The sequence below is a fragment of the Lynx canadensis genome, chromosome D1, assembly GCF_007474595.2.
Source record: "Lynx canadensis isolate LIC74 chromosome D1, mLynCan4.pri.v2, whole genome shotgun sequence".
Taxonomy (NCBI): domain Eukaryota; kingdom Metazoa; phylum Chordata; class Mammalia; order Carnivora; family Felidae; genus Lynx; species Lynx canadensis.
In genome coordinates, this window is record NC_044312.2 from 114,007,862 (window position 1) to 114,072,426 (window position 64,565).

Below are 64,565 nucleotides of genomic sequence, written 5' to 3' on the forward strand. Positions count from 1 at the left end.
CTCGTGCCGGATATTCTGCAGTGTGCCCGATAGCTCCTGTAGGAAAGAGTGACCCGACCCCGAATGTCCCCAGTGCTGAGGTGGGAGACCCTGGCTGTCTTCAGGGCATGAGGATTTTCTCCCGGGGTTTCTCCTCTAGATGTTTTTTAGCTGGACATTTTACACTGAGCTTTATGATTTATCTTGAGTGTTTGTATAAGCTGTGAGATGTGTGTTCCGGGGTTCATTTTCTTGCACGTGGATCGGGTGGCACAAAACCTCCAGCTTCGTTTTCTTCTTCTTTTCTTCAGATTCTTTTTTTTGTAATTTTTTTAAAATTTATTTTTGAGAGAGAAAGCACAAGCGAGGGAGGGACAGAGAGAGAGGGAGACGGAGGCTCCCAAGCAGGCTCGGCACTGACAGCACGGAGCCCCGGCACGGGACTCGAACTCACGAGCCGCGGGATCATGGCCGGAGCCGAAGTCAGACGCCCAGCCGACCGAGCCACCCCAGAGTTCTTCCCCTGGCTTCTTTGGTTTCTGACAAAGAGCGTGCTGTTGTTTTTATCTTCTTCCTCTTATGGGACGTGCTTCCTTCTCTGGCCACGTTCAGGATGTTCTCTCTTGCCTTGGGTTTTCAGCAGTTTGAATATGTAAATAGAGCTCGGGTTGTCTCTTGTGGTATTTATCGTTCTGGGTGTTCTCTGAGCATCTTGGGCGCGTGTTTTGTAGGATCTCCGGCATATTTATCCCTGTTGTTGGAAACGTCCCGTCCGACGGTCCCAACGTCTGTATCACGTCCGAGTCTGGTCGCTCCGATTCCTGGGCCCAGAGGCGTGTCGTCTCTCTGCCCTTTTGATAGCCTCGTGGTTGTTGCCGAGATGCACACAGAGGAGACCGGGGCAACTAATCTTATGCCTGGAAATGAGGACGCCTGCAGACGGGGTTTGCAGTCAGCCTAGTGGGTTTCTCGTTGCCATGGTTTCCCTCAGACCCCCCCCCCCCCCACGGACATCACATTCCTCTGACGTCGCCTCGTGTGTGGTGTGGAGATTATTTTTCCCAGTGTCAGACCTGCCTTCGGCTTGAAGTCTTGCCTCTGGGCTGTGCATCCGACAGGGTGTCTTTCTATATTCTTGGAGCTTTCCCAGTGAGGACGTGTCCCAGGCTGTTCTAGATCCTCTTAGACGTGGCTCGACCCCAACGTAACAGAGTGGCTGGGGCTGGTCCTTAGCCCCTGAGGCCCCGGATCATGTCCCAGAGGGGGAGGTCAGGGTGGTGTGGGGTGTGAACCTCCTCTGTGTCTCTGATGCCCCCTGGCCTGGCCCTCTCCTGGGATCACCTCTTAGGCCTGTACCTGGGAATCTCTGATGCCACCCAAGGACCCCCGGGCCCATCCCTGGATATGGAGGCAGACCGTTGGGTTGAGTTTGACATTTAGGGCCTTTCTGACATCCTGGGCTTAGGCAAGTGTGGAGGCTGAGGGTGGGTCAGGTTTCTGACTCTCCTGGGAGAATATATACCTCGGGGGTTTCAGGGCCCATCTGCAGGGGAATCCGCATGACTTGGGAACCGGGGTCAGGTGCCGACCTGACAGCCTGGCCTTGCCCATAGCCTCCTTTCTCAAGCGGGCCTCTCTTGGCTTCTAGGAGCATCATTATGGGCCAGGGCTTGGGGAGTCAGGGTCGTGAGGGGCAGGGAGCGAGGAGAAAGGGGGCAGCACCACAGTAAGCCACGGGTTGTTGACCTTCAGTGGAGTCCTGGATTGGATTCATCTCGCCCACCCCCCCACTCTGCGGACACTCAGGTGGGGATGCCTGTTGAAGGACACGTAGCCAGCGTCCTGCCCTGTCCCGACCCCAGCCCTCCTTCACAAAGACTATCAGGAACTTCCCAAGCCAAGACTGCTGGCCCGCCCAGACCAGGTCTGGGTGCTGCTGAGGGCGTGTCCTAACCTCCTTTCCAGACTGTTGGGAGGGTGGTGTCAGGGTCCAAGACGAACCCCACCAGGCACGGGATGCCATCACCAGGCACCGGGCTCTGTCACCAGGCACTGGGAGCTGTCACCAGGGACCAGGCACTGTCACCAGGCACCGGGCGCTGTCCAGCAGAGCTGACCGGCTGGTCCGCATGAAGCGGAAACTGCTGCAGTCTCACTGCAGGTGTCCCGGACACGTGGCCCAGGACAGATAAGCAGGGACGTGGGAGCCCGACCCCCGGGGAGCTTACTGGTATACCCGGCAGGGGCGGCCCCACAGGACCGGAAGCAAGAGGCCAACCCTTCCCTCCCCCACGCCAGACATCTGCCGTGAAGTCCCCCCGTGGCCCTCGCCTCCGGTTTGAGGAGCTCCCCGTCAGCCGAGAGCAATCTTCAGGGGAGCTCCTAGCAGCGGACCCTCTCGAGGAGGGACAAGCACACAGACCCAGTAGAAGGGGCGCCAACGGCCCTTGCTTTATTACGTGCTGTCCGTCCGGGATCACGTCTCAGGACCCGGTCCGCCCCAGCTGGGGAGATCGACACCGACGGGGCCAGTAGGAGGAACCACAATTCCTGTTCTGCTCCTGGAGCCGTGACGGACACTCATCGCTTCCCTCCTCCATCGCCCACGCCAGGTGGCCTGACTCCTCGGACAGCCCGTAGCTACCGTGGCCTCTGCGCGTCCGGCCGCGGGGCTCGTCCGCTGGCGGTGAAGTCTGGTCACGCGGGGGCCGAGAGACGCCCGGCGCGGGTGGCTGAGCACCAAACGTGTTGTTCCCCGCCCCGCTTGAGAACGACGCCTGACCTCCCCCTCATGCTCGGGGCCGGTGCCCCTGCCCATACGGTCCCTCCTTTCTTCCGCCAGAGGTCTGCCGGCACAAGGACCCCAAGCGGCCAGGTGGTAACGGACCCTTTATGTTTAGCAGTGTCCCCTGGGGGAAGCGTCTCGAGACCAACGGGAGGTCAGCGGCTACAGCGCTCAGAGGTCTGTCCGCTGCTGGGGGGGGTTCCCCTGTAATTGTCGCTGCCGGGGGGGGGTCCCCTGTAATTGTCACTTCGTCCATGACCACCAACCCCACCTGAGAGGGCTGAACAGTCCAAGGGCAGTCCACTCGGGCACCCAGCTGAGCCACCGATGAGCCACGCCCAGCTTCTCTCCACCACCTGATCTTCGGGGACCAGAGGGATGAGCTCAGGGACAGGGGTCAGTGCAGCACCGGCAGATGACATGGGGCTTCCGGCTCTTTGTGTGGCTTTCCCGTGCCCTCTGCTCGTTCCTCTGCTGTGGGTTTTTGTCGTGAGTGGCTCGCAGGGCGCCGGTCCTGCTCTCTGGCTCTGGGGGGCATCGGCCTCTGTTGCCCGAGATCCAACATCTTGAAAACCCGGGTTTCATGCATTTTGTTCAACTTTTCAGGTCGGAAGAGAAATCCAGCTCCATTTCTCCACTTTTTCCAGAAGCGATGAGGCCCTCGGGAAGCGTCAGTGTCTTTGAGGTGCCCTCTAGGCTCCGGTCGGGGGTGAGGGGCAGTTTCGGGGACGGCCCCTGCACCCTCCTGCTGGATGGGTCCTACCGCGCAGGTCAGGGAACCCACGGGAAAGCCTGGCGCTGGGACCGTGCTGCAGGAAGTGGGGGAGGTCACCACCGCCCCGGCCCCTGGGACACAGGCACCCATGCGAGATGCAGCCGGGCTGGGACGTCCTTGTCACCAAATCCGCACGTGCTGCTTCTCCGACGGGGGCCCAGGATGGCACGTCGGGACCCGGGATTAGTGTCCGTGTGGACCCTGCATGCAAGGGTGTGGGTTTCCCCAGCTGTGGCTATCAGATTCTGGGGTCGTAGTGCCCCAGGGGGAAGGACGGATGGATTGCATGGTGGGACGCTTCTTCCTGGGGACCCAGCTTCTCTTTCCGTGGATGGGTCCGCGTCTGAGAACCGGCTCAGGTGGGGGAACCGGCCAGGGGGCCGTGACTCTGCACGGCAGAGGATGACCTCTACCTTGGGCCCCGTGGTCTTCGTGTCTTGTCCGCGTGGCTCCAAGTGGTCACCCGGCTGCTGGCCACTCACCTCGTCTTGGATGCACCGTGCTTCCCTGACCTTGTAGATCCCGTGGGTCAGGCCCTGGTGCCGGCTTTGCTGCCCATATGAGGCGGCTAGCACCATTGTGACAAAGCTCCACCGACGGGGCTTAAACACAGGCGGTCGCCATCCCCGGTCCTGGAGGCCGGAGCCCGAGGTCCGGGCGTGGGCAGGGCTGGGTCCCCCCGAGGCCCCTCTCCTGTGTGTGGCCGGCCGTCCTCCCCCTGTGTCCTCACGGGGTCGTCCCTCTGCCTGTGTCTGTGTCCCGATCCCCTCTTCTTACAAGGACCTCGGTCACACGGGATCAAGGCCCACCCCGGTGACCCCGTGTAATCACCTCTGCGAAGACCCCATCGCCAGTTACGGTCACATTCTGGGGTCCTGGGGGTCAGGACCCCAACAGGAATTTGGGGGACACAATTCAGCCTACAGCGCTGCCCGTAATGTGATTATACCCACCGTGCCCCTGACAGATGTCCGCTGCCCCCCGCCCCCTGCCCCTGCCGCCCCGGGCTATCCCAGGATTCTCTCTTCCCACTGCTGCCTGGGAGCCCAGATGTGTAGCCTCGGGAGGACTGTCCCTGCTGCGCCCCTGTACTGCCTCCGTAAACGGGGGCCTCCGAACAGCACGGCTGCTGGGTTTTCTGGGCTCACACACAGACCTGCGTGGGACCCTGCAGCCACCGGGCCTGTAACTCTTGCCGCCTTTGTCCAGGCCGGCCCTCCCCGGCTGCTGGCGCTGAGGCTCGGCCCTGCCTGTGGGTCTGGGGGCCCCGGCCTCATTGAGGCCCCCATGTGATCTTTGAGCAGGGTGTGCCTTCCGTCTTCCACAGAGGGGTTTCCCGCTGGCCCGGGGCACGTGGGGAGTCCGCATTCAACGCTCTCAGGGTGGGGGTCTCAGGGCTTCCTCTTCCATCATCCCGGGACCCCGACAACGCGCTCCTGGGTCTGGCTGGCCCTGCCCCCTCTGCCTCCCCTTCCCCCGGGGACCCTGGGACTCGCGGTCCTGACTTTACTTTGTGGACCCATAGAGCTCAGTGGGGACCCCTCCGTTGCCCCTGGTTCGGTGCTCCCTGTGGCTCACTAGGGCTGTGGACGTGGCTCCGGCCCGGCTCCGTGCAGGGCGAGCTCAGCAAACACCCTGCTCCGGGCGGCCTGGTGCCCGGCCCCCTCCTTGCATGGGGCCCCTGGAGGGGTGCTCACGGCAGGGGCCCTGCTTGCAGCCCGGCCCCCAGAAAGAAAGCCTGTCATTCTTGCTAGGGATCTGTGGGAGGGGGTGTCCCCAGGAGAAGGGGAGGGACGGCCCCCGCGGGAGCACAGAGGCACAGACCGTGTCACAGGGTGGTCGCCTGGAGGTGGAGACCAGCCTTTTCTACCCTGCGGGGCCCTCCCGGCGGGGGCTGCCCCGGCGGGTGGGCCTGCCCCGCCCCCCCCGTGCGTGAGAGCGGCTGGCAGCCAGTGCGGGGGGCCGGGGGGAGGGGCCGCGTGCAGGGCCCACGTGCCCCCACACGACAGCTTCCGGGCCCCAGGGGCGAGGTCCGTAAGGTGACCCTGCAAGGAGGCCCGGCGTGTCCGGAGGCTGGCCCGTGCGCGAGGTGGGGCGGGGCGGGGCGGGCGGCAGGGGTGTGTCTGTCGAGGCAGGCGGGCCTCCGGGCTTCGGAGTGCGTGGTGTCTGTCTGAACCTGCCGGCGGGGTGGACGTGGCTGAGGACGGGTGCCCCGTGTCTGTAGCTGTCGCAGCGGCGGCAGCCGGGGCGGGAGGGCCGTCCCCGCGGGCGTGGGTGTGGGCGCAGCGCCCCTGCCGTGGCTGGGGGTGCGTCTCCGCGTGCGCCTGCGTGTGGCTGGCGCCCCCCCTGGAGAACGGGCGCCGGGAGCGCCTCCCAGTGGGTCACTGTGGGTGTGAGGCTGGGTGTAACTACACACGCTCAGGCCCGTGTCTGTGCTTGTTAGGGGTGGGGGCAGTTGGCAGAGGAGCAGGAGGGGGGAGGGGTGGGGAGGGGAGGGACCGCTCACCCCCTCCCGCGGCACTGGCGTCTGAGCACTTTTCCCGGAGCTCTGCGGGGACTGCCGGCCACGGAGGCCTGGGTGGCAGGGAGGGATGGGGCAGAGCAGAGCCAGCCGGCCCTCACCTCACCCCTGCACCCCGCCCCGCCCCTCCCAGGGCCGGTGTCCTCCTCTGTGCGTCCACCCGAAGCGTTTCACGCGTGGAAGCTCCTCGCCCAGCCTTCGTCCAGCGCGGCCACAGAGCCACGGAATGCAGCCGCATTCAGCTATGGGGCACCTACTGCATACGCTGAATACAGTGGCAGATCAGAGACCAGAGCCCGTGGCCCCGGGTGGGAGGGGGGCTTCAGGGCAGCAAGTGGAGCTGGGCCGGAGGGGCCCAGGCTGGGCTCAGGCCGCTTGGTTCCCACACGTGCGCCCTCCCGAGGCCAGCACGTCCTGTCTCGAGGCTCTGGGACCGCGGGGCCTTCCATGCCGCACCTTGGGCCATTTCTACTTTTCTATGGGATAAATATGGCTCTGTGAACAGGCCACAGAGTTACTGACTCCTCTGGTCTCTGCTTTCTCCCTACGAGGATGGAGGTCCCGCTGCTGCCGGGACTTGATCTGCTTTGTCCTTTGCGGAGCCCCAGGGCCTGGAGAGCTGCCTGGGACATATGTAGAGGGGACAGATATGAAACTATGAACGAGGGCCGGGTGCACAGGACCCGGTTGGGACCTCTGAGGAAGGCTTCCCTGGGGAGTACGGCTCCAGTGGGGTTAACCCAGGCAGGGGTGTAGCACGTGCAAAGGACCTGTGGCTGATGGGTGCATGGCACTGCTGAGGACAGGTGGGGCTGGGGTTGGCATAATGTGGCCCTGGGGAGGCAGGTGGGCTGGCCGGCCAGGCACAAAGGCCCAGGCATGAGCTGTCTTTGTAGAAGGCCCAAGGGAAGGAGGGAAGCCTGAGGGGCTTTTGAGCACAGGGAAGGCACGTGGACACCCTCATGTGCACAGGTCACTCCGACCTCCTGGAGGAGGCTGAGAGTGCAGACGGGAGGGTGGGGAAGACCTCAGCAGTCGGGCGAATCACGCAGGGGCAGCCAGTGCACAAGCGTGGGGTGGGGAAGGGGCGGTGGCCTGCGGGGCAGTCAGTAACCCGGCCGTTGCCAGCACGGAGACCTGGAACCTTACAGGAGAGCTGGGTAGTGGGGGCCCTGGGGCCTGGGCCGGGGAAGGCTGAGCGAGACTGGCTCTCGATCGGTCGTCTGAGAGCAGCAGTCAGAGGCCAGCTGGCTCCTGGGACCGGAGCCAGGGGGAAGAGTGGCCTGGACCACATGCGGACAGGGCCCAGGACGGGGCTGTGAGGGGATGTGGCACCAGGAACCCATCGAGGCTGGTGGGAGCGTCTCAGGATGGAGAGGCAGCCGGGAGGGACACCGGGAGGGGGCTGGGGCGGGGAAGGGTCTCGGGGCTGGAGGCTGGGACACGCCTCCGGGCTCCTCGAGGGCCAATCTGCTGGCGCAGGGACCCGGCGTCCTCCTGACCTGCGGTCTGAGCAAGGACAGGAAGAAATGGGGTTGGTGAATCTCTGGTGGAGGGTTGGTGGGGGATGCAGGGGGAGGGAGGGAACTGAGTGCGTCTAGAAGCCCAGGGAAGGAACGGCCTACAGAGCCTTGCAGAGTCACGGAGGGGCCATAAAGACAGATCAAGTGAGAGACAGAAGCCAGTTGGAGGAGGGCGCGCACTGTGATTCCGACTCTGTGACGTTCCGGAAAAGGCACAGCTGGAGAGGCAGTACAGGGATCGGTGGTTGTCGGGGTTTGGAAGGAAGGGAGGCATGAGCAGGCTGAGCCCAGAGGATTTGGGGGCAGGGAAACGACTCCTCGTGACACCGTAGTGGTGGGTATGCGTGGTCACGCGTTTGTCCGAACCCACAGAACGCGCACCCCCGAGAGGGACCCCCAGTGTCAGCTGCGGACTTAATGTTTGTCAGTAGGGTACACAAAACGTGGTCCGTCCGCTCCCTGGACTGTCGCTCAGCCCTGACGAGGAGGGACGCTCTGACACCTGCCACCACGTGGATGGCCCCAGGGGACGTGATGCTCACGTGTGATCCCCTCACACGAGGCCCCTGGAGTCTCCAGGTTCCCGGAGACGGAGAGTGGACGGTGGGCGCCGGGGCTGGGGGAGGGGCCGGGGGTCCGTGTTTCACGGGGACAGAGCTTCCGTTTGGGGAGATGGAAAGTTCTGGAGACGGAGGGTGGGGACGGCCACACGATGGCGTGAACGTGCTCAGTGCCCCTGAGCTGCGTGCTTAGAGTCGATGAAGACGGCACATTTTAGGTGTGTTTTTCTGTGATAAAAAATATCAAGGTAGCCCATGGCAGCTGGCTCCTCAGTTGTAAGACACCTGCCGCCCTGGCCCCTGACGTTAGGGATCTGCAACAATAAAGGCTGTCGGGTTAAAAAGAGAGACACTGCCACGACTTGGGTCTGGGGGAGGGGGGGGTTTGAAGAGGGAGGGGCGTCCTGTCCAGGGTGGGGTCCCAGCTAGGGGGCCCCCGGGGGCAGGGGAGGCCGAAGGTGGTGCTCCAGGAGCAGGGCAGGGCCCTGCGGGTCTGGAGCCAGGCGTCCCCAGGGGACAGCAGCACCGAGTGACAGGGACGTCACGGGCGGCTTGCGGTAGAGCAGGGTCAGCGAGCCAGCTCTGGGGACGCTGTGCGGCGTCGTGGGCAGCTGGGGTGTCCTGGCTCGGATAGCACTTTTGTTCCCAGGGACGCGAGGTGGGCAGGAGGCAGGGATTCAGGGGTGCCAGGACAGCAGCAGATGTCCACCCTCCCCATCTCAGAGGGAAACACCGAGGGTCAGAGAGGGTCACCCGGGCACTCGGCTCAGGGCTGCAGGTTGAGGGATTGGAGACTCAGGGCCGGGAGGGGTGAGTGGGCAGGGCCCGGCTGCTGGGGTTGTGGCAGCCCTGTCCTCAGAGGGTGGTGCCCGAGGATGGGCCACACGCCCCCGTCCTGCCTTCCCTCCTGCCTGGTCTGCCGGCGTCCTCCGGAAGCGTGTGTCAGATCCGCCCACGTCCCGGGAGTCCAGACAGCAGCTGGCGGGTGGTCGGTCTGCACGGAATCGTGGGAAGGGGACCCGAAGAGCACAAAGGAGGCCGGGCAGTGTGAGTGGGGCCACCGCTGGCCCGGAGGGCTCTCCGTCACCTTCTCAGGGCAGCCCAGAAGCGCTGCTCCCCAAGCCACCTCCCCAAGGTCACGGCCCATCTGTGAGCCGACAGCCCCTGGCTCGGGCCCCGTGCCTCCCGTCACCGGGCCCCCTGGGTCCCCACGCTCCAGGCTCCCGTCTGCGCATCTGTCTCTGAGGGTCGTGTTTGTTATTTTCAGGGACAATTCCCATCGCATAAAACGAACTCCGCACACACACACGGCTGTGCCCCCCTCTCCCCCCGCCTCTGCCTCGTCCTGGCCCTTCCCAGCAGCCCAGGAGGAAACTCTGCGCCCCCACCCCCTCCCGAAGCAGGTGCACCTCTGCGCCCCGGGCTCAGCTCCTCCTGTGCTCAGATGTTTTGTGTAAACAGAGCCTTCGTGCCAGGTTTCTTCATCTCCGAGTGACTTAGGAGGTTCACCGCAGGGTGCTTTCGTGGCAGAGGGTTGCTCCCCGTGCCCCTGGACCACCCTCCGCTTCCCCATCCGCCCACAGAGCACACGTGAAAGCGGGTGCGCACGTCTCCCCGAATCCTGCTTTCACGGCCGTGGGTCTGTACCCAGGAGCGGAATTGCTGGGTCACGTGGTGACTTTGTGTCTGACTTTCCAGAACTTTCCAGGAACTCCCAGGCCATTCTCCACACCGTTTTCCACTCCCCCCGGGGAGGATGAGGGCCGCTCTTGTGTCCGCCCATCCCCTGGGTCTGGGAGTGCACTGAGTGTCCAGGTTTACCTGCCCACCCGTGGCGGTGGGGGGGTGGGGTGGAGTGGCTGTCTGTCTGGCTGGTGGCTCTCCCAGTGGCCCCTCCCTGGACTGATGTCCCGGCTCCAGGGTTCTGGAGGCCGGTTCTGGAGAAGCAGTGCTTTTCCTTGGCCCATGGGCCCCCCCCCCCCGGAGCGGGACAGCAGCGCCCTGGTGACATGGGCACCGGTGTGCCCAGGCCGAGCCCAGCGGCTCCCCACCTGGCCTGAGGCAGGGGCCCTCCTTGTCCGCTGGGTTTACCCATTAACAGGCCAGCCGGCGGTGGGGCTACAGACAATGGTGTGCTTGTTTGCCGTGGCCGGGGGGCCTGCACAGGGCCCTGGCACAGCCATCAAAGCTCCATGATTAAGTCTATTAGGGAAGGGATTTGTGCAAACAAAGAGGCAGGTGCAGGGGCCTGGCTGGCTGCCGGGGCTGGGGGCTCCGAAAGGTGGCCATAAACTCCCCCTGGCCGCGCCTTCCCTGCCATCAGCCTGGCCCCGGCATGGGTCTTGCCTACCCCACCCCGTTCACCCCCGAGGCCGCCTGGAGCCAGGCTGGTCTGCAGTGGACAGGCCCTCGGGGCGGGGCCGGCTCTCCACCCATGTTCTGGGAAGAGTCGAGCACATTTCTTCTCTTCCTACAGCCCCTCTGAGCGGGCCCTTTGTAAAACGGCGAAGCAGTTCATCTCCCCGTGGCGTCCGCAGGCCGGGGGCACCCCGTCCCCAAGGGGCACCCTCTCTCAGGGCTGCCTGGAGGCTCCTCCTGGTGTCCTGCCCCCCAGGATGCCTGCAGGCCCGCCTCCACCCCAGGTCACCTCGAAGTCCCGGCCCTGTGCCCTGGGGGCCTGCACACGGGGGCGGGGGGCGGTGGTCTCTGTTGAAACCCAGAGGTGGCCAGAGTGCCGTGACCAGGGCCGGAATCCTTGGAGGAGACTGTTGGTTTGTTCTCCTGAAGACCGGAGCCGGGGTGACGGGCCCCTGGTCAGGTCCACCCTGGGGCCGGGGGACACCCAGACCCTTTGCTGGACTTCAGCTCCCTGACTGCTTCCCAGAGCGGGCCCACAGCCCGGTTCTGACCCGCCTGGAGCCACAGGCAGACAGGGAGTACGCGGGCTCCTTTGTCGTCCTGGGGCACCTCCCCGGACGTGACCCCACCATCCTCCAGGCCCGCGGCAGGGACGAGCAGTGACCCGTCTCGGCTGTGGCCGGGGGCCAGGCTGTGAGGGGTCGGCATCCCTGTCCTTCAGCACAGGCCCAGAAGGACGGCGGCAGCTCGTGACAGGGGACTCCCTGCCTTCCTGGGCCCAGGAGTCCTCGGCCTCTGACCCCCAGACATACCTCCCGTTACCCCGCCCACGTCACCCTTGGCAACCGGCAGGCTCAGCCCCATGGGCTCCACTGGGTCCCTTCTCACCCGTCCTCAACATTTGCATATGAAACCCACTGTCCGGCCTGGTGACCCGGCCCCCACAGTCCCCTCCCCCCACCCACCACAGGAGGGCTCGCCTCGGACCCTGATCCCACCAGGAGCAGCGCTGCATCCGCCCTCCCAGCCGAGCCTTCTGGAGCCGCCTCCGGGAAGCCTTCTCTGACCTCCCCGTGCCCCGTGGGGGTTCTGTCCCAAACTCCTCTGGATTGGACGGTGGTGCAAACCCCCCTCTGACTCTGGGCCAGCATCCCGGGGCACGAATGCGAGTTTGCACATAAGCAACGGGGTCGGAGACGGCCCTGCCAGGAGTTGACCGGTCGCCTCCTCTCTGAGCTGGCCTCCTCGCGGCAAAACTGGCTGAATCAGGACTTCCTCGCCGCAGGGGTTTCCGGGGGGACCCGGGCTGTAGAGGGCCCCGCCCGGTGGGATGGTCTCTGTTCCCCGACGGCCCTGACGTGACGCCTCTGCACGCGTGGGGGGCTTGCCTCGAGGGCCTCACTGCGGGAGGGCACGGCTCCCTTGGGGAGAGCACACGGAGCCCTTTGCGACCCGATCTGGGAAGCGTCACCCCCTCTTTGGCCTCCTATCAGTTAGAGGCAAGTAAGCCCCACCCACACGCACGGGTGCCAGTCACAACAGGGTGGGGATGTGGAAGCCGGTCGGTGGGTCCTTACGGGTCATGACCGCAGCAAGTGGGGTTAGTCCGGGACCCCTCCGCGGCGCCACCAAGGGGCTGGGCAGAGACCTGGGGGGAGTGTGAGCAGAGGGCCGGGTGGGGGCGTGCAGGCCCGGGCCCCTCCCTGGAGGTCGCCCAGCAGGTTGACATGCTGGCCCCTCTGCCCAAAGGAGACGTCCCGCGGGTGCAGGGACTGCAGACGCTGACCCTCCCCACGCCTGGCTCTTGGCGATGAGGTAGAATCGCGGAGGCCCTCAGGCTGGACAGAGCAGGTCGGGCGGAGGGAGGTGACTATGTCCGAGGGTCTCTGCAGGGCTGTCCCTGCCCCTCGGGGCCCCTGGGCAGGTGTCACAGGCTGGGGCTCCTTCCCAAGGACGCTCCAGGTGAGGGTGGCCTCTGGAGGCAGTGAGTGCCTGGTCCCCGGGGGTGTGGGGCCTGGAACCCACCCCTGGGGAGGGCAGGATGCATTGGCCACGGTCTCCTCCTGGTGGGGGGACGGAGGAAGGTGGGCCAGAGGCAGTACAGGCCCACAGAGGAGGGGAGGGGAGGCGGGGCGACGTGGGGAGCACAGAGAGGGCCCAGTGGGGTCTCCCACCCAGCCTCACCCTCAGCCTCTGAGCCCCAGTTGTTCTAGGTCTTGCCTGGGGCCTGCGGGACGGCAGGGGCTCTCTCCGGCCCTCCAGCGTCCCCAGCCCCTGCCCCTCTCAGTCTCCAAGTGCACCCTCCCTGGTGGGCTGGACTGTCCCTGCCCCCCCCTCTACAGTGGGCCCGAGGGAGGCCGCTCTGACAGCCTGAGTCACGTTGTCCCTCCCCTCCGCGGGCCGCCCCATCCCGCCTACCTCTCTGGCTCCCGGCTGTTCCATTTTGTTGCCTGGGTCTGAGCCACTGCCCTCTGGGGGGGGGGGGGGAGCCGGCATGCCCCGTCCTCTCCCCCCGCATCCTCCCTGCCCTCCCAGCCCTGCCTCTGTGTCTCAGTCCTCCTTCTGGTGCCTTCCCTCTCTGTTGCCCCCCCCTCGCCGCTCCCTGCCAGCTGCTCCCCCCTCCTGTCCCGGCCCCCGCCTTGGGCCGCGGTCTCGCCGCCCCTCTGCTGCCCGAGGGGCACTGCCGCCGTCTGCCCGGCCGCGCCAGGGCGGGAGTGGGCACCACCTGCCCCTGCTCCAGATGGACATATGCTGAGACTCGCATGGCCCGGCCTCCATGGCGCCGAGCAGGGCAGCCCCGGGACGGGTTGTTTCTGGAATGTGGGGCCGGCCGGGCCCGGCACGCGACGTGGGCGGCCGCCAGCTTCTCGCGGGGCCGCTCGTGGCCGTGGGCGAGTGACCCCGTTTTCTGCTCGGCAGCCGTCTTGTCCTCCTGCCTGGAGCTGGGTGGCACGGGGAGGCCGGCTGCCCGCTGCGGTGGAGAGCTGTGCTAAAGGGCCTCCTGCACGCACAGGGCACGACGCCCCCCCCCCGCCCCAAAACTTTCCCGGGCCTTGGGCTCCCCGGGCCTGCCAGCTCAGGGCACCCCAGGGACGCTCCTGGCTTTGCTGGTGCTTCCCCGGGCCTGGCCATGGGGCAGGGGCCTGCATTTTACCACACCCTGTAGGTAGTTCTGAGAGCCCCTGGTCCTGGCTTCTGGAGCCCAGGGTGGCCTTCCATTCCTGTTGAACCCTTAGGGGCAGAGGCACGATGGTCCCCTCGCTCCGCTCTCCCTCTGTGGTCCGCCTCTACCTCCTCTTCCACTCCCTCCTTACTCACTGCCGCTCCCCATCACTCTTCCTGCTGTTCCCTAAACACAGCAGACACGCCCTGCCTCAGTGCCTTTGCACGGCTGCTCCTTTCCCGGGGAGCTGCCTCATGAAGATGTTCATCCCCACGGCTCCTCGGCGAGGCCTGAGGAACGCACCTTCGCTACACGGCACTGCCTCCCTGCTCCCGCTGCCCCGGAGGGGTTTCTCCCGTGCCAGCTTTGGGCGTCCCCGGGTCATGGTGGGGTGTGCGTGAGGGTGCGTCTCCGTCCCCACCCGCAGAGCAGGGCCGGGCACCCACAGGTGCTCAGCACACCCACGGGCGCAGGCCTGGTTCTCTCGGGACGCTCAGCTTCGGGGCCCAAGCTGGGAAGCCCGCTAGAGCTCTGCCAGCCGCAGCCCCGGCTGAAGTCCCAGAGAGCCAGCACCAGCCGGGACGCCTGACAGTCGGGAAAGTTTGTGACGAGCACGTCTGACCTCACCCCTCACCAGCTCGGGGACCCCGGGAAGCGCCCTGCCCTCCCAGCCCTCGGCCCGGCTCCCTTCTGGAAAGTGGCGACGCGGTGGAGCCCACGGCACAGCAGGGCGGACGGTGGGGGGTCGGCACCACATCCAACCCCAAGCCCCGCGTCAGGTCGAGCCACGACTGTCATCTCCGCGGGGCAGAAGGTCTAGAAACGAAGCTATGAAAGGGTGCTTTCTTCCTGCTAGGAGTTCCGTTTCGTGCCCGTGGAAGGCTCTCTGCTGAAGGGTCCGTGTCACGGGTTTGTGACACTTTGTGCACATGCGTAGAAGGGAAACGCCAAAACTCGGTCGGCTGACATCCCCACGTCAAAGCCCCTCCGGCCCCACGCGCGGTGGCCGGGCTCGTCCCCACACAGGCCTCCCTGGGCCTCCTCGCCCGGCACCGGGGCTCCCTGACCGAGGGGCCTCCCGCCTCCTCTGGGCTCTTGCCTGCTTTGCCAGTTTCTGGATCTTACCAGCGGGTGCCGGCAGGCGGTGTCTGTGGGGGGCTCACCCCCACAAGCTGGTCACTGTGGCCGTCACAGCGAGACTACCGCGTGGCCAATGGAGGCATTAAGACAAAGCCTGGTTCCGCGGAAGGGTGTGAAGAAGGGGGTCAGAATCCGTGAACGTGTTCAGAGGAGACCCCTTCTGGGAGTGACCCCTCCCCTGGTTTGTCCACGGGCAATGCCTGTGCCTGGCCCTTCGGCCCGCCGTCCCCACAGGGGGACCCGACCCCCGTGGCCCCTACCCTGTGGTCCCCGGGGCCCCTCCTGCTTGGGGCCTGTCCTGTCCGAGCATATACTCTCCCGTGGGCACGAACAGCCCAGCCCGGACCCCTGGGGCAGGGAGCCGGGTCACAGGGTGTGTCTGTCCAGGAGACCACGAGCCAGCTGCGGGGAGCGGCAGGAGGCTGGCAGGGTGTGGGCTTGGCCGCGAATCACGAGCCCCTGAGGACAGCCCAGGTCAGGGGCAGCGCCGTCCCACACGTCAATTAGCGACCCGTCACTCCCTCCCCGGGAAAACTGGCCGCCCCCCACAGTTGAGTCTGTTCCTGGCCGTGGCATCCTGTCGTGGGGACACCTCTGCAGACACACCCACCCAGGGAGGCCCCGGGTGGGGATTCCTGCCCAGGAATCCTCTAGAATCCAGGAGCTGCCGAGCCCCACCCCCAGCTGGGATTCCATCAGATATCCCGGGAATGGGGTCGGAAAGCTTGCGGGCCTCCTGCACCTCATGTGGGGCAAGGGGACAGGGCGGACACCGTGACCTGAGAGTGTGTCACATTCAGACCCGGAGGCCCCAGTGGGTCCAAGGAGAGGCCCACGCCGAGGGCCACGGAGCGGGGCCGACACGACAAGAATGGCCAAGGCTGTCCCGCCCCTGCTTCTGCAGGGTGGTGGGGGGAAGAGGACCCAGGGCCGAGGGGAGCCGGCTCTCAGGTGCTCCAGCCCCGGCAGGCCCCCTGGGGCAGCGCTCGTGGCCGAGGCCCAGCTGCCCATCCGGGCTTCGCAACCTGCCAGGTGACCCCGCCTCCCAGGATGCAGCTTCCCTCACGCAGGGGTGAAGCAAAGGGCGCTTCTGGCTGTCACCCCACCTCTGCGGTCCATCCTTCTCCACATCTGGGACGCAGGAGGTATGGTGGGGCCTCCGAGGTTGCAGAGGGGAGGGGAGCGGCTCTCCAGAGCACGGGCCCAGCCGGCTGACCCTCGGGGAAGGCCGGGGGGACCTTTCCAGAGGCTCCACGGGGCCCAGAGCGCAATGTGGCCGCCTGGTCCCCAGCGCCATCATCCCGGGCTTGAGCTCCCGTGGGTCTCTGGAAACTCGTCCACCCGGTGGTCAGGAGGTGGCGTGGGGTCGTGTCACAGTCCCTGGGAGGCCCCACCACACCCCCTGCCGCTTGTCAGGCGCCACCGGCTGGGAGCAGACCCTGGCCCCCAGGGGATGCACCCACCTCGATGGCACTTCCCAGAGGCCCGAGGGTGGTGGCTTGGAGTCGCCATGAGGGGCCTCCTGCGGGCCCCAGGGTGGGACTGGCCCGCCCCGCCGCTCCCTCCACAGACGCAGACGGAGCAGTGGGCAGTGCCGCGCCCTCCCGACCGCCTGCCGCCCCTCGGGCAGGCCCTTTGATGTCCCCAGACGGGCAGGGGTGGGGCCCAAAGGCTTCCTCCTGTCTCTTTGAAGCCGGGCACTGCCCTGTGGCCCACACACGGCAGAACCTGGGCCGCGTGGAGTTGGCTTGTGGCCCCCGGCCCCCCGCCGGCAGTCTGCTCCCTTTAGGGGTCTCCGGGAGCTCTGGGAGAGGCTGAGCGGCAGCCGAGTGTGTGCGTGGCCCCCCTGTGACACATGCCTTTCCCGGTGGAGGAGGCCCAGAAGGTGGTGCCTGCCCCCTGGGCCTCCCAGCGACCCCAGGTGGGAGGAGCAGCAAGGCCCCAGGCCCACCCGCAGCAGGTGTGGGAGGGGACCGGGACCAGGCCTTATCGGAGCAGCTGACGGAGAGGGAAGCCCAGCCATAAACCCGTTTGTTCCCCCGAACAAAAGAGGGAATGAAAACATAAGCTCATAAAACGGAGCCAGAATCAAAGCTGACTTATCTCTTCATTTTGCTATAAAATCACAGATTCAGAAAGGCAGGTGGCCTCTTTATGGCTCTGGATTGCAGAGATTTCCGGGTGAGTGTGGCTCCTTAGGGTCACGGCTGCTCACGCAGGCGACGGGGCGAAGGCGGGAGGTCTCGCCTTCCCCAAGGCTGCCGGGTGGCTGAGGGCTCAGGTGCCCGCCTGGGCCTCCTGTGGCCGCCGGGAGGGAGAGGGCAGCTGCCCGCCGGCCCTCAGACACATGGCGCGGCTGACCACGGGCCTTGGCGGCTACCCCGAGAGCGTGGAAGGGTTCCGCCACCCGCTCTGGGTCGTATCTGGCGGGGTCTCCCGGCCTGGGGGCCCGTGCCCTCTGCTCTCTGCTAGACGCTCCGGGAGGGAGACCTACTAGGAGGGCAGGGCCTCAGCGGGGGAGGGGCTGGGCTGGGGCCTCTGGGTCTTTCCCCCCTCTCCCCGCCCCTGCCCCCGGAGAGCACCAATCAGTGGGGAACCAGCTGGGACCCCAGAGCCTCGGGCAGCCAGGCGTCTGCGGGCCCGGGGTCTCCGTCGGAGTCCCCTGTGTGCACACCGGGGCAGGTGAGGGAGGAGGTGCCCCTGTGCACACTCACCCGTCCACAGGCACAGCACACACCTGGGCACTAGGTTCGCGTGCTTGTGTCCACGTGCACACAACAGGCCTCCCACGTGGTCACGTGCTTCACCGTGGCAAGAGCTCCCGCACACGCGCGGGCCCTGGGCACACCAGCCCCCGGGCCTGCTGCCTCCACGCTTAGCTTACCTCTCCTCCAGCCAACGCCTGAGCCCCGGGCTCCCCAAGAATCTGGCGGCCCTTCCCTCCCAAACAGGACCAACAGGTTATGACCAGGGATTACAAACCTCCCCCAGGGTGGGGGGAGGGGTAGTGAATTCTGGGCAGAGTGTCCAGGAGGTCCCGGGTCCCAGCTGGACAACCCCACCCCCCACCACACGGCCCCTCACCCCCGCACCCCTGCAAAGTGCTGGACGCCCTGGGTCGGCGTGGGCTTGTGTGCAGAGGCCCTGGTGGAGAAGGCTTTCCCAGTCACACTTGCAGGCAGGGGTGGGTGGGGCAGGCTCAGCGCCCTGCTGCCTCCCTGCTCCCCGGGCTATGCTTTCCACCTCTCTGAGTGCTACAAAGGGCTGGGTCTGGAGGGAGGGGTCTGGTGGGGAGTGTGTCCAGGACTGTCATGGCTGCAGGCTGGAGGAGGGAGGGGTCTGGCCTCTGCTTCCCACCTGTGCGGGCATGGCCTTCAGATACACTTCTCCCTGCTCAGGGCAGAGCCGGGTGGGTGCCCAGGACAGAGCCAGGCGCTAGAGAATGACATGGTCCAGAACTCAGGGAGTGACCCAGGGACAGAGGACAGGGGAGCCCCTTGGGTTCAGAGAAGGCTTCCTGGAGGAGGTGACCTTTCAGCTGGGCTTAGGGGAGAGAGGGACGTGGACAGGCGGATGGCTCTTAGGATTCTCCTGTCGGGTCTTGGGATTCCTTTTGGGGGTTTGTTGTGCAGACATGTGCATCTATCTGCGGTCCGTGTCTTTACCCGTTCAACCTTGAGTCGGTGGACAGAAACTCAGCTGAGGACTCGCCAGATACCAGGGGCAGCAGCTATGTGCCTCCTGCTGTGCCTGTGGAGTCCCAGGTGACCAGGGCTTTGGGGTTATGTTGGGTACCCACCAGGTTTGACATTGAGAAAGCTTTGGGTTTTAGTAACTTGGAGGCCTTTGAGGCCTGTTTGCAAGACAATTGACCCAATATCTCAGAGCACACAGGAAGCTGGGACTGAGCTTCTAAACCAGGAATGTAGATTTAGAGGGCATTCTGAACATGGCAAAGGTCTATCTTCTCAGTTTCCATCCACCATAGTCCATCCATCCATCCATCCATCCATCCATCCATCCATCCATCCACAATCATCCATTCACCATCATCCATCCATCCATCCAACCATCCATCCATCCATCTAACCATCCATCCATTTATCCAACCATCCATCCATCCACCCAACCGTCCATCCATCCATCCATCCATCCATCCATCCATCCATTTATCCAACCATCCATCCATCCACTCAACCATCCATCCATCCATCCATCCATCCATCCATCCATCCATTTATCCAACCAACCATCCAACCATCCATCCACTTATCCAACCATCCATCCATTTATCCAACTGTCCATCCAACCATCCAACCATCCATCCATCCATCCATCATTCCATCCATCCATCCATTTATCCAACCATCCATCCATCGTTCCATCCATCCATCCATTTATCCAACCATCCATCCATCCACCCAACCGTCCATCCATCCATCCATCCATCCATCCATTCATCCAACCATCCAACCATCCATCCATCCAACCATCCATCCATGTATCCAACCGTCCATCCATTTATCCAACCGTCCATCCAACCATCCATCCATCCCTCCATCCATCCATTCATCCAACCATTTATCCAACCATCCATCCATTTATCCATCCATCCATCCATCCACCATCATCCATCCATCCATCCATCCATCCAATCTCTCTATCCACCTCCCCATTTACTGAGCAAATGGACATGAGTTAAAACACAACTTATTTCTTATTAGATTATGAAATTGTGGGGGCTACAGTCCACATTTCTCTATAAACCCATACAAAGTGTGGTTCAGAGTGGGCTCCCAGGAATCTTTGTTGAATGAATGAAAGCATTCAAAAGCAGCTGGACTGTTGTATTAACCCATTTGCTTTGAAACTATCTGTTTTCACCTTCCCAGGGAGTAAGATAACTTGGGGTTTGGGCCAACTCTGACACCATGCTTGTTTTGCACATGGGTGACCCTTGTCCACTGTGTGGATGCATCTGGTGCCTGAATGAGTGCGTGAGGACAGGCGGGTGCTAGGCACGTGCAGGGCAGGTGGTCAGATGAGTGTGGAGGAGGGCCTGTGAATGGGTGGTCAGGGCACAGTCATGGGCTTTGACCCCAGGTCAGGAGCTAGGGTGGGCCATGGGTAGGGTTGGGGGCGGGGCCACCTCAGGGGTGTGAGATGTGAGTCTCTCAGAGGAGTCGCTCCCACTAGCTCTGGAGGATCAAGGGAGAGTGGGTGCCGTGGGGACCCCAGTCACCCTGCACCCTGGGGGTGGAATCCAGTCCACCTGGTAGGATGGCCTGGGAGTGATTGGAGGACTGGACAGTCCGCCCCAGCTGGACACTTTCTGGCACTGACCACGCACACCTGACCCATCACTGGCCCAGCAGCACTGAGAGCGGATCTGTTATGTAGGAATGGCCTGGAGGTCCTGTCCAATGGCCTCCTTTGGCCATGAGGCAGCGGGAGATCCTTGGGGGCCTGCTGATACCCAGGGTCTGGGTGGGCCAGTCTCCTCACTGGAGGTTGTGATGGGCCCAGGGACCCCAGCTGGCCAGAGGCTCTATCCGGAGTGTTCCAGTCTCAGGAAGGCCCAGGCTGAGGAGGGAAGGGTGGCCCTGATACTGGAAATTCTGAGTACAGGGGCAGGGAGCCCCCACAGACATCCACCCACGCATTCATTGGCCCTGGTGGAGGTGGGCAAGGGGACATGTGGGGTGGGGAGTGGTCAGTGCGGCCCCAGCGGAGACAGGGGGCTGGCCTGCCAGGAAGGACCAGGGTGTTCCAAGCAGGGGGGTGTAAAGGGCCTCTGGGCCCTCCAACTGGCCTGCACCTCCCACCATCTGACCCAGGCTCCCTGCAGGCGCGCTCAGGGACGTGGAAGGTCTGTGCTCCTGTGGGCTCCCCCAGATTATCCCAGGCTGGGAGCCCCGAGGTGGGGCTGTGTGTGATTCCTTCAGCCCTGAGTGGCATCTGCCCACAGGTGCCAGCTGTGCTGGGCTCCCCCCAGGACCATGCCTCTGCTGTGGTGGCCTCTGCTGTGGTGGCCAGTCATGCCAGCTCACGTCCTCCAGGCCGCCTGTCTGTGGCAGTCAGACTTCCGAGGGCAGACGGGCCAGGCTGAGCCGGCCGGGTCCTACCTGCTGTGTGGCCGAGGTCTCTGGTTGGTTGTGTCTGTGAGGCCCTTTCTGGGCCGACCGTGGACACCTGGGAGGAGGACTTTGGGGCCGCTCAGTAGGCAGCTTCTGGGCATCTCTCTGGCCCCAATGTTTCCAGCCAGTGGGCAGGCCCAGCCCTGTGTGTGCGGGGTTGGGGTGCCGGCTGGGCACAGAGGCCTTCCAGCAGGGACGGCTTGGCCCTCTGTCCCCCCGGGGCCGGATGGTGTGTGGGGGGGCCAAACACAGCCACGCAACAGGGTCACAACCTCTTCCCCTGGAGGATGTTGTGAAGAGGGGTGCACCTTCTGTCCGGGAGCAGCCTCTGGGGAGAGCTCTCCTTGTCCCCAGATGGGGTCTGTCTGCCCCTCCCTCGAGGCCTGGGCCCTGGGGTCTCTTTCTGGGCTGAGCCTTCTACCCTCTCCTGCACTTGAATGAAGGCCAGTGCACACGTGTGTGCGTGTGAGTGTGTATAGGCACAGGCATGCGTGTGTATGTGTGCTGGGGACCCCTGTGTCCTCTAGCCCGGCCTCCATCGGCCCATGACACCCCCGGTCCAGACCACGGCCACAGGGCAGGGTCAGAGCTGTGAGGTGGGACTCGGGAGGAGTTTGGGGACCCCCACCCTACCCGAGGGAGCCACACCTGCTCCTGGGCGCTGGGATGACCCTGTTCTGCCTGGAAGAGGCAGCCCCGAGTCTAGTCCTGCAGACTGAGGGAGGCGGCGTGGCCTGGGCCTGGGGGACAGCAGCTGCGGGGCTCAGGACACCACAGTCACAGACCAGCACCCTGCCTTTCGGTGGTCCCCTCCCTTCCTCCTCCGTCCTGGGGCCTGCCTGGGCTCCCTGACAGCGGCCTGATGGAGGCCCAGCCCCCCACCCTGTCCCACCCCCCTTCGCTGGCATCTGTTGACCTCTGACCCCTCCTTTCCCCTCCTATCACCTGGGGAAGCAAACACCACAGTCCCCAGTGGGCTGGTGGACACAGAATCCAAAACTGGGGCAAGGGCCCCACCATGTGGCCACCTGGTCACCCTGCCGGGCGGTTCCAGGGTCCTGCCTGTGACTTTAATCTTCCTCCCTAATTGTCTGTGTGTCTATGTGTGTGGGGGGTGGAGAGAGACAGAGACAGAGACAGGGACAGGGACAGACAGGGGAACGGGGAGGTTGTTGACGGGGCCACACAACCCTGCTCCTTCTGCCCTGTCCCCCCCACCCCCACGGAGAGCCCTGTGTCCACAGTGAGCGGTCCTCTGCACCCCCACGGTTGTGCGCGGCAGTGGTGTTGGTGGCTGGACCCCCAAACCCGCTGGGCTGTACAGCAAGACACGGGTGCCCCCCTCTTCAAGACCAGACTAAGACCCCAGACCAGCACCAGGCCCAGCCTGGCCCCCACCCCCACCCCCACCCCCACATGGGCCAGATGGTCACACGCCCCCTGCGGGGTTGCCCACCCGGATGTGAGGTCCTGACGCACCCCCAAGAACGGATGCCACCCCTCCGTCGAGGCAGGACCCCTGCTCCTGAGGTGCCAGCCCCCTCCCTAAGGAGGCAGAGGCAGCCTGGGTCCCACCCCCCACTCACTGCCTTTCCAGACCCCCGTTTCTCATCTGTCAGATGGGGGTGATGGGAAAGGGACCCTGTGGGGTTGCATCAGAGCAGCTGCCTGGGTGGCGGGCGGGTGGGCAGGCAGACCCCAGGGGCGCGCGGGGGTCCTGGCGCAGAGAACCCCGGGAGGGCCCCTGCTCCTTCCTAGGTGTCTGGGGCCGGCGTGCACACCTTTGACATTCTGACCTGAGCTGCTGACCGCATCCTGGAAGGCACCACCCACTGACTGCCCATGTCGGGGACCCTGGAAGGACTGCAAACCCGGCCTCTAGGCCCAGGGTCTGGGAAATTGGGCCCTTTAGCCCAATTGCAGCTGGCCCTGAGCCCCGCCAAAGGGCCCAGATGTCCCTCCACGGACTTCCCTGCAGGCTTCCCCTGACCCCCAGCTGCCTGCCGGACCCCTCCCCAGGCAGGCTGCCCCCTCTTTCCTGTCCACAAAGGGGTGGGCTGGGAGGGAGGTGATGCCCCAGGTGGCCGCATGGGGGAGCTGGTCGGCAGGAAACGCCTGGAAAGAGCTGGCCGGTCAGGGCTGTGGCTGGCCCCCAACACCCAGGGACTCTCGGTGGCCTGGCAGAGACGACCCGGCGTGTCACTGCCCCAGGGGAGTTTGCACCCCCCACGAAGCAAGAGAGGGCTGGGTGTGTGAGCGGCACTGCTGGGGCACGAGCTGGGGTGCGGGGGGCACAGCCCGTTCAGGGTCCACTGCTGTGAGGGCGGCCAGCGCCGGGCCCAGAGAGCCGGTGAGTGCAGGCTGGGCGGTGGGGGCCTGCGCGTGAGTGAGGTGCGGGGGTCTGCAGGGCAAGCTCCAGGGGTCTGGGACTCGGGGTGCTGGGAGGACCTGTGGACCCCACCCCGTCCATGTCCCACCCGCCGTGTGTGCACCCTGAAAGAACACACCCACCCGCTCCCCCCACAGACCCAATGCCGACACGCTCACCCTGCAGAAATACCCATGTACCCCCACGACACACTCCACTGTGCACACCCCTACGTACCCCTGCAGAACCACCCCACCCTCCCTCCGCGACCGCTGGAGAGAGAACCCAGTGCTGGCCACCTGCTCAAGGCCCAGGGCTGGCCACCTGCTCAAGGTCACAGATAGGTCCCTTGACCCCCTGCCCCATCCATGGTGATACAGCTGTGGGTGGGTCCCCGCCCACTGCGTCATGAGGACCAACACCCGGATGCCCTCCGTCGGGTGTCCCTTCCCCTCCCAGGACAGGCTTCATCCCCCCTGCAGCCAGCGTCACCTCTGGACAGGTGCACACCCGCACACGTGCATACACACTCACTCACACGCGCATGCACACCCACACTCGCACACACACGTGCACACACTCACATGCACACACACAGTCCACAAGAGCAATGTCGGGTGATGGGCCCCTGGGTGCAGGGTCCAGGCTCCTAACGTGCCGCTTGGGTGTGCTGCTGGAGGGGGCCACTGGGCTGAGTCCGGAGGGTCCCAGGCGCGTGGCCTGAGGAGGGGCTGGCCTCTCTGTCGCCCGGCCCCGGTGGTGAGGGGGACAGCAAGGAAGGAGGTCCTTGCTGGGTGGCTCTACTCCCCCTCCCTGCCCCCTGCATGGCCCTCAGGGTCCCCGCCCTGTGCCCTGGAGCTCAGTGCCTGCGAGAAGGTGAGCTCGCGCCCCCCTCTGCCCTCCCCCTCCATCCCTGCCCTCCCCACTGTGCCTGCCGGCTCTCTCTGCTCCCCCTACCCAGGACCCCGGACCAACCCCTGTCCTCCGAGTAAGTCCCCACTCCCCGCTGTCCTTCCATCCATCTCCCCAGCTCTCTCTGCCCCCCCAACCCCTGGTGGCAGAGCGGCTGTCACCTGTCAGGGTGACACAAACCAGGGCCTCCCTGGTGGAGAGGCTGGAGGAGCAGAGCAGCTCCAAGGTGACCGCCGGCAAGGTCAGGATGTGCCCGCGGGAGAGAGCGCCGTGAGCCCACAGCAGAAGCACAGCCTGGGCCGGGGATGCCAGGCCCGGTGACCGGCTGGCCACTGTTAGTGATCACTGCCACCCCGTCTCCTCGCCAGTTCCCACCGCCTCGTGAGCTGTTGGGTCAAGACCCCTGACAGGAGGTGGGCACCAGGGCCTCCTCTCCGGCGTGGCATCAGAGTCAACCCCCTCTGTGCCTGGGAGCGGCCCCCGGGGGGCAGAGCCTCCTTCCTGCCAGGTGCCGGGGGGCATCGAACCCGGACCCCAGGCTCCCCGCCCCCCCCCACCCCATACAGCAACAGGATTTTTCAGAATGGCCTTCCTGAGCCCTCGGTGGGCGGGGCTGTGGCCGGCCATCACCCCGGGAGCAGGAGGTCCCCTGTTCCTCCCAGAAGGGGGGGGTGGCTGTCTGCCATGGGTCCCCACGCACCCCCAGTGCAGAACTGACTCGGCCCAGAGGCCACCCCGAGGCTGCTCCCCTGTAGAAAACTGCCCAGGTCTCGGGGGCTTGGTGGGATGCCCCCTGCCCTCCACTCCCCTCCGTCAAGCAGGGGTGAATTTGGGAGGGCCCATCCTTCTTGTTCCATCGAGGAGAGGCCCCATGGAGCGGAGCTGGGGACAGGCCCGTTGTCGGTGGAGGGGACCCAGGCCTCCGGGGTGGGGGGGCATCCTGCCGCCCGAGTACGGGGTCAGGTCCCAGGCTGGAGGGGGCGGCCCACGGCGTGGAGGTCCGATTCGTCCTGAGAAGCCGAGCCGCATCCCACCACGGGCCCTCTGTGGGGGGCGGCGGGCGGCTCTCGCAGCCACAGAGACTGTCACCACGACACCAGCATCTGCCGGGCACCGTGCACAGCCACGTGGGCCCATTTGCATCCTGCCTTAAAGAGTGAGAGACGCCTGAAGAGCTGAGCCCCCAAACACGTCCACCTGTGCCTCCCTGAACACAGCCAGCACCTGGGGGGGCGGGCCTCGTGCCGGAAGGGCTCCGACCGCCGTCACACACGGGGGCCCCTCCGAACTGAGCACCCCGGCTTGTCCAGGCTCCTGGGGGGAATCAGGTTGTCTCCTAGGGGCCATTCTGCTTGTTTTAGGGTTTCTGGAAGGAAAACTTGGTATTTGCTCCTCCATGCACTTCTGTCCTTTTCAGTTTTTCTAATGAGCCCGGATGAATTTTATAATCAAGATTTCAGTTAAGACTGGGTTTTCGGGGGGCGCCTGGGGGCTCAGTCAGTTAAGCGTCCGACTCCTGGTTTCGGCTCAGGTCGGGCTCTGTGCTGCCAGCTTGGAGCCTGCTTGGGCTTCTCTCTCTCGGCCCTCCCCACCCCCCTCTCTCGAAAATAAATAAAGAAAAGAAACCCCAACTGGTTCTTCAGTAACACACCTCAAGCCACAAACATCCCGTCCACCTGGCCCCCAAAGGATCCCACGTGCCCGATGAAAATCTCAACAGGGTCGAGGGACAACTGGGGAAAACGAAGCTTCCCCGTGGGGTGGCCCCCAGTCCCCGCGCGCCTCTCCGGGGCCAGCCTGGGGTCCAGGTGCTGGTGAGTCCGGAGACGACCACGCAGAGGCGCCTCGGACGGGGGACAGGCGCAGGCGTCTCTCTCCCACCCCCAGGCCCAGCCCCTGCACGCTGGCTCCGGGGGGCCGGGTGGGCGCACGGGACTTGCAGGCCGGCGCCGGACTTCCTCGGCACCCAGGTCAGCGGCTCCAGGGGCGCCTAGATTTCCATGTTCCTGCGGTTCTTCTCCCGTGTGCCTGCGTGTGAGCCACCCGTGCGGTGCTCCCCGCGGCCCCAGGGTCGATGGTGGACAGATAAGGGGAACAATAATGGTCTCCTCTGGCGATTAATACGTATCTGTTTCCGCAGAAACCGGGCCGCGGAGCGTAATGAGACAGGCCAGCGCTTTCCGAGCCATTTACCCGGCAGCGCTGGGATGTCACCGCGCCCTCGTGCGACCTCGCCCTGGACCACGTCCCTCCCGCTCCCTTTACAGCGGGCCGGCTTGTGCAGACTCTGGGGACAGCCTTTGGGTGCCGGGCTGCATGAAGGGGCCCAGCGGAGCTGGACAGCCAGGGCAGAAGGTGCTCGGAGACGCCCCCGCGTCATTTTGTTCACTGTGCTGCGTAACGGCAGATAACAGGTCATTATTACAAAATCAATAAACGGTCCCGAGGCTTTTAATGCAGACGGAATGAATAGGAGTGGAGCCTGGCCATCTGGAGGGACAGGGCCTTCTGCCCACGGGGCCCCCGGGCTGTGCCCGCCCTGGCCCGGGTTTGGGGGCCGTAATCAGATCAGGAGGCACCGCGGGTTCCGGGAGGCCGGCGGCCGCCTCTGCCCTCTGTGCCGGGCGGGGAGCACCCCGGCACCGGAGGGGGAGGAGGGACCCGCCCTTCCCTCTCTGCCTGCATCCGAGACCAGGGCGGGGAGGATCTCTGTCACTTCGCCCCTGGGCTGCCTGGCTGTGTGCCTGGGACCCCCTGCCCTGGGAGGGGTCCCCTCCCCTGTCTGGTGGGGGACAAGGCTCCCTGCGGGCTGCCTCCGCGGCTGTGCATCCACAGGCACCGCGGTGATCAGCCCGCAGGGAGGCAGCAAGGGCCCCTGAGGGACGCGTCTCTGTGGGCCCCAGGGTGGGCTTATGTGCCCAGCGCCTCTTGGAGACGGGCTGCTGGCTCTGCCCCAGCTCGGCCCTCCCCCGCCCTCCAGCCAGCCCTCAGGGCACGCTGACCAGACAGGACAGCGCTAAACTGGCAAAGGACAGTGAAATGGGGGGCAGCGGGGCCGGCTCTGCGGTCGCTTTTCAGGCAGGCTCCCCTCTCTGTCATGTGGGCGTCCACGCGCACGCACACAAAACCCACCACGGGCTCCCGGTGGACACGGCCGTCCCCCCACAGCCTGTGCAAGAGGACGCGCGGGCACGTGAGTGTTGGCGTACACGGGTCTGTGTGTGCACCCGTGTGTGTGCAAGCATCCGTGTTCAACTTTTCAGGAGCTCATCACCAAGAGCAGCGCTCCCCGAGCCTGGCCCGGCCTTCTCCAGCAGCCGCTCCCCACGAGCCCTCCGGTGCTGCCCCTGCCCGTGAGCAGCCCCCCAGGGCATCCCGCCCCCTGCCCCTGCATGCGCAGCGCCCCCAGGGCACCTGGGCGGGTCTCACTCTTCTGCCTATAGGGCTCCATTGGCAGTGACCGCACCCCTCAGCCTCTGGTGGGATCGCAGGGTGGTTTATAATTTGGAGAGGGCTGGCCAGTGGGCTGGCCGTCTCCGTGGCCCCCATGGACTCCCCAGGGGCGTTGTCTGGTGCCCCCAAGCTCCCCTGGGGCCTCTGAAGCAGGTCGAGGTCAGTGTCCATTCCCACTGATGTCCAAAAATATCTGGGGATTTTGTTCATGGGGTCAGGGGAGGCCCTTCCCTGGAATCTGAAGGTGGAAGTGTGCAGGCAGAGGGAAGGGGGTGTTCTGGAAAGGCGTGGCGGGGCTGGTGGGCACTCTGGGCCCGTGCGCCCGATGGGGTCCTGCTGTCGCTAACAGGCACCGGGAGCCGCTGGCGGTGCTTGAGCGAGAGTGTGACCGGGGCAATGGAGTTTGGGGAGGCCACTAGGACACTAGTGTCAGAGGACATTGGCCAGGGAGAGACAGCGGAGCAGCTTGGAGGAGGCAAGACGCCCCCAGGCACGTCTCGGGGTCCCAGCCCACCGAGGGCGTCTCACGGGCCCACAGCGTGCTCTGGTTGGTAACCCCAAACGCCTGTGTGGATGTGGAGGAGGAGAAAGACCCCGGGGCCACGGAGCCAATGTGCCGAATGGGGAGAAGGAGGTGGATCGGGTGGGGGACACAAGTCCCAGCCACAGGGATCCCCACCCGGGAGAGGGCGAGGCCAGGAAAGGGGGACCAGGATGCCGGCCTGGAAGGTCACTGTCTGTGCACAGAGGAGGAACAGACCCAGGAGGAACGGGCCTGCCTGACCCAGTGGACAGTGGGGCAGGCGTGGGGGGGGCGTCCTTCCAGAGGAGGCCATTTGAAGTTCCTGTGTCCCCCCACCGCCCACCAGAACCCCTGAGATCCGGTCCTGCACGCCCCCAGCGCCGCCCCTAATCCCCCGCTTCCGACGGTGACTGCAAAGGTGGATTGAGTTTCTGCAGCAGCTTTGCGCTCCAGAATAAATGTCCTTGGGAAAGTAGGTGGTGGCCCGCCTGCAGCCGGCCCCCCAGACGAGCCCCCAGACAGTCTGAGCCCTGGGAGTCCCCAGCGTGGCCCTAGCCGGTCTGGACAGAGTCAAGCTTCTCACGTTACGCCTCCCCCCGCAGAGAGGGGGGCACCGTCCCCCCCTCCGTCTTTAGGGGCGCCTGCTGTGTGTCAACGCTTGTCACCCTGACGGAGTTGCTCTGCCTTTCGTAACCCCTGACCTTTTGATAAACATCAAAACCTCAGCATCCGCCCCAGGAGGTCGCACGCCGCCCCCCCCCCCCCCCGCCGCGACATCCCCCTCCACGTCCACGGGGACGCAGGGCTGCTCACCCCAATCCAGAAGATCCTGGCAAGCCTCCCGCCTGCCGTTTGTAAAAGGAAAGCAACAGGGCTGAGGTTGTGGAATTCTCATCCACTTAATGGTGAAGTCGGGGACTCCGCCCCAAGGCTGCGGGGGAGGCGGAGGAAGGCTGCCTTTCCCCCTCTAGCGGGCACCACTCGGGGTGGGGCTCCTAGACAAGGCCCAGGCGGCCAGGACCGTGACGGCAGAGGCTGACCGCCCGACCCTTCTGTGGCGAGAGTCTCCGTCACAGGGACAGGCGGCCCGGGCCGCGGGGGAGAGTCCTTGCGGAACGGGGCTGGCGTCCAGAGAGGCCCTCCATCCGGGACAGAAGGCACAGTCCCCGCAGGGAGGGGGAGAGGAGGGGGGAGAAGGGACTGCTCTCGCAGGAGGAGGATGTGACCGGGAGCCTGAGAGGGTCAGGGAGGTTCCTCCTCACGCCCGTCACTTGGGCCAAACACGAAGGTGGTTCACGCGGACTGCTGGGGAAGCCTCGGAAACCAGGTGCTCCGGCTACCCGGAGGGAGCAGCCCCAGGAAGGTGCCGGAGCTCCCACTTCTGCCCGATGGGCTTGGCCTGCAGGGCCAGGCCCCGGGGACCTGGGGGTTTCCGCGTGTGAGTGTGTGCGCGGGTGTGTGTGTGTGTGGGTGTGGGTGCAAACCAAACACTGGAACTAGAATGAGCGTGTGACCCCCAGTTCCTCTTCCAGGTATTTACCCAAAGAACTGAGAGCAGGGACTCGAGTGGGTATTTGCGCACCCACGTTCACAGCAGCTGAAACACGGAAGTGACCCCGTGTCCACCGACGGACGAGTGGATGGACGTAGTCCGTCCGCTCCCTGGACTGTCACTCAGTCCTGACAAGGAGGGACGTTCTGACACCTGCCACCACGTGGATGGACCCAGGGAACGTGATGCTCACGTGTGATCCACTCACAGGAGGTCCCTGGAGTCTCCAGGTTCCCGGAGACAGAGAGTGGACGGTGGGCGCCGGGGCTGGGGGAGGGGCCGGGGTCCGTGATTCACGGGGACAGAGCTTCCGTTTGGGAAGATGGAAAGTTCTGGAGACGGGGGGGTGGGGACGGCCGCACAACTGTATGAACGTGCTTAGTGCCGCTGAGCTGTGTGCTTAAAAATGGATATACGGTGGGGCCGCCTGGGTGGCTCAGTCGGTTAAGCACCAACTTCAGTTCGGGTCATGATCTCGTGGTTCCTGGGTCTGAGCCCCTTGTCGGGCTCTGTGCTGACAGCTCAGAGCCTGGAGCGGCTTCAGATTCTGTGTCTCCCTCTCTCTGCCCCTAACCCACTCGCAGCCTGTCTCCGTCTCTCTCTTAAAAATAAACATTCAAAAAAAAAAATAAATAAATAAATAAACATTAAAAAAAATGGACATATGATAATTTTTGTTATGTCTACTTTACCATGATTTTTAAATTTTTTTTTTTTAACGTTTATTTATTTTTGAGACAGACAGAGACAGAGCATGAACGGGGAAGGGGCAGAGAGAGAGGGAGACACAGAATTGGAAGCAGGCTCCAGGCTCTGAGCCGTCAGCTCAGAGCCCGACGCGGGGCTCGAACTCACGGACCGCGAGATCGTGACCTGGCTGAAGTCGGACGCTTAACCGACTGAGCCACCCAGGCGCCCCTACTTTATGATGATTTTAAAAAATAAGGAATTATTTTTTCAAAACCAATAACACGAGCAGCAGTTGGGATGGAGAACCGTTGCAGGCGGTGGGGGGGGGGGTGGGGGGGAGGGCAGCGAGGGCGTCCCGAGGGGCCTGTGGGGCACCCCTGCCCGGGGGGTGGGGTGGGCTACGGGATGGAGAAGGCAGAGTGGCCAGAGCAGGTGTGAGGCCTGCGGGCAGCCGCTGGGAGCCAGGGCTGGCACGGTGCACCCCAACACTGTGGGCACCCCGGCACCCTGGCGTGCCACCACCACCCCCCCCGCCGAACGTCTCTCTTTGTTTCTTTAACAGGCACACAGGGCCCACCGCGCAGGGACTGGGGAAGCAGGGGACGGATGTGCCCACAAAGACAAAGAGACAGAAGCCTGGAAGGTTCTGTCAATTACTAGGCTCTCGAAGCAGGGACCCATCGTTTTCAAAGGGCGCCCCAGGAAACGCGTGTTGGGTGTGCGAGCGGGTGAATGTGTGAACAGGATGGTGGATGGAGCGGTCGGCCTTTCCTGACCCCCACTGTGGGGGGCAGGGGGGGTCAGGGACCTCAGCTTTGGTGGCTCCGCGGGACCTGCCCCTGGTGTGGGAACCGAGGCCCCGTCCAACAGCCACAGGAGAACCTCCGCAAGCTCTCTGTCCAGCCCCCGGAGCTGGGGGGGGGGGGGACATGGGGGCTGTGGCCCGTGGCGGAGGGAGCTGGGCCAGCCGGGACGAGTTTATTAAAAACAAGCTTGAGATCCAGGAGGGCCAGCTCACGTCAGCTGAGCTCCTCCCGGGCCCCGGAGTCATCAAAAATAAGTAATCGCGGATAAGCCCTGTCTAAATATCACGGCGAGAGGGGTCAGCAGCGCGCAGCCTGGAAATGTCAGCGGGGGGCGGGGGCTCCTCTGAGCCCCGGGATTAGCCGAAGGCACCTGAAGTCATTGTGCCCCCGGCCCCTGCTGCCCGAGACCCGGGCCGGGAGGATTACAGCTGCCAGGGCCCCGCGGGGCCGGAGACTCGGTTTTCAGCCCCGCTGGCCCCTGGGGCAAGGATGCCTGCTGCAGGGGGAGGGGAGGCCCAGCAGGGGCAGGCCGAGCTTGGCCCAAGAGGGGGACGCACGTTCGGGTCGGGCCGGGAGCTGGCTGCCCATGGAACGCCCCCGGCCGGGGCAGGCGACCAGGCTCTCCTCCCGTGTGCTTGAGGCTGCCTGTTCTGTCTGAGCCTCAGTTTCCTCAGGTGTGCATGCTCGGTTCGGGGCCGGTGGAGCCCCCCCGCAGTGGACAGGGAGCACCGGCCACCCCTCTCCGGGCCTCCCGTGTAACCGGTGGTCTGGTCCCCAGCTCTGGGCCTCTGGTGCCAGGGGGAGCAAAATGTCTCTCCAGAGGACAGATGAGGGAAAACGCCACGTCTCCTGCAGCTCGAGGGCCGGGACCTGTCGTTCCCCCAGGGATGGGAACGGCCACCGAGGCCTCATCCCCAAAATGTCTGTGTGGGGACTGAGGGGGACCTCGGAGCAGCCCCCCACACCTCCCTGAAACAAGACAGACAGCAGGCATGAGCCCAGCGGCCCCACAGGAAGGCCGGTGGTGAGAGCGCGCGGATGGGTCAGGACTCGGAGGCGGCCCCGGCCGCCAGCCCACTGCCCGGAGGAGGGTGTGGGGAGCACTGTTGAGGCACCTGTGGCCCCGGGATGTAGGTGGACAGGCCCCGCTGGGGGGCGCCGTGGAGGCCCTGGGCGCCAGGCAGAGCCCAGGGAGGCCTCGAGGAAGCCACACTGGCTGGTCTGACGTCCAGCTGGCCGGTCCAGCATCAGAGCAGAGCACGCCGTCCCCTCCCGGCCACCGCGCCTCTGCTAATGCAGCCGGGGCCTTGCAGGTGACAGTGAAGGGGAGGGGCGCCCAGAGCCGGGCCCCCCCTGTCGGAGCGGCAGGGACGAGGGACCAGGCAGCTCTCACCGCCAGGCCCGGAGCTGCGGGGCCGTGGGTGGGGCGGGTGGCGGGGACGCGGGGGCTGGGGGCCACCCGGCCCTGCAATTGTATCTGATGGCTGTCAAAGTGCAGCTGCGTGAGTGAGTGACTAATGACAAGGGAGCTGTCCTCTTCCTGCACTTCAGGGGCTAATTTGTCAGCGATTGAGAGCCAGCGGGAGGGGCGGGGGAGGGGCCGGGCAGGCTGAGTCACCGCAGGGGCGGGGGCGGGGTGGGGGGGTGCCTGGGGACGATGGGCACAGACCCCAGGGGACCAAGAGCACCTGGCGGGAACCCGGGGCCTTGGCCGTGGCAGAGTGAGGGTCTGGAGGGCCGTGGAGCCAGGAACCCCCCTGTGGATCACCCGCCACGGCTGGTCAGGCCTTCCGAGGCCTGGCTGCCCGCCAAGTGCACACGTGAGCACACGGGCACCCAAAGGACACGCACGCGCACGTGTGCACACTCACACACAGACGAGTAAAGGCACAGCTGAGCCCTGACCACAGGCTGCACGCACGGGGCTGGAGCCCGATGTGAGGCCAGCATCCTGTCCTCGAAGGCGCGTGAGCGTAAGGGGGCGCCACGACAGTCGGGGTGCTCTGCGGGTCGGGAGACACTGCCCCTCCTCCCAGGGGGACGGCCCGGCATCAGGGGCTGCAGAGACCCCTTGCCGCCCGAGGCTGTCTGACTCTGAGGCCTCTGTGACCCTCCCCTCCCCCACCCCCTCCCTGCCTCTGCCCCCACGGGGCCCTCGGTCGCCTGGAAGGAACACCACCGCCCAGTCCCCTCGGCCTTCGCAAATCCTGCAGGCACTGCCTCCCTCCTTCTTGCGGGGTCTGGGTCTGGACCACATTTGGGTCGTGCCCTCTCTTCCGTGCCAGCAGAAGCCCAGCCCGAGCTGCCCCGGCCCCAGGCCCCCGCGGGAGGGACCTGGGAGGGGGACCTTCGGGAAGGCGTGGAGAGCTTTTCCAGAGGCCCGAGGGCACCGATCCCTGGTGTCAGTGGAAGCCGGTGCCCCTCGTCCCCGTGTGGATGGGACCAGGGGCCGAGCCAGGATCCCCTTTCTCACCCCCACAAAGGTGGGTTGCCAGCAAGGAGGTCTTCCTGGAGGAGGAGGCACAGACATTGGGCCTGAGGGCCTGGCGGGACTTGGCAAGGGGAAGGGAGCCAGGCGGCCCCAGGAGGGGGCGGGGCGCGGGAGACGTCCTGTTCCACTCACGTCTCCTCCTCCAGGTCTGACTTCCAAGTGCCCAATTATCCTGAGTGCGTCGGATCGACCCGTGGGGCGCCGGCTCTGGGTCCGGCCTGCCGTACGCTCCCCGCACCCGCCCGCCCAGCTGCTCAGCTCCATCCGATGGCCTCGTTAGGGCTAATTGCTCTGACATTTCAGCTCTGACGGGCCGTGTGACAGGGCATCTTGGGCCTTCTTGCAGCTTGGGGGAAGGTGGGCGACTCCCTCCCTGCCTGTCTCCAGACGCAGGGGCCTGGGCGAGGCCAGAGGCAGGCGGCCCGGGGCTGGGCCTCTGTCCTCCACGGGCTGGGTCGCACATCAGGGCCTACGCAGCTGCCCCGGGCAGGAGTGGGGGGGGGGGGACACAGGCCTCACTGGCCCCAGCAGCCCCCGAGGACCCCAGGGCCCAGGCGTGGACTGAGTGTCCCCCAAATCCTCAGCGGGACGTGTGTGTGCCCGTGAAGGCCCGTGAGCAGAACACTGGTCCCAGCCTCAGGGGTCTGGACAAGGCTTCTCTGGAGACACGGATGCCCTGGGTCCCGGGGCTGTGTGTGTGTGTGTGTGTGTGTGTGTGTGTGTGTGAGAGAGAGAGAGAGAGAGAGACAGCTGTGCACCTTTCCCGGATGCAGGTGACACCCCTGACAAAGCCCTTCTTGCTGCTCTCGCCGTGGAAGCAGCCCTCGACCTCCAGATTTCTGGAGAGCACGAGCCTCAGGCTGTGTGCACGTGGTTTTCCACGGTGGGGCGACGGGGCAAGGACCCCCAGAAGAGGTGCCACCTCGGTTTCCCTCCACAGCTCATGTCCGGCCTGTGGTCTGGGGAGGAGAGGAAGGGCGGGGGTCCCCCAGGGGGCCCCGCGGTGTGCCCAGGGGCGTGGCCACGGAGCCCAGATTGAATGCCCCTGCCCCACGCCAGGCCCCCAGTCGATGCCAGGGGGCGACACCCTGCCATTATGGGCTATGAAGTCCTCCGGAGGCCCAGGCACAAAGAGGTGGCTTCCAGAGGGAATATTGGCTCAGGGCTGTCTGGTCAGCAGGGCCCCATGCCCTCTCCTGTGCCCACCGCCTCTGCAGTGTTTGAAGCCCTGCCCTCTGTCCCTGGGGCGGGGACGGGTGGTCTCTGTCCGCCCTTTTGATTCCTGCCCTGTGGCCTGGGGACCGACACCACGGAATCCCTGAAAGGACGGTGTCTTGGGAGCTGGGAATCCCGGGCTAGAGACGCTGCAGGACCAGAGAAATCACTCGCCTGGGGCCTCAGTGTCCCCTCTGCAGAATGGGTCTACAGACTCCTCAACGGTCTGCCAGCAGGCGCTCCAGATCACCCTCTGAAGGCTTGAGCCTGGGAGGCCCCGGAGGCAGGGGGACCCATGGTCAGGCCGGAGAACACGAGGTGCTGAGCCGGGAAGGAAGCATCGGCCGGTGTGGACCTGGGGGCATGGAGGAGGGGCCCAGACCGGGCCCAGCACGGCCAGCCAGCCCCGGAGGGCGGCTGTGTGGGACAGGCTTCCCAGGACGGGCCGACATGCACACAGACAGACACCTAGCCAGGTGTAGCTGGAGGCCAGAGCGGGAGGGTGTCCACGGGCTTCTGCCCTCTGCCCACGGCCACCTGGCCCCAGGGAAGGATGCGGAAAGCTCAGCCCCCACAGAGAACTGGCATGCGGGCCCCCGCTGGCTCAGGTAGGCGAAGGAATTAAAAAACAATATTTGTGTCAGCGGAAGACATTTGCTGAAAGGTTAAATCCACACTCCGCAAAGGTCCGCACGCCTCTAGCGCGGTATTTAACCCCTGCCCGCGCCCCCTGGGCAAACGGACGGGCCTGGACCACATCACTAAAGGGTCCCTAGCAGCCCACCCCAGAGGGGGCAGATGAGAGCCCTGGGGGGCCTCCTGGCGGCAGGGAGCCTGCCCAGGGTTTCAGGAGGCCTGGATGCCGGGTGGGACCCTGGGGGCTCAGGCGCAGCCACGGAAGCCTGCACCCTGGGGTGGAGCCTGACTCCCGCCCTCACTGCTGGGGTCTCGGGGCAAATTCTTCCACTGCCATCCAGGGCCTGTGTCCACCCCCTGTGGAAAGGCCTCCTCTGGGCCGGGCGTTAGAAGCAGAGGCCACTGAGATGTGTCCTTGAGCCCAGAGGCTAGGAGACGAGACAGGTGGGGGCCTACGCCAGGTTCCAGGAGACGCAGTGGGGCCAAGCTGGTGGGCTTCCTGCCCTCAGGGTGTTTGTAGAGCAGGAGGCATGAGCCAGGAGGAGAGCAGAGCAGGGAGGTTGATACCAGAGGCAAGAAAGCACGGCCGTCGCAGGATGAGTGGTGGCTGAGCCGGGCTTTGTGGGATGTGTAGGAGCTCGCCGGAAGAAGAAGGGGGTGAGTGTTTCAAGCTGGGCATCGTGGAGCCCCACGCCCTCCTGGAGCAGGAAGTGGGACTGGCCCAGGCTGAGAAGACCAGCGGGGGCGGTGGGAGCAGGCATTTCTCTTCGCACTGACTGAGGCTTCAGGCTGCCTTCAGGGGGTGGTGGGGAGCCACAGATGGTTGTGAAGCTAGAGAATGACAAGGTCAGACCAGTGCGGGGAATGGGCCTGGAGGAGAGGGGGTGGCCGGCCACAGTGATGAAGAGTGGGTGGGTCCTGGGCCGAGGCGGAGGTGACCAGCGGGGGGGGGGTGGACTGTAGAGGTCAGGAGGGGAGTCTAGGAAGTAAGTCTGCCTGGACCACCCACCTCCAGTGCGCTGTCTCTGGAACGGAGTGGCAGGGCAGTGGCCTCCCGGGGTGGGGGGGGGCTCCTCTCCCTCCACCCTGCCCTTCTAGGTGGGCTGTGGTCTAGACCCTCCCTGCTGAGCCCACAACACCCAGGGCACAAGGGAGGCCGCTGTCCCCGGCACGTTGATGTCGTGGGACTCACGTCGGACCGCAGCTGCAGAGAGGTGCCCTCCTGTCCCCTGGTCTCCAGGACGGTGGCACCTGTGATGGGGAGGGAGCAGTGGGCCGTGAGAGGGTGGGCTGCAGGCCAGCGGTGGGGGGACAGGCCACAGAAACCACGGGGCAATCGATATAGACTTCCCTCACCCGGCTTCCCAGTGTCCTGACACTGGAGGGATGGGCCTTTCTGGAACACTCCAGGTATCACTGGCGGTGCCTGGGGATCCGGCCACAGGGACCCGGGACAAGGGACAGATGAGACTCCTGCTGGGACCCTGTTGGGAAATTTGGTGAAGAATCTTCGGGAAAAGCAGATTGCCTCCTGACATCCTTCTGAGGTTTAGGTCCGGATTTCTCGTCTTGGGGGTTTCTGGGCCACCTGCCACCGAGGTGCGGGGTTTCGTGTCACGGGCGATCTTGGGGGGCCCGGAATGGCACCTCCCTGTGTACCAGCCAGTCCCCCCACTGGGCGTGTGGAGCTAAGGGGGCCCCAGCTGTCCCCGGCCCTGCAGAGCCCTCCCGCCGGAGCCGAGATGATTCAGAGCGCGGGCCGCTGCCCTGCCGGGTGCCTGCGGCAGGGACGCAATTAGATTTAATGGGACAGAGCCCTTTCTCCTGCGCGACTCGGCTCCCGCCCACCGCCTCCCTCAGGCAGCAGGAGGGGAGGCGAGGAGGTGGGAGGTGGGGGGCCCACAGGGGCCTTGACGTCAGCTCGGCCTATAAGAGGCCGCCTGGCGGAGGGCCGTGAAGGTGAGCCCCGGACAGACGCCCGCACCATGCCCACTCCCAACGCCGCCTCGCCGCAGGCCAAGGGCTTCCGCAGGGCCGTCTCCGAGCTGGACGCCAAGCAGGCCGAAGCCATCATGGTAAGAGGCCTGAACGGGCCGGAAGCGCAGGGGTGTCCCCCGGAGGCCGGCAGGGGCCGCAGACTCAGGGTGCCCGCAACGCCGTGGCCCCGGACGTGGTGCGCGTGTGACCGCGTCCCGGGCCCTGGCGGTGGCTCGTGGGGGAGGTGCTGGGCCAACAGGCACAGACCCCGGTTCCGAGCCCCAGGGAGGTCGGGGCTTCAGGGCGATTTCCATCTGCCATGTCACCTGTCCCCCAGCCACGCGTCTGTGCCCGCGTGTGACCTCCTGTCTTGAATCCCACCTCCCCTGCCAGCAACCCCGGGCCCCCCTGACCACCAGGACGGTCCCCAAGGTGTCAGCCACCACCCGAGGGCCCCCTGAGTTCAAGAGGTCTGTACTGGGGATTCTCACCGGGCCAGTACCTCCAGGACCCTCTCGGCCCGGAAGAGGAGCCTTCAGGGTTGTCTCGGAACAGTCAGCTCCCCCAATGTTTCAAATAGGCTTTCGTGTTTCGACCTTTAAGGAAAATGGGCTTTGGGTTCTGGAAACGTGATTTGCAGGCGGCCACTGCACCCCCTCCCCCCGCCCCCTGCCCGGGTTCTCAGTGAGATGGCCTCCCCACCCAGGGAGGCCCGGGGACACCCCCCAGCTCCCCCAGTTCTGTCCATCCCTCCGAGGTCAACTGGGGACTCTCAAGGGGCTTCTCCTGCACCCTTACCACCACCATCCAAGACCCGATGGTACCAGAACCTTCCTGGAAGTTCAGCTGCAAGGGATGAGCCCCAGACTTGCAGCTCCTCCCCCACGCAGGCCTGGGGGCTCTGGTCTTGGGGACAGGCTGCAGCCCCGGGCACCTGGGTCCAGACGAAGGGCTAACTTTGGCCACGTGTCCCTGTGCTGAGGGGACCCTAAGGAGAGGTCATTCCGAGGGGCTGGCCTGGGGGGGCCTCCCAGGAGCCAGACGTCACTTCCCCGCCCTCCCCAGCACTCTGGCCGCTGTCTACCTCAGGGTCCTGAGTCACACCTCCTGTCGCCTCATCCCGTTAGGGCCTGGGGACAGACGCAAGGCTGCCTGGGGGTGCCGTGGGCTCATCCTCCCGCCACTCCGTGGCCGCTCATCTTCCTGGCTGCCCCCCACTCCCCCCCTCCACCATCCGGTGGGGACATAGGCGAGGCCTGGCCTGCCGGTCCCTCCCAAGTGCACAGCCTGTGCTGTGGCACCAGCGGGTCAGAGCCTGGGACCGGGGGTGGCCCGAGGGCAGGGGGGTGGCCCGAGGGCAGGGGGAGCTGGCGCGCTCTCTGCCCGTAGTCCCCGCGCTTCATCGGGCGACGGCAGAGCCTCATCGAGGACGCTCGCAAGGAGCGAGAGAAGGCAGAGGCCGCGGGGGCCGCCTCCTCGGAGCCCGGGGACCCCCTGGAGACCGCAGTGTTCAAGGAGAAGGACGGAAAGGCCACGCTCAACTTGATCTTCACCCTGCGGGGCGCCAAAGCCTCACTGTCCCGGGCCGTGAAGGCGTTCGAGGTGAGGGCAGCAGGTGACTGGTGTGACCAGTGCGGCCGGTGCGGCCCTGGCTGTTTCAGGGGCCAGCCCCGGCTGCCCGGGCCACTGAGGGCAGGGGGGAGAGGGGGCTTTGCTCCCCCAGAGCTCCGGGGACCCCGTGGCCCTCACGGTACCTCCCGTGATCTCAGGAACTCCCTGAGCCTGAGCCCTTGGGCTGAGGCCACCAAGCCCTGCTGCCCCTCCCGGCCCCGCCCCCACCCCCTCACACATGGGGTGAGCGGGTGTGGCTCCTGGCAGGGCGGCCCGGACAGTAGGGTCCCCTCATAGCCTGCCCCTGATGGGCTCTGGCTAACGTGACGGCCGATTGCATCAGGTGATGTGACCACAGCAGGCCGGGCGGGACGCTGGCCCTTGGCAGCAATGCCCAAATGATATTACAGCTGGCCTGTTCCAGCTCCTGGACGCCGTGTGGCCCGAGGGCCCGTCGAGACCCGTGTGCCCTTGTTGCCGGGCAACGGGAGGTGGTGGTGGTGAGCAAGCCTTCCTGCCAGACCCCCAGGCTCTCAGCGGGCTTAGTCCGAGAGGGGGGCTGAGCCTCCTGGTCCGGTCACAGTGGGTGGGTCCGGTCACAGTCCCTGGGTGCGGCCGGTGGCCAGTGGGCCCAGATGAGACCACCAGGGATGGCGGGACCTTCTGACCAGCGGCTGGGGACTCAGGCTGCTTGGGTGTGGCCGAGGGACACATCACGTCACCCACAGCACTGGGTTAAGGGGCCGCGGTGACGACTCCCATTACACACACTGGTCAAAATGCAATTCCCCAGCCACGGGCTCGGCCCAGGCCGCGGGTCCGACCTCAGTGTGGAGCACAGCATGGGCATCACTGGCGGCAAAGGTCTAGGCGGGGCCTCCGGGCAGAGCTCGGGGCGGTTCCTCCTTCCCCTCCCCGCCTTCCTCTCCCTTCCTGCGTCTGTCTCTCCCCGTCTCTCTCTCGGTCTCTCTCCATATCTCTGTCTCTCCCCGTCTCTGTCTCTCTCTCCATCTCTCTCTCCCTTGTTCCCTAAGACGTTTGAGGCCCAAATCCGGCACCTGGAGACCCGGCCGGCCCAGAGGCCGCGCGCAGGGGGCCCCCACCTGGAATACTTTGTGTGCTGTGAGGTGCCCAGCGCGGACCTGCCCGCCCTGCTCAGCTCCGTGCGCCGGGTGGCTGAGGACGTGCGGGGCGCCAGGGAGAACAAGGGTAAGGCTGCTTCCACTGCCCTTGAGGGCTACCCGTGACCTCGAGATGGGGGCAGAGAAGTGGGTGATCGCACGTGCGGCCTGGGGGACCCCCTCCCCGCTGGCTCGGGCCTCCTGCCCCTCTGGGACCCCCGAGAAAGCCCCGGGGGAGGCCCGATGCTCACACAGGCCTGTGTCCCTTCCGTCCTCCTCGAAGTCTTCTGGTTCCCAAGGAAAGTTTCCGAGCTGGACAAGTGCCACCACCTGGTCACCAAGTTTGACCCTGACCTGGACTTGGGTCACCCGGTGAGCTGCCGCCTCCCGGGGCCTCCTGTGTCCCCATACTCGTGGCCAGGGTGGTGGGTGTGGGCCCCAGGCCGACCCTGGATGGGGAATCTGTCTGCTGCCCAGCTCCTGGCCAAACCACCGAGGCCTGGCTAAGAGCAGCCGCCAGGCACCTCCCGGTGCCTCGGCCATAGCGGGGCTGGTGGGCAGGGAGGGGTGGTGAGCAGGGAAGGGGGCCAGCGAGCTGGGGGTGGTCGGTGGGCGGGGAGAGGGGTGACCGGTGGGGAGGGGCCCAGCTGGGCAAGAAGGTGCAGTGGGTGGGGGGAGGTGGGGCAGCAGGTGGGAGGGGGCGGTGGCAGGGAGGGAGGGGTCAGGTGGGGCGGGGCGGCGGGCGGCCTCCTGAGCGCGGCCACTGTGCGGGCAGGGTTTCTCGGACCAGGCGTACCGGCAGCGCAGGAAGCTGATCGCCGAGATAGCCTTCCAGTACAAGCAGTAAGGACCCCTGGGGCCTCAGCCCCAGGGACCCAGACCCTGTCCTGCAGCCTCACACTGGCACACTGGGGGAGGGGTGTCTTTGTGTCTTTGACCAACACTGTCACTGTGGTCACTGGCCTGGGCCCCCAAGTCACGTCGGGGAAACCAGGCAGCTTGCTGAGGCCACACGGCCAGCTGGGCGTCCAGCCCCACGCCCCTCCTGTCTGCTCTCCACACGCCCTCCGCGAGGGGGCCCCGCTGACCTCCCCACACGCCCCCGAGGCGGCCCCGCTGACTGCACACCCCCCTCTGCAGTGGCGACCCCATTCCCCGTGTGGAGTACACGGCCGAGGAGATCGCCACCTGGTAAGACCCCGGTGCCCATCCCAGGGTGGAGGGGCAAGGAGGGCCAGGGGAAGACCCCCCCAAGTCCCCACCTGTGATGGCCAGGTGGGGAAAGGACTTCCCAAGGCCCTGATTGTCGGTCTAGAGGGACAGGCTGGTGGTGGGTCAGGCCGTCCCCACGGCCTCTGTCCCTTGGAACCCCCCACAGCCGTGGGCAAAGGCCCCTCCCAGTGGCCAGGGTCTCCAGGGTCCAGCGAGAGGCTTGCAGTGGGGACCCCCTCCCCTGCCCCCACCGTGGAGCCTGCCGAAGGCAGAGCACAGTGAGGAGGGGAGGGGCCGGCATCCAGGTCGGGGGCAGGCCTGGCTGCCTGGGGACGCGGGGCACCACAGCCAGGCCTGAGACCCCCGCCTGAGACCCCCGCCTGCAGGAAGGAGGTCTACACCACCCTCAAGGGCCTCTACGTCACTCACGCCTGCCGGGAATACCTGGAGGCTTTCCAGCTGCTGGAGCGTTTCAGCGGGTACCGGGAGGACAGCATCCCTCAGCTGGAAGACGTGTCCCGCTTCCTGAAGGGTGCGCGGGCCGCGGGGAGAGGCGCGGAGGAGGGAGGCACCCACCCTGCCCGGCGCCCTGACCGGCCGGGGTCCTTGCAGAGCGGACGGGGTTCCAGCTGCGGCCCGTGGCCGGCCTGCTGTCCGCCCGGGACTTCCTGGCCAGCCTGGCCTTCCGAGTGTTCCAGTGCACCCAGTACATCCGACACGCCTCCTCGCCCATGCACTCCCCGGAGCCGTGAGTGTGCACCTGCACCGGGCCCTGCCCCTGCCGCCCAGCCTCCCCACGCGGGGCCGGCAGAGAGGGAGGGGGCCGGGGGCGGGCAGCCGGGCCCCTGGACACCCCCCCCCAGCACCGCCCCTCTCCCCACCCCCACAGGGACTGCTGCCACGAGCTGCTGGGGCACGTGCCCATGCTGGCCGACCGCACCTTCGCTCAGTTCTCCCAGGTTTGTGCCCCAGGCCCCAGGCCGGGGACCCGCCGGGCTGAGGGCTGGGGGGGCGTGCTGCCTGAGCCTCAGCGCCCTGCCCGAGTCCCTCTGTGGCTGGACGGTGCCCGCTTGGGCCCACGAGGCTTCAGGGAGAGGCATCGTCCTGGAGGAGAGGGGTGGGTGAGCCGCACTGGCTGCACTTAGACCTGTTCTGGGCAAACCGCTTATAAAAATGAGGAGGCGTTGGCGGGCCTGGCGCAGCGGGCGGGCGGATTCCCACGGCCTGTGCTGCCACCTGCTGGCTGCTTCCTGGAGAGACGTCTCGGGCCCTCGATTGATCCTGGGAGGGTCCCTGCATCCCAGGAGGGCCCCCCACACCTGCATACCTATGGGGTCCTCTCCATCTTGGGAGGGGCCCTGTATACCTGGAGGACCTTTGCATCTTGGGAAGATGCCCCATCCCAGGAGGCTCCCCGGATCCTGGGAGGGTCCCCGAATCCCCAGAGGGCCCTTGCGTCCTAGCTGGCGTCCAGGAGGCCCCTGGGGTGTCCTCGCCCCACGCAGGTGCCCGTGCAGTGTTGGGCCGAGCCTCTCCCCTCTCAGCCTCCCCTTTCCTCCACAGGACATCGGGCTCGCGTCCTTGGGGGCTTCCGACGAGGAGATTGAGAAGCTGTCCACGGTGGGCGCCTTCCCCTGCAGGGCCTTGGGGGGCTGGCCCCAGGGTGCCTGGCTTCAGGGCAGGGCCCCCCCACCTGGGCCTGGGCCCCCACTTCTGTCCGGGGAGTGTCACCTTTATGCTGTGACCTCGCCAGAGTCTGGCCGGGCTCTGCCCTGGGTGGGGGGGTGCCCCAGGCCCGAGGGCAGGTGGGCCGCGGTGTGGGCAGCGGCTACCTCTGCCAACGCTGTGCCCGTCCCGCCAGCTGTACTGGTTCACGGTGGAGTTCGGGCTGTGCAAGCAGAATGGGGAGGTGAAGGCCTACGGTGCTGGACTGCTGTCCTCCTACGGGGAGCTCCTGGTGAGGCCACCCCACCGGGGGACCCTGCCCCACCCACACGGCCTCCAGGCCTCGGGAGGCCCCCCGGGGAGGGGGACGCGGCGGGCCAGGGTGGGGGGCCCGTGACCCTGCGGCCTCCCCCCAGCACTCCCTGTCTGAGGAGCCCGAGATCCGGGCCTTCGACCCAGATGCTGCAGCCGTACAGCCTTACCAGGACCAGACTTACCAGCCCGTCTACTTCGTGTCCGAGAGTTTCAGCGACGCCAAGGACAAACTCAGGTGCCCCCCAGGTGCCCCCAGACAGGGCGAGCCTGCAGCAGGCCCGGGCCTGGGAACCCACTGTGCACACCCTTCCCACAGTAGGACCCCCAACCAAAAAGTCCAGGGAGGGGGAGAACTGCTGGTGGCCGGGTCAAGGCCACGTGTTGGGAGGCAGAGTGTGACCTTTGTAAGAAGGATGTGTGGGGTCCTTCCCAGCCTCTAAGCAGCTGGTGCCATGGGGTGGGACAGAGGAGAGGGGCAGGGGCGGCCGAGGGCTGGTGTGGAAAGCCTGGGGGGCCTGGAGGGAGCAGGCACTTCCGGGGAGGGGGGCTGAGGGCACGTGACCACCGGCGTCTGGGCAAGAGGGCAAAGCCTGAGATGCGTCCCATCTGCTCATCCTTGGAGAGGCTCTTATTTTCGAGTCAGGGGAAACTGAGGCCCAGGGGCGGTGTGTTCAGAGTGGAGGTGGGGGGAGGGCTGGATCCCAGAAGCAAGCGTAGGACCAGCAACAGAACTGGGGCTCTGCACAGCACACGGCCCGGGGAAGGCCGCCTGGAGGAGGTGTGGGGAGGCATGGGGGTCCGGCAGAGATCTGCCTGGAACAGGCCTGTCCCTCCCCTGTCCCTCCCCCTGCAGTAGGGCTCGGTCCCCCATCTTGTCCGAGCAGTTGGTCACACGGAGAGTTTTGGGGGGTGCAGACAGCTCTCGCCCTGCGGGGATGAAGGAGGCCGTCTCCTGGAGGCCGCAGACTCTGCCCCTGCTCCTCCCGTCTCCCCGGGGTCCCCTGAGTCCCCGCCAGGTGACCCAGGGTCCATACCCACTGCCCTCCCTAGGAACTATGCTTCCCGCATCCAGCGCCCCTTCTCCGTGAAGTTTGACCCGTACACGCTGGCCATCGACGTGCTGGACAGTCCCCATGCCATCCGGCGCTCCCTGCAGGGCGTCCAGGACGAGCTGCACACCCTCACCCATGCGCTGAGCGCCATCGGCTAGTACAGCGGGAGAGGCCCTTCCCCCGCCTCCCCCGGCCCCCGCCCAAGCGAGGGGCTGGGTCCCCGGGCAGCCCCAGAGCCCGCTGGAGACCGTCCCTGCTGGAGGGCACCCCGCTGACCCCCGCCCCACTGCTTCCCCGCTCGGCCTGCGGGCGTCCTTGTCCCGCCCGTGACGCTGCGCGCTGCCCGCTCCCGATGTCAATAAAGGAGAGAACCCCTCTGAGCACCTCCCCGGCCTCCACGTCTGAGTGCTGGGCTCCGGGGCGTGACAGTGTGCTGGGGACCTCACACCCTGCTCCTGGCCTTGCTCTAGGGTCTCACCTCTGTACTCCGCCTCCTCCAAGACCTCGCCAGGCAGCCCAGGCCAGGCAGGAGACCCCTCTGTGCCTGGATGCCCGGCTCACCCCAGAGGACCAGCCTGTGCTGAGCATCCCCCCCCCCACCCCGCCCCGGCAGCTCCGGAGGGCCGAGGGGGTCCTGGCTGAGCCTCCTCATCTCAGCACTGTGGCAGCATGGGGGTGGGGCCGGGGGGGCGGTCCCTGGGGTGGGGGCAGGGCTCACAGCTGTGCAGTCGGTGGGGGGGGTGCGCTGTCCGAGGCAGGCCTGCAGGCCGGGCCTTCGCCACAAGCTTCGTGTCCCCCCTAGGAGGAGGACAGGGGCCCCACCCCCACAGAGCAGGGCCTGGGAATTGTCCCCAGAATGTATGTTGACGGAGTGCTCAGCTGAGCTGCTTCCCAGATGACCTCTCTGGGCCCGCGTCCCCGGCAACGCGCCTGGGGCTGGATTCCGAGCTCTGCAAGTTGCCCCTCCGCTCACTCGAGGGGTCTGGACATGACCTTCCGGCTCGGACCCCCCGCATTCCCCACGGGTGGCCCAGCCCAGGGTGACCCCTCCCACCCCTACCCCTGGTCCTTGGAGAGAGCGGCCTGGGGGCTTCCGGGGAGACACCAGCCAGTCTCCCCAGGCCCTACTCACTCCTGGCGGCCACTCACCACCACACACCTCCAGGGCCCTCCCTGGCTTTGAGCTCTCGGGACGGCAGGCCTGGCAAACTCCTACTCATCTGTCAAAGGCCTCGAGGCAAAGCCCTCTGCCCCAAGCCCTCCGTGGGGGTCTGTCCGTCCCTCGTCTGTGGCTTAAGCACCTTGTCTGTGCCCAGGTCTCCCTTACCCCAGTGGGGCCATTTCTGACGGCCGTGAGCCCTGGGGAAGGGCTGAGGTCTAGCCCCGGCCCCCTCCAGCCCTACCGGCCCCTGGGCTGTGCCCTCTCACCTGGGTCTAGCTCCACCCAGCCCCCTGTCCTGCATGGTCCTCTCAAGAGACCCCCCCCCCAGACCTTCCCTGCTGTGTGGCGGCCTTGGGGGTCACAGCGGGCACCGCCTCGGCACGGCCCGGGCGGAAGCGGCAGTGGGGAAGGTGCCCGTGAGAGCGGGCAAGCAGCCTGCAGAGAGTCCCGCGTGGGGAGCGGCGCTGAGCTCGGAGCAGGTGGCCAGCCCCCTCGTGGTCCCGCGGCTGCTCTAGGGGTGCACAGCAGGACGTCCTGGGCAGGGGGTCTCGGTATTCCCCAGGCTGGAGAGTGGGGTCCGTGCTGGGGGTGCGGGTGGGTGCGGGACATCCCCACCCCTCCTGTCCCTTTGGTCTGAGGCAAGAGGAGGAGGCAGGCTGAGCTCCTTTCTCAGCTGGAAAGGGCCCACAGACTCTGGGGTGCCCAGAGAGGGTGGCAGGTGGCAGGGGGAGGGGAGAGGGTCCCGGCCTCCCTCCTAGTCCTGTCCGGGGGGGGGGGGGCTGGGGAGCACCAAGGGACCCAAACCGTGTGGCGGCCAACGGGGCTGCTGGTCTGAAAAGGGTCAGCATGGGGGAGACGGGCAGGGGCCCCGGAAACAGGGGTGAAATCCAGAGGATACGTGGGTGGGTCATGTGGGGCCCCACACAGAGGCCTAGCCCCAGAGTCCACACGGTGGCTGGTCCCCAAGCTCAGCTCTCCCTGCGGCACCCCAGGGTGCTGGGGGGCGGGTCGTCTCAGCGAGGCTTCTATGCTGAGGTAGGGGTAGGGCCGTGAGCAGGGAGGGGATATTCCGCCATGCACCCCCCAAGGGGCCCAGGAGGAAGACTGGAAACTGTGGCACGGGCCCAGGGTCCAGGCAGAATCCCCCTCCCCGGGGCCCCCGCTCCCCTGGACTAATGTGGAAAATGTGGCTCAGGCGAGGCCCGGGTGGGGCTCTGCTCCTGGGGAGACGTTGGCCCCCAACTGTGAGCAGCCATCGGGGGGGCCCCTCGTTAAGACTCTAATGACCCCGTGGCCTGCGAGGTGCTGACGACCGAGGAGCCGTTCCCGCGGACCCAGCACCGGGGAAATGGTCCAGAAATTGCAGCCTCAGCCCCAGGCCATCTGCCACTGTCACCGGGGGGGCCCCGATGGGCCAGGCGGTGGGGTCGGGAGCTATAAAGCCAGCGGGGCCCAGCAGCCAGCAGCCCCCCCCCCCGGGACCACCTGCACCCTGACACGGACGGCAAGCAGGTCTGTCCCCACGGGCTCCCCGTCAGCTGAGTCCAGGGTGTCAGGGCCCCGGGCCCGGGCTCTCGAGCCGGCGGGAGGACGAGGGCTCCCAACACAGAGCACCTGGGGGGCGAGCGCAGGGCGGGGGTCCTGGGTGTGGCGCGTGCCCCTCGCCGGCCTCAACCCTGCCCGTCCCCCAGGTCACTGTCCCCCGCCATGGCCCTGTGGACGCGCCTCCTGCCCCTGCTGGCCTTGCTGTCCCTCTGGACCCCTGCCCCGACCCGAGCCTTCGTCAACCAGCACCTGTGCGGCTCCCACCTGGTGGAGGCTCTGTACCTGGTGTGCGGGGAGCGCGGCTTCTTCTACACGCCCAAGGCCCGCCGGGAGGCGGAGGACCTTCAGGGTGAGCCCCCGCTGCCCCTGCTAACCCCCACCCGGCTTCCCGCCTGGCGCCCCGGGGGAATCGGGCCGGAGTTTTAAAAAAGAAAAACCACATATTCCCCTGGTCACATCCCGAAAGGCCATCGTCGGGCACCAAGGGCCCCCGTGTGGGCTCCTGCCCTGGCCCTGCCCTGCGGCCCGGGAGCCTGCGGCGGGGTGGGCGCCCCACGGCCGGCACGCGGCTCGGTCTGTCCCTGAGCGGCCGTCCGCCTTGCTGTCCCGCAGGGAAGGACGCGGAGCTGGGGGAGGCGCCTGGCGCCGGCGGCCTGCAGCCCTCGGCCCTGGAGGCGCCCCTGCAGAAGCGGGGCATCGTGGAGCAATGCTGTGCCAGCGTCTGCTCGCTGTACCAGCTGGAGCATTACTGCAACTAGAGGGCGCCCGGAGCCCGCCGCCCCTGCGCCCCAACCCTTCCAATAAACCCTTGAACGAGCCCCGCTAGCGTGGTCTGTGTGGCACGGGGGCTGAGGTGTTGGCCGGGGGCCGGGGCGGGGGGGGTCCGCAGAGACCCCCTTCCTCCTCTGTCTACGGGGGTCCCTCCGCGCTTTCCCCATGCCCACCGGGCACGGGCAGGCTCCTGTCTGCCTGCCCCCTGCTGCCCTGGGCACCCTCCCCCCCCCCGCCCCCATCCCTAGCTGCTTCAAGACAAGACAGAGAAGGGTTTGGGGGGCCCTGGGGGCCGGCTGGGAGCTGAGTCCCTTCATTCAAAAGCCTTGGGCTCTCAGGGCTCCCAGAGAGCTTTCCAAGGAAAGAGAATGAAAACATTCCAGCCGCTTCTCCCCACCTAGCCGCGCGGGCTGTACGTTTAGTGTTTTTTCTGATGGAAGCCCTTGGAAAGGTGGGTGGGGGAGGGGGTCCTGCAGGGGCAGGGGACAGAGAAGGGCACAAGAGGTTGTCCGGGGCTGGCCTTTCTCAGGGCCCCTCCACCACCCGGCTCTGGGCCGGACCGGGGCAGCCTCAGCCCCAGCGCAGACCGAGCCAGAGGAAGCCCTGGAGGAATCAGGAGAAGCCACACGGCACCCCTTGAGCTGACGGATGGACTCAGACCCCGCGGGCACTGGGCAGGGCCCTCAGACTTAGCGCGCAGCGGCCTCCCGGCTGTGGCCCCCCAAGACCGCAGCCCACAGGGCCAGGGTCAGGGCCGGTCTCCCTGCCACCCTGTGGCCCTCTCCTCCTGCTCAGCAGCCCCAGACCCGGCGCTCAGTCCCGGCAGTGCCATCGGGCCTAAGGATGAGGTCACTTGGGGGTCGGGTCTTCAGGGGTTCACACCCCTCCTCCTCCGGTGTGGGTCCGTTGGGCACACCGCCCAAGCCGCCACCTGGAATGCCAGGGAGCCTGGGGGCTGTCTGGGCTGGCTGTGGCCGGGGAGGTCAGCGGGTGACCCTGGCTGCCCAAAAGCCTGGCCAGCCTGCCGGCCGCCCAAGCCAAACCAATCTGCACCTTTCCTAAGGCTCCGCCCGGGCCGGGGCTTGGGATGGCTGGGCCCTGGGGCCGGGCGCCTGGGCCCCCCGAGGCTGCAGACCGCTCAGAGGTGGCCTCGGAGCCCAAAGTAGATCCTCCTGCTGGGACCTGGCTGTCCGGCCAGCCTGCCCGCAGCCCCGGGGCTCCCTGCAGGGCCGCCCCCTCCCCATGACAACATCAACACCCCCAGAGAGCTGTGGCAGTCCCCAGCTAGCCCCGCCCCTGGAGCGGACGGCTGGACACTGGACCCGGAAGAGGAGGGGGGGGGACTGTGCATGGGAACAGCAGGTGGCCCCATCCACAGGGACAGAGGCAGGGGCGTCCTGCAGAAGTTGAGGTACGTAAGTGCCCGTGGCCTGGGCTGGGAGCGGCTGGGACTGGAAGTAGGCTGGCGGGGTCAGGGTGTCCTGGAGGCAGCAGTTAGCTAAGCCTGTGTCCCCGCAAGACCCTGGAAAATGGCCCAGGTGTCCCCGCCACCCCCCACCTGCGGCCCACAGGTGCCGGAAAACTCTGTGGAGGGGAGCGCAGGAGCCCTTTGGGGCCCAGGGATACATGGGGCCATCCCAGCTGGGGGGGACTCCCAGCATAGCTGGTCTTGGGTGTAGCTGGGGCCACAGGGGAGGGTCCACGTTCACGGGGTGGGAAAGACCGCCCGCCCGTGAGACCCGGTCGTGGTCGGAGGCCACCCTCGGCCCTGCTACCGGGGCAGGGCCCTCCTGGTGAGCCTTTCCCCCCAGCCCCCAGCTGGCTATGGCTGTGATCTTGGGAAGGTGCGTGGGACCCTCTCCAGAGCCCCTCCACAAACAGCTCATGGAGCCAGGGAGAAGGGAGGCAGGGAGATGCCCAAGGTCATCAGGGTCTCAGGTGGCAGAGGAGAGGTCAGACCCAGTCTCCTGCTTGGCACCACCCTGGGCACTGGACCTCAGATGCCCCTGCTCCTTGGGGACCCCAGGTCACCCCATGGCAGCCAAGCCCCAGGCCATGCCTCTGCCACCCCATCCGGGCCATGCTCCGCCCCTTCTGGGAAATGGGAGGACAATCGTCCCGTGTCCTCAGACCCTGCCTGCCCTTGGAACCCGGGCTTCCCTCGCCCATTGGGCTGGCAGTGGTGTTGGCCACACCCAGCCCTGTGTGTCACCTGGCATGGGGGGCAGGAGTCCAAATGCCCCCGAGCCCGGGGCAGCGGGGTGTGGAGGAGCAGTCCCCTGACCCTGCCGGGTCCCCCAGCCCCCTCACTGGGGTGCCAGGGCCTCCTGGGGACGTTGTAGCCCCCACACTTGCCGTCACGTCTGTTCTGTGTTTCGCCACCACAGTGCCATGTGGGGTGGGAGCTGTTGTGCCTGTGTTCTTGACGGGGAGACTGAGGCTGGAGCCAGGATGTCTGTCCCTCTGGTGCCCGCACGCTGAGGACATTCTGCCTCCGGCACCGATGAACGGGCACTTCCGCCTGGCCCTTGGGGCAGTATTTGCCTTCTCCCGTCGGCAGTAAATATTTACCGTCCTCACTGTTCTCCGGGCCTGAGCAGACCCTGAGGGGCAAGGGGGTGGGTGCAGGGATGCCAGGGTGGGTCCACTTGCTCTTGAAGGCCCGGTGCCTTGGGGGGGGGGGTGCAGTCCAGGAGAGGGAGCGAGACCAGGAGCCAGTGACCTGAGCTCCTGGCAAGGCCCCCTGGCAGAGACCCGGCTGAGCCCTGGTGAGTCTCTGCATCCAGCGAGGCCATGAGGGGAGATGCCTGTGTTCCCCTTGAGGGAGCCTGCCCTCGGGCCCGGGCACGGTGAGGCCCCCAGTGCAGGTGGCGTCCCTGGGCGCCTAGGCACCTGTCCGAGCCCGGCAAGAGGGCCAGGGCGGCCATTCACAGATATGACCAGCAGAGGGCACCAAAGCCCCACTTTTGATGCATGCGACTCCCGCGGTCCAGGCCCGTCGTGCTCTCTGAAAGGATCCGTGTCTCCCAATTCCTGCCATTGGGCACTCTCCGGGGCCTCGGGGAATGCCCGATGGGCTGGCCACCCAGGCTCTAGAGGCCTTGAGGTTTAGGAAGGAGACGGGCTGTGTAGTGTCTCAGGACCCCAGTCTTTCTGGTCCAGGCTTCTCCGTGGGAGCAGCTGGACAAGGTACCAGGTCCCCAACATTCTGAGAAAATCTCCAGGGTGATCCTGAGCCCCGATCCCCAGAAATGCAGAGCCCTGGGGTGGAAGGGAGGTTCTTGGGGGTGACTTCCTTCAGCCACCCCCTCACACACACACACACACACACACACACACACACACACAGTGTGGCTGAGCAAGCCGAGGTCAGCGGAGGGCCAGGCGCCCACCCAGCTGGAGCTCTTGCTGAGGGTCTGCAGGGCTCTGAGGGACTTGAGGCTGGGGGCTGGGGGGTGGCCGTCACTGTCAGGCCAGGTGGTCCCTCCCCTTGCTGGTACAACCTCAGTCCCCGTAGCCCGAAGGCTTACGTGAGGCAGGGACTCGGGGACCCAGGGGGCCTCCGGAAGGGGTCCGGCCAGGCCAGGGTTCCCTCCTTCCCGTGCTACCCCCTGTCCCCGCCGGCTGCTGGCAGGAGAGGGGTCAGTGCCAGAAAGAACATTTTGGGGACGGAGGCAGACAGGGGTCTGGGAACCGCAGACATAAACAGGGAGGTGGGGGCCTCCTGCCTGCCTCCCTCCACCCAGCACTATTGTTTCTGGGTTCTTCACAGGGACAGGAAGGCAGATTCCTTCGAATGTGGAGGCCGACCGAAGCGTGTCCCCATGTCCCCTGCAGCCTAGTCAGGCTCTGGTGGTGCAAGCAGCCCCACCCTGCCTCAGCCCAGACTTCCCACCTCCTGCCCGTGTGCAGTTGTGGGGGGACCGGTCCCAACGGTCTCCCTGGGGCTCCCCAGGAAGCTGGGCCTCGGGCCATATGACAAGGTCACCCCATAGTCCCCACCCTTCAAGGCACTGGGCTGACCACATGGGGTCCTGGGGGCACCGCTGGGTCTGTGGCTATGCTGCACTTGGGATCCATCGGGCCGGGAGTGGACATAAGTCCTGTTCCCCCCAGCTCCCTGTACCTGGAGGGGCTCAGAATTTCTAGACCCAAGAGGCCCACCCCCGGACCAGCCACACTCAGGGCTCCCCATCTGTGACCCCACGAGGGGTCCTTCCCCACCGTGCCTGTCTCTGGGCCTTGACAGGGAGGACAGTAGGGCCCCCAGCCTGAGCAGGGCGCAGGGGGGAGGGGGGAGGGCTGGCCCCGCCCTCTCCAGCCCCATGTGGAAGAGGCTGCTGAGCCATCAGAACCCGGGGGGGAGGGGGCCACATTCGCCGGCCTCACTCTGACCCCCTTCCCAGCCCATCTGTGTTTTTGGAAAACAGAGCCCGCGCCCCAGCAGCCCTGCCAGCTTGTGGCTGTTCACGCTGGGACTCAGAGCCCCCCCTTTGTTCTTCAAAGGCCATCCTCACTTCATAACTTGGCCCTGTTCCGGCCCAGCCTCCCGCGGGGCCACCTTGCCTGCCCCCCAACGCCCAAGGGGGGACCTTGGAAATTCTCTTCCTTCTTTAGACCTCAGGTTCTGAGCTGTGGCTCAGTCCCACGTGGATGCTCAGTGGGCAGCAAGAATGGGGCTGGGAGGAGTTGAATTTGGGAGGTCCTGGAGTAAAGCTGAGTCTCTGAACCTGGAGCTCTGGCTTGCCCTGTCCTCCCTGACACTCTCTGACCCTCTATGGCCCTCCCTAATCCTCCGTGGCCCTCTGTGACCCGCCATGACCCTCCCTGACCCTTCCTGGCCCCCCATGGCCCTCCATGGCTCTCTGTTATCCCCACTCTGGCCCTCTCCAACCCTCCCTGGCCCTCCCTGACCATCCCTGGCCCTCCTTGGCCCTCTCTGGCCCTCCCTGGCCCTCCCTGACTCTCCATGGCCCTTCCTGGCCCTCCGTGGCCCTCTGTAACCCCCCTGGCCCTCTCCAACCCTCCATGGCCTTCTCTGGCCCTACCTGCTTCTTCATGGCCCTCCGTAGCTCTCTCTGGCCCTCCATGGCCCTCCCTGGCTCTCCATGGTACACTCCTGAGGTCTGCTCATCCTGTCTAAGGAGATCTTCAAGAGTCAGGGGTAGGGAAAAGGTGGAAAGGCCCTCTCCAGGGCCCAGAGGGTGGGTCGATCCTTGGTTGCTCCCTGGGGGTGCTTCCTGGACCCCAGCCCAGCTGTGGGAGAGGAAGTGGCAGAGAGGTCAGGCTCTGGTGGAAGTTAGCTCTAGTCACACAATCAGCTCATAACAGAAGGCAAGCTGGGAGGCTTCCTGGAGGAGGTGTCTTGTGCCCCTACAAAGGCATCTCAACCTTGAGGACAAGTCCATGTCAGGCTGTCGCTATGGGTGGAGCAAACCTAGGCCAGGGATGGCTGTGAGTCAGGTACAGCCCAAGCCGCTCTCTCTGGAGTCACAGTGACAGCTGTGTTCACACAGAACTGGTGTTCCCCGGGCCCTTCTCCATGGCTGGGCATGCACTGGTCCCGGTCAAAAAGAAGGGACAGGCTAAGGTCTGGAGGACATGTGGGCACCTCCCCTCCCCTCAAGCCTCAGCGTGTTGGGGCCAGCTGGAGTGTCGGCCTGGGCTGGTGCAAGGCTGAGGGGAGAGAGCTGGGAGGCCAGGCAGGGGTCGTAAGTCCTTGCTGTGCTGCTTGTGGCTGTGTGGCCTTGGGAAAGTTACCCTGAACGTCTCTGGGCCTCAGTTTCCTCATTTATCTGAGGGAAACCAGAGGAGACTGTCCCTGCCTTGGCTGCTGAAGGGTCCAGTGTGGTGGCAAGGCATGTGGTGGGGGTGGGGGGGGTGGCGGGGAACCGGTCCCGGGGCCTGCCGCAGCAGTGATCAGCAGGCCTGTCCCGGACACCATCAGTTCCTTCCCCAGCAGGACAGACTTCTTCCAGACCGTGTTGCCACATCATGCACTGTCCCCCATGGGCCAGGTGTGGGGGGGAGGGGTCACGGAAGGCCAAGGCAGGGCTTCAAGCTTAGCGATCTGTCCCGACTCCGCTGCTTGCTCCCAGTGTCCGGCAAACTGCTTGTCTCTCTGGGACTCTGTGGCACAGACACAGTACCATGGATCTGGTTCTCCTCCCAGGATCGTGGGCAAGAGGAAGCTGATGCAGTCCCCACATTGTGGTCCATGGGCATGTGGGGGCCCTTGCCAGGAGGGCAAGCTTCCCAAGGGAGGAGACTCAGGGCTGGGGTCCTGGGGGGCCTACACGGAAAGGAGAATGAGGTCAGCTGAAAGAAATGGAGAAGGGAGAGCAAAGCCACCGTACAACCTGGGGACCTGTTGGCCCAAGACCCCCATGGGGGAGATATCTTTGCAGCTCCTGGGACTCCCCAGACTACCAGCCCTGCCCTGGCTGAGCTCCCTCTCCCCAAACTCCAGAGCCCTCTTGGGTAGTGACTTTTACCTGCAAGGGATAGACAGGCCTCTGGAGGCAGGTGTCCCAGCACTAGCCAGGCCCTGTGGCTTAGCTACCAATGGTCTAGGATGCATCTCCATACAGTCTCAAGAAAGAATATTCTAGTGCCAAGGGTTAGGGGAGTCAGGGACAAATACACATTCACGTCGGGAGAGCAGAATAACGAGTGTTTATTAGCATTTACCCTGCACCAGATGCTGGTGTCTGGGCCTCTGTGCACCCCGACATGGGACCCATGAGGTTCAGAGGGTGAACCGACCTGCCCACATCCATTGGCAGAGCCAGGGCTTGAACTGGGTCAGCTTCCAAGCCTCCCCTACCCATCCCTCTCCCCCATGTGCACACATAGCTGTGTGAGCAGTGCAATGTGGCCCCTGGGCCCTGTCAGGCTGGCTCCCCCAGGGCCCTTGTGATGTGACCTTGGGACTTCAAGGCTGTGTGCAGCCCCCAGCAGCCTCCCCTGGCCTGTCAGACTACCTGCTGCATGGACACGGCAGAGCCATATGGTATCCGACGGTGCCAGGCTCCTGGGACAAAATCTAGCGTGTTCAGAATGGGGCTCCGGGTTGTCTCAGTTCTGAGGTTTGGTAAAGTGATGTAGTTGCCCAAAAGGCTATTACTGATTTAAGGAAAGGTGGGTTTTCTGAGGCTGCGGCTGCACTTCTACAAGTAGCCACAAGGTGTCAGGCTCGGGCCAGGTTTGGAAAGCCCTGCTGGGACGAGAGCTCAGACAGCAAAATTCAGCCCATCCCTGCTCATCCCAGGGTCTCTGCCTCTGGACGGGGTCCCAACATTCTTCCTGGAGCTTCTCAGTAATATATCTGATTTTATTCTGATACGAATGTAATACAGGGCCCTCTAGTTTTCAGAACACAACAATGCTTCTGGAAGGTGGTGCACCTGTGGCTTTGGGCATCCACCTTGCCACATCCTTTGGTGTTGGGGAGTCCCCCAAATGGGGGGAATTCCCTTATGCCTCCCTCCACCACCTGTTCTGTAATTCCAGGATGGAGGTGGATAAGAGCCTCAGATCTGAGCACAAAAGGGTAGAGATCACCTGTACCCTGATGCTGTAGGGGGCCCCCTCCATAGACAGAAATGTACTTTTGCCCCCCAGCCCTCTCCTCAGAGAGTCTCAAGTTGTAGTGTCTAAAACTGGTGGGTTCTTCCCGCTTTAATTCTAGAAGCGGCCGCCAGGTGTCAGCATGAGGCCGCTCAAGCAGCCGAGTGGAGGAAACCTGGCACTTGGGCTTCCTGGGGGTGCTCCAGGACTCTCTTGAATAAGTGAGGACCTGGCCAGAGACCCAGGAGGGGATGATCTTCTCCCAGGCCTAAAGGCAGGAGGGGCAATGAGGTTATTATTATGAGGTGTCCCTTCCTCCCTGCACTCCAAATTTGTCCCTTGTGTGTTCCCTCCCACTACCTGTATACCCTATAGGCCATGTGCTCTCCTTCCACCAAGGAAAACAAGTGGAATGTAGGGTTGTGGGTCACAAGCCCCACACCCACTTCCCTGACCCCCAAAGCCTCTAGTCTTGTGTCAGTGGTGCCATGGCTTAGCTAGTCCTCCAGGGGTCCTCCCCACCCAAAACCCTTTCCTCTGCTCCTTTCCTCTTGCTTGAGCATTCTGGGCTCCAAGATTTTCATAGACTAAAATAATCCTGCATGACTCTTTTTTGGGCCAGGCCTGAGATGGGAATCCAGATCAAGGCAGAATTCAGATTCAAGATACCGTTTGGGAGCTGGGAGTTTCCACGTTTTCAGGAGTTTGATCTGTGGGTTTGAAAGGCCACTTCCCTTTCAGCCTTTTAGCTGCCCACCTTCTCAGTCTGGTGAGCCTCCCATGAAATCCTCATGTCTGGCTTGGGGTCAGCCCTTCACTCTCCCTAGCCCCACATGTGGCTTGGCAAGTCCTGGCTAAGTTTTCCCATAAGAACCTGGCAATAGCCCCTTGAAACATCTGGGCATCTTGCAGCAGATAGCAGGGGACAGCACAGGATGCAAAGCCTTCAAGCCACAGAGCCCAAAGCAGAGTCAGAGCCCATACAAGCAGGTGACTGCTGCACCACAGGAACTGTGGACTGCTTCACACTGACTCCCTTCTATGTGCCCAGACCTGACTTAAAGCCCTTTAGCATCCCTTCGTCCCTCCCCATCCAAGAGCCCAGCAAAGGGTCCCTCCTGCCCTCTTCCCATGAGGTGGTGTGGCTCTGGGGCATCTGCATCCTTTGGGGCACAGCTGCCAGACCTGAGTACCCCCCTCAAGTCTCTCTTCCCCACCAAAAGTCTTATTCTCTCCATTGGATGTCCCTTCCCTTTGGCTAAGGAAGGGAGTTCAGGTGATGGCTTGAGAGAGAAAGGGAGAGGGAGAGTTAAACCCCAGCATGTGCCAGTAAGCTGGGTAAACTGGGGTGCAAGGGTACTGGGAGGATGGGAGTGGTGGCCTTCTGGGAAGTACAGACGTCTTTGCCTTTCAGCGAGTCTTTGCTCTGTGGTCTGCTCTCCCTGCAACCTTGGGAGAGAGGTTTAAATTCCCAGTGAGATTTAGTCCAGTCAGGGCAGCACATCTGCTGGGCCCTCCCCCAGCTGCTGATGGCTTTGAGGCTGTGCTTCGATTGGAGTTTCAGCCAGACTCAAAGGCTGTGAACCCAGCATCCCACCCAGGGTGTCCGTGATCAAGCAGGACTGGTGCTCAGAGCTGCCATCTGCCATCATGCATGCGGTGCAGGGGGGCCAATCAGGAGTAACTGGTGAAGGGAAGAAACTCCAAGACGAGTCCCCTGCCCTTGAAAGAAGGAGGGACATGACGACGTTGCACTGCAGCTGCCTTGGGAGCACCTGGAAAGAGGTTTTTCTGATCACTCTCGAACCCTGCTTCATTCTGCATATGGCCCATCGCCATTTTACCCGTGCCACGCCCACTGGCATTCCAGGGTGTCAAGTGACTGCCAGGTGTCAATCTCGGGAGGCCCCGCCCACTCTCCACCCCTCCAGATAGTCCCACCTCCTAGCTAAAGGGAGTACTTCCGGTTAATGTCCACGCCCACACACGCCTCTCCGTGGGGTTAGGGGGCTGGCCAAATCTCCACCCCCTAATGCATGTGCCCTGGCGTGAGAAGGTGCCACAGCCAGCTGCCCAGTGACCTCAGCACCACTGAGTGGGCACAAAGCTACCCAATTTGGAGGGGCTCGAGGAAAGGCGTGGAGGGGACGAGGAGGTGAGGGGCAAAACTGTAATTTCAGTTGGCATTTGAGCAGGTGCCGTGGTCAGCGGTGGAGACCCTCTCCCGCTTCTAGGGGCTGTTAATATGCACACTCTAAAAGTGCCCTTCATCGTCTCTCCAGCCTCAGCCTCGTCCCCCACCTCCTCCTCCCCGTCAACCCGGCTGGAGGGTCTGGGCACCACAGCCAGAGCACCCCCTGCTTTGGCGGCGACTGCTAATATTGACCCGACCAGCAGATCATCGGCCGGGCAGTTTCAGCAGAGAGCTTTGGGCACCAGTGACTCCCCCGTCCTCTTCATCCACCGCCCGGGAGCTTCGGGGACTACGCAGCGACTAGAGTACAGGTGACCGGGCTTCCCTCCCTCTTGCTGCAGCCTCTCAGTGTGAGAGAAAAGCTGTATTCTAAGTGTTGAGGCACGGGTGGGCTGGGGGCTTGAGGCAGCTAAAAGTATCCCCGTTTCGCAGGAGGGACACACCTCTGCTGCAGGAGGAAGGGTGAGGGCAAGCTTCCTAAGAACAGCCTCAACTTTGGAGGGTACAGGAAAGACAAGTGGGGAGGGGGCTTTTCCATAGGTGCCCGCAGAGTCACAGAGGCTTTTGCAAGGAAAATAGGTTTTCCTTCACTAATCTGCCAGGCCAAGTGGGAGGGGCAGGAGTGGAGGGTAGGGCTGCCCTTCCCAGCAGGAGTGAACAGCTGTTTTTGCAAATGTAAAGGGCATGGCTTTTCTGTGTGAGAAATTTGTTCTTGCTGCACCACCACCACCCCCACCCCCCTACCCCCCCACCCCCCGCCTCCCAGTCCCAACCAAAGACAAACAGGACACTGTGCAGAGGGCCGGGGGCCCAAGATTTTGGAGCAGTTTTTTTTATACCATTTTAAAAGCAAAGCACCCCCCTTCTCCCCACTCCCTACACCTCCTGACCATAACCAAAGAACCCCACTAAGTATTTGGACAGGGGAGTGAGAAGGAAGAGGATGAAGGGCAATGCGGCTTGTACCCATGGCAGGATTAAAAGAGTAAAGCTTCTCTCTCCCTGCTGGCGGGCCCAGTTCTCCTGTTGCCTCTCTTGCCCACAGAACTGAGTGGTGGGGCAAGGGCAATTTCCCGGGGGAGTGCATGATTCTGTCCCCTCCATGTGGGGTTCCAGACTCCTCCATACACCCAGTGTGGTGTTTGTGGGGACAGATCTCATTTCCCCAGGGAAGCTCAGTGTCCCACTGTACCTCTCCAACCATCCAGGGGCTTTCTGAATACAGAGCTGTGCCCTTTGTTTTGTTCCTGACCCCCTCCTTGCTTCCACCCAATGTGGGAATGTTGGAGTTGGGGGGGGGGGTTCATATTGTGTATTGTGATCCCCCAAGGCATGCCTTTCGTGTGCAACCCCACCCCGTGCCCAGGCACAAGTCCACACCAGCCAGGAAGGGGCAGGCCACCCAACAGAAGGGTCTCCTGCTTCTGTGGGCAAGCAACATTTTCAGGCTTGGCTGCTGGGAAGTCCAGCTTTAGGTGAACTGTGGGCCTCTTCCTCCTTCCCTTGTACTTTGAAAGAGGGGGAGCTAGGCAGCCATAAGGACAGGAAAGGAAGCTACTACCCAAAACCCTGGCAAGGTGACTTTCAGGCCTCCTCACTGAACAGCCAGGGGAGGAAGAGAGGACGGGGCTCCGGCTGGCAGGGGACTTGTCTTAAAAGGGTTCATCTCAGGAACACCTTTGTGTTTCCCCTAGGGGCCGAAGAGTCACTGCTGAGCTCCTTGAGGAGGAGGTGGATCCCAAGACCCAGGGCCCGGCATCTCACCCAGCTGAGCCCCCAGCCCAGGCTGCCCCCCAGCTGGAGCCACAGCCCGAGTCACAGCCAGCCAGAGCTGCTGGAGAACCCAGCCCAGAGGTGAGCTGCTGTGGCCTGTGGCCCAGGCGGTCCCCTCGCACTCAGAACTGAGGCCTGTGGCCAGCCCCAGCCCCACAGAGGTGAGTGTCTTCAGACCCCCAGGGCTGTGCAGAGGTGTCCGCGGGTTCAGCCCTCCAAGTGTCAGGGTCTGTGCCAGGGCCTTGTTTCCTTCAGTTCATGGAGCCCCTCTCCCCTCAGGCCCAGGGAAGCTGGGGTGTATTCAGAGTCACACCACAGGCATCTGTGAGTCAGGGGGTCTGCTCCTGGTGCCTGCCTGTCCCTTGGTGGCTCAGGTGTGGGTGCAGCAAGCCCCTTGCCATCTGGGCTCCACAGCCATCCTTGGAAGGGAGCTCCTGGAAGAAGAAGGGCAAGGGAGGTGGACAGGGCAGTCCATGGGAGCGGGGTGGGGGGGGCAGACAAGGTGGGGACAGAATTGGAGGAAGGGGAAAGAAAACAGGGAGGGAAGAGGGAAAACTCATCAGTTGTGAATCAGGAGACCCTAGGAAGGCTGGGCTCAGCTGGGGCACATGAGACCCAGGTCCTCCCTGCCCTGGGCTGCTGGGCTGTGGGACCTCACACGAGTGGCTTGACCTCTCTGTGTCCCTATTTGTCAAAATGGGTGGCAGTCGCAGACCTCCTGACTGCTCAGTTGTGAGAAGAAAGGGAGGTAGTGGCCCAAGGACAGCAGGGGCACTGCAGTGAGGCGGAGGGCCTTAGAGCCCCGGTGTCAGGATTCCATTGTGTTCAGCCGGAGGGGCTTCCTGTGTGTGTGTTCGAGTGGGGGTTGGTGGGGGGGGACTAGAAAGCCCTGGGGCCAGAGTGCCTGGGACACTTCTGGAGCAAGCTCCGTGGTGGTGGCCACAGCGGTTCACAGTTCACTGACAAGGTACTGGGGTGGGGGCACACGCTGAGCTGCCCTGGAGGGGTGCTCTGCGCCAGGGTCTTGGGGAGCTTTGGAAGTGGGGGTGGGGCGGGTGATTGTTCTTGCGCTGGACCCACAAGTCACAGAGGCCACCCTTCAGAGCCCGCAGGGAGGGACCCAGCAGGTGACCCCCTTCTAGGCCGGTTTACCCATCTGAGAGAGAGGCCAAGAACATTCTTTTAAAGGGGTCTTTATTCCAGACGCTACATAAAACAGTACAATAGCGGCCTTGCCTGGGTCCTTCCCCAGTGTGCCAGTGCTCAGCCCCCTCCCCTGCGCCCCCCACCCGACCCCTACCTACTTTTCGGCTTTTGGTTTATTGATCTGTGGCCTGTGGTGTCTTGTGCCCTGGGTAGCTCGCGCTGTGGGGTCCTGGTGGTTCCGGGTGGACCCGCTGGGTCCCTGGTCCCTCACTTCCAGCTGGGGCTGTGCCGGCTGCGTCCCTCCCGGAGCTCAGAGCAGGGCCTGGGCCTCGGCGGCCGCTGGCGGCGGGTGCCCTGCGGTGGGGGGAGGGAGGGAGGGGTGCTCAGGGGACCCTCAGAGAATGGAGCAGGGTTTGTAGATTGCTGGGCTCGGACCCAGGGAGCAGGAGCGGCCAGCCTGGAGCCAGAGCTGTGGGAGGGAGCCCGGGAAGGAGAAAGGCTGCCTGCTGGGAGCAGGGGAGCAGGGGAGCCGGGGAGCCAGGAGGCGGGAGGCGGGAGGCGGGAGCGAGCGCAGCCCAGCCGCAGGCCTGGCGCGTAGAGGCCAGGATCAGTGGGTGAGTCCGAATCGTGGGGGATGATGATTCTCCGTGGAGCGTGGGTTTGCGATCTGCAGGGGAGGCTTGTGCTGCCCTGGTGCTGGAGCAGGGCAGCGGGGGGTGGGGGCGGGTGGGGTAGGGCTGAAGTTCCGCCAGCCAAGCTCTGGGCAAAAGGGACCCCAGCCCCACAAGGGGCCTGAGCTGCAGCTCCCTTCCTACCGTGGAGGGCCGGAAGTCGGGGAGAGCCTGACGCTGGTCCTGGCCAGGGGCGGCCAGTGCCTTTTTTGAGCCCTAGGGTGACCCGGATCTGCCCCCTTCAAGCCTGCCCCTCTAGCCACACTTTTGACTAAATAAGGCGAGGGTTCAGCAGGCAGCCCCGCGGGGGGAGGGAGAACATGTGCGCTCCCCCCTTGCCCTGATGGCTCAGTCTGGCACCCCAAAGTGGCCTCAGCCGTCCTACCTCCAAGGTCCAGGCAGCAGCTGAAGGGCACGTCTCCGAACTTCTCCAAGCTTCTCCTGGCTTCTCCAGGGCGGGCGCCTGTGTGGGCAGAAAGCAGGGGAGGGACCCACTGATCAGCCGCTGGCGTGATTGCCCCCCAGGCACCCCCAACCAGGGGGAAAGCCCACACTTTGAAAAGGGAAAAGGGGCTCTCACCTCAGCACATGCCGCCCCCCACTCCCAGCCCCTGGGGAAGCAGGCCTGGAGGAAAGGTGGAGAACCCAGAGCAGAGCCAACGGGGGGGGGGGGGGGCTAAATTCGTCCATAAGCAGAGGCCCTCCAAAGGATCCAAAGTCTGTTCTGGGCTCCCAGGGACCCCGTTCCTCACCCCCCCCCCAATTTCACAGGTCTTTACGCAGTGGGGAGTGACTTCAAGGCACCTGAAGCTCCCTTCTCACCCTCCCTCCGTCCCCAGGCACACCCGCCTAGGCCAGAAAGCCGGGGACACGGGAGGCTGCGAATGGGAGGCTGCGAACGAAGGCTGGCGGAGAGGGGAGGGGGCGGTGATGGGTGGGGGGAGACAGGCCAGATGTTCTTGGAATGGGACACGGGGTGATTGATGTGGACTGGAATTTGAAGGGGGAACATTCCCCACGTGCCTGGGGCTCTGGGTGGAAAATGGACTGTTTTTCATGGGGGGGGGTGTCCCTGTCCTGCCAAACTAATGTGGAGGACTGCCTCAGCCCTGACTGGGTCCCCACACCTGTCCAGTGGCGTTAACCCCTGCCCTCCCAGAATGTCAGGCTTTGAGCTGCTCCCCTCTGACTGGGGTCCTTCTGTGGGGTGACTTTGGGTACAAGCGATGCTGTCCCAGCCCCAGGATCCCCACCATTCCTCTGTCCCCAGCAATGTCTTTTTCCTCGCAGCTCCCTACCCCTCAGGTACCCCCCAGGGTCTCTGCCCCCCACCCTCAAGATCGCCCAGTTTCCAGGGGGTGGCCGTGTTCCTGCCGCCACCGCCCTGCGCCTGCGTCGGGTTCAGTACTGGCTTTTAAGCAATTGACTTTCCCGGCAGGGAGAGAGAGACTTCGCGTGAAAATGCTCTTTGAGAAAACGAAAGGACACCCCTGACACCCTGGCCACCGTGCGGTCCTGCCCCGTCCCTCCTCCCCATGCCGGCTCTTCTCTTGTTCCTCATTCCCTCCCCTCTTTCGAGTTACCCAAGCGAATGGGCTTCGCCGTCGTTTGGGGACCGGGAAAGGCGGGAGCGGCGCTCGCGGAGCGCCCCGGCGCGCGGGGGGTGGCCGTCTGGGGTGCTCCAGGGCCCCCAAGCCGAGCCGGGGACGAGCCTGCCCGCGGCGGCGGCCCGGCCGCGGCTTCGCCTAGGCTCGCAGCGCGGGAGCGCGTGGGGCGCGGCGGCGACGGGGAGCGCGGGGCCGTCCTCGGAGGCGGCCGGGCAGGGAGCCCGGGGCCCCGGGAGCGCCGGGGAGCCGCGCCCGGGTTCCTCCCTTCCTCCCGACGCCCGCTCCGCCGGGCCGCTGCCGCAGGCGCGCTCACCGCGCCAGAAGGCAGAAGAGAGAGAAGCAACGCTCCTTCCGGGGCGCGCGCCCCGGGGGGCCCGGCGCTACCTGCCCGCGCCCGCGCCCCCCGGGGAGGACGCCCCTGCTTCGCGCGCGAGCCCCCAGACGCGGGGGAGCGCCGGCGGCGCGCCGCCTGCCCGGCACCCGGGGCTCCGCCGCTGCGAGGCAGCCCTCCACCTCCGGGGTCCCCAGTCACCGAGCGACATCCCTGCTCCCACCAAACGCGGGCATTATTATTTTTTTTTCCCTGGGATCCTCCAAATTTCAGGTTTGCTCCCAGGCCCTCCGAATGCATCCAGCATTTCCCCAGGTCACAAGAATTTTCTTGGACATCAATTTCCGGGGACCTGGAAACACGAGCCCCGGCTGCGTTCCCCCAGATTCACCTAGTGGCCTGGATCCCCAAACTCATTGGGCATTTTCTCCCAGGCTCTTAACAGTTTTGTACACCCTGCTCCGATCCTACCGATCCGCACACCGCCAATGCGGATCCCCCCAAATTTAAACATTACCCCCAGGTCCTTTGGCCATGCTGACCCATTTGCCTGGCTCCCCAGAAGGTGGACAGTGTTTTTCTGGCACTTAGGCATCGTCTCCAAAACAAGTGAAGCCCTTCCCCTGTGTCCCCATAATTTTGCACGTGAAATTCGGGGTCTCCCAAGCATTCTGTCCCTGCTCTGCTCCCCGACACTGAAGCCCTGTTCTCCCGGTTCACCACAGTTTGGGATCTTATCCGCCGAGTTCCACAAATTTACTGGCACCAGCCTGGGTTCCCTCAATTTTACACAAAGACTCCCAGGTTCCCCCAGCACCACGAGCAATCTTCCCAGAACCCTCAGAGTTTGAACGTGGCTTTCTATTCTTTCACTAAAATGTAGGCATTACACCCAAAGGACACCAAGCCCTGTTCTGAACCACAGACAGTCTGCTCTTTTTTCGTGCCTTCCACAAAGTTCAGAGGTTGGTTTCTGATCCCCAGAACTCATTGACCAATTTGTGTGTGTGTTGGGGGGTGCCATGAAAGATGTGAGAGCGCTTGTTTACAGGGCTCTCCAAGCTCCCTGGCCACCGATCAGGTCCCTTACAGTTTAGACACTGTCACCCAGGCCCCGAAAGCACCCTGAGCAATTACCCGAGATGTGCTTCTTGGTGACTGTGGTTTATGCAGGTTCCCCTGGGTCCCACCGCGCACAAAACAGACGCTCGCACAAAGCCCATGTCTCCTTATACTGGGCTCTGTTGGGTGTTCCC

General features: G+C 64.9%; 3 protein-coding genes across 3 annotated transcripts; all 3 read left to right on the forward strand.

The window, feature by feature from the left end:
• Positions 1-37,572: 37,572 nt before the first annotated feature.
• On the forward strand, positions 37,573-44,698 carry TH (tyrosine hydroxylase). Its single transcript, XM_030331348.1, has 13 exons — positions 37,573-37,662; positions 38,954-39,166; positions 40,210-40,384; positions 40,580-40,668; positions 41,072-41,139; positions 41,437-41,487; positions 41,895-42,040; positions 42,121-42,256; positions 42,398-42,467; positions 43,072-43,128; positions 43,370-43,465; positions 43,590-43,723; positions 44,539-44,698. Exons 1-13 carry the CDS (start codon positions 37,573-37,575, stop codon positions 44,696-44,698), a joined length of 1,485 nt encoding a protein of 494 aa, XP_030187208.1.
• Positions 44,699-47,146: 2,448 nt separating this feature from the next.
• INS (insulin) lies at positions 47,147-48,065 on the forward strand. Its single transcript, XM_030331384.1, has 3 exons — positions 47,147-47,214; positions 47,394-47,596; positions 47,860-48,065. The coding sequence occupies exons 2-3, from the start codon at positions 47,410-47,412 to the stop codon at positions 48,003-48,005; spliced, it is 333 nt and encodes a 110-aa protein (XP_030187244.1). The 5' UTR covers positions 47,147-47,214; positions 47,394-47,409; the 3' UTR covers positions 48,006-48,065.
• A 9,767-nt stretch (positions 48,066-57,832) lies between these two features.
• Positions 57,833-59,712, forward strand: LOC115526480 (insulin). Its single transcript, XM_030333862.1, has 2 exons — positions 57,833-58,092; positions 59,476-59,712. The coding sequence occupies exons 1-2, from the start codon at positions 57,833-57,835 to the stop codon at positions 59,684-59,686; spliced, it is 471 nt and encodes a 156-aa protein (XP_030189722.1). The 3' UTR covers positions 59,687-59,712.
• Positions 59,713-64,565: the final 4,853 nt, after the last annotated feature.

Excerpts from the sequence above, each read along its gene's own strand:
- INS (XM_030331384.1), top strand. The coding sequence starts at position 47,410 with ATGGCCCTGTGGACGCGCCTCCTGCCCCTGCTGGCCTTGCTGTCCCTC. Across the intron at positions 47,597-47,859 it reads GGAGGCGGAGGACCTTCAGG|GGAAGGACGCGGAGCTGGGG; the intron begins GTGAGCCCCCGC and ends GCTGTCCCGCAG.
- TH (XM_030331348.1), top strand. The coding sequence starts at position 37,573 with ATGCCCACTCCCAACGCCGCCTCGCCGCAGGCCAAGGGCTTCCGCAGG. Across the intron at positions 40,385-40,579 it reads GGGCGCCAGGGAGAACAAGG|TCTTCTGGTTCCCAAGGAAA; the intron begins GTAAGGCTGCTT and ends TCCTCCTCGAAG. Across the intron at positions 40,669-41,071 it reads ACCTGGACTTGGGTCACCCG|GGTTTCTCGGACCAGGCGTA; the intron begins GTGAGCTGCCGC and ends CTGTGCGGGCAG.
- LOC115526480 (XM_030333862.1), top strand. The coding sequence starts at position 57,833 with ATGCACACTCTAAAAGTGCCCTTCATCGTCTCTCCAGCCTCAGCCTCG. Across the intron at positions 58,093-59,475 it reads ACGCAGCGACTAGAGTACAG|GGGCCGAAGAGTCACTGCTG; the intron begins GTGACCGGGCTT and ends TGTTTCCCCTAG.